We start from the raw sequence: 72,089 nt of genomic DNA on the forward strand, positions 1-72,089 counted from the left end.
GCAATAAAGATGTAGCTACAGTGAGAGGGCAATAAGTGGTGAAAAACCACAGTGTGAAAAACTGGGGCTGCGCAGAAAAGTCTACGGTTCGGGACAAAATGGGTGATTTCTAAGCTGGATATAAATTTAGGATAACTCCTAAATTTAGATATACACTGGTCGTACCCGAGAGCACAGTGCTCTCTCTGGCCGACAGGTGGACCCGGGGTCCACTGTCAGTCTCCTCTTCTTCTCCCTCTGGACCTTTCTTCTTCCTCTCTCCCGCGCGCTTTCTCCACCGGCGACGCCTAGTGTGTAGGGCATCTAGGCCGTACCGTGGTAGTGCGCGGCGTGCTAGCTGCCGGTGCAGCGTGCACTCACCTCGCGGGCCAGCGCGCTGTCGGCACTGCTCGCGGATTCGACTCCGAACATCGGCGATCGGCGACGAGCGGCGTTGGTGGACTTCGCCCACCGTACACCGAGCTCGAGCTATAAAAACGGCCGGGGTGCCTCTCTCTTCTTCCTCACACCTGGCCTCACTTCTCCTCCTCCTTATTTCTCCGTTACTGCTTACAGAAGCTCGGTCGAGGCTCTAATGGCGGAGGCGATGCCGGACTGGTTCGTGATCCTGATATGCGGAGGGCTGGCGACGCTGCTGGGGCTCTCTGTGCTCCTGTGCGCGATAATCTTTGACGAGTATCGCGATGCTGCGGCTCGGGTGTTGGCTCTCCGCGGTGGTGGTGATCATGAGGAGTAGATGAAGTATGCCGGGTGCTAACTGTTGTTAGGGGGTGATTAGCTGGATGTAACACCGTTGCAAAGTTTTGCAAACAGTGTATATGTCCGAATGATTACGGTAGTGAGTCTGCAGCGTGGTGCTGTGTGAAATTAAATAATCCACGTCGTGAGAAGGTGTAGATGTAGCAACTCAGGGAAAAGAAAATCTCACTCCAGGGTTTCGCGAGGGGAAAACAGTTACTTTAAAGGAGCGTAAACCACAACAAAACTACACACATGAGCAGAAGCCAAATAATTGACTCGTCGTACAAACTCAGGGTATCACGCATAAGTCACATACATAAATAAATGCTGCAAGGAACAAATACAATAGTGACGTCTAAAATGAAAACGGTAACTGGACGGGGTCCTGATAAAATGTCTCTGGTAAAGGAATACATTCCTCTTCTATTGGAGGAAGTGGATTGACCAGTCGATGTATGCGTCTCTCCGTGTCGGGTCTCAGTGGTCTGCCGATGGCAACCTGAGGATTTAAATCTGCGAGGCTCTGGAGATAATCCATCACTCGCTGGTTTAAATGCTCTTGAGAAATGATGTACTGGATAAGGTTGGCCAGAACTGGGTCTCTCTCAATCCGCCCACCGGGAAAAGACGTTATTTCTCCGGGTGCTGCACGACTTGGAAAGTAATAATATCCTCGTTCGCGGGCATAGGGTACTGCGGATCGAAGACGAGCAATCGCTTCTTTCGCAGCAGCTTCTATGGCCAAGTGTGGGGTTGGCATAGATTTCCCCACGAAGGAAACTTCTATTGGATCTTGGTTGGGGTCTACAGGAGGAATGTGTACTGCTGCCCAATATTCCGAGGTGGATGGGGTGATCCTTGATTTGAACAGCTCGTACTGGGGTGGCTGGGTAGAACCCATGGTACTGCGGGTAAAATCCCACAATAATTTGACAAAGCTACCTGGGGTTGCATCTGGGGTTCTCAGATGAATGCTGGGGTTCGGCATGACAGGAAGAAGCGTGAGTGTTGTGCGCAAAGTGAGGGTTGCTGGGTAAGGTCACAAGGTGGCCTTTATATAGCAATGGAGCCGGATCGTTTTACCGTGGCGAAAAGTAATAAATTTGCCAGCTTGGCTCCAAAGGTCAGGTCAGTGTCAGAGATACACATATCTCATAAAGAGATGTGTTACTGTGGTTGTTGTCGGGCTGGTTTTGGTAGTTGTGCCCGGAAGAATATGCAGCTATGCGCTGACCAAACATGCAAGGCTATTATTAAAACAGAGGCACAAAGACAGGCTGCGTTAATATACGCGGTCGCATGATTACAAAGCGAGGATACATTGAAACTTGGTACTACTCATACGGCTCAGTCTACCTCGTTTATGTCTAAACGGGCGTGCCTGGTGGATGTCGAGGCTTCTCCACGTGTCTCTCTGCCGGGATTAGTCGGAGATGGCGGAGGAACTGCAGGGTCGGGGTAGTGAGAATGACCATTGCGGGGATTGTTGGCCACAACCCCGTTGGAGTGTGCTCCCAATATGCGACGAAGCACTTCTGGGGTTATCGCAGCACCTTGGCCGATGGCTGGGGCAGATCTCGGGGTCTCGATCGGTTGTCCAAACAGCACGACCGGGTTGTTGGTGTTGGGCTCGTTTTCTTCTCTCGCCGGGGCTCGACGAACCAGCTCTCCACGAGCTGCTATTAGATCAATAGTGATCTGGTCGAACAGTGCCTCTAGTGCACTTACATAGCGCACTAGGTGCAACAATGCGGGGTCCGTCTCGTGGTCTCCATTGGCGACTTGGGGTGGTCTACCATACCCTTCTCGTCTGGGGTAGTAGTGGAACGAGCGACAGTTAACTCTGGGCGACAAGTGCCTGAGATGAACTATAGCCTCTCGAGCGGCTAGCTGGATGGCTTGTGGCTCAAAGGAAGTTGTTCTTCCGGTGAACCGGTAGGGGCGCTCGGGTGCTAGACTCCTACCGTAAATGTGCACAGTGGCCCAGAATTGGCGGTCTTCACCGCTCATGGGTCCTTGATACACAACATATTCTGGTGGCTCCTCTAACGCGTAGGCACGACGGGTGAGGTTTGCGAGGATGGTCACAAAACCTCCAAGGTTGGTTGCTGTGGTTTCGTTGTGCACTATAGGTCCAGGCATTGTGGCTCGGTTTGGGGGTAGCGGCTGTGCTGTGCTGGTTTGGGGCTAGCGCGCCCCTTTTTATAGGGAAAAGGGGACGGAATCTTCCTTCGCACGCTTGCGAGAAAAGACTATTTAGGGGCCGGTCACTGGCGCATGAGTGACAGGTTAGGTTGATAGGTTGGGCACCGACTGCCAAAAGTGTTGGGTCACTGTGTGGCTATCTTGCACGAGAAGCTTGGCTGGGGTTTGGTTAAGGTCTGGTGGGTTGGTTTGCCTAGTTATTGACCTGGCTAAGATAGGATTTGCCAATGGTCAGCCTGGCTCTGGTACCAAGCCTGTCACGACCGGTTTTTCCGGGTAATAAATTTCCAGAAAAGACCGTCGTGCTCATCAGCCCCAGGATTACTGTTAGCTGATGAGGCTCCAACTTGATACAGAAATTCCAAGCAAAATACAAAATATGTAGTACAAGACCATTCTGGCCTGTGAGTACAACAAATGGTTTCTAGTGGTTGATGGCGGAAGAGGGTTGTGAAACATCAGTGTCTATGGGACTCCATTCCCCACGGGAACAGCTGACCAGGCTAAATTCCTATCTTCGCGAGGCTGCTATCTCCATTGCGTGGGTTCCGGGGCTGGCATCGCGTCGCTCCTCTCCGAGCAAGAAAATCTGGCCAAGACAATAGCCAGGGACAAGCCAGTGAGTACTTTGAATGTACTCGCAAACATTATGAACACAGGTATAATATAACAATGATGTGCTGAAAAATATTTTATGCTCATGACGTCGGCCACAAAAGGTAAGTAACTCTCGGATGCGTGCAAGCAAGCTATTTATAAAATTACAATAACCTGATAGTATAAAAGAAATTTATGAAATAAAAATCAAGTAATGCCACAGTCGGGCGTCTGAGCGACGCCACATAAAGGGCTTTAAAAGAAATGCCACAGTCGGGCGTCTGAGCGACGCCACATAAAGGGCTTTAAAAGAAATGCCACAGTCGGGCGTCTGGGCGACGCCTCATAAAGGGCTTTAAAAGAAATGCCACAGTCGGGCGTCTGGGCTACGCCTCATAAAGGGCTTTAAAAGAAATGCCACAGTCGGGCGTCTGGGCGACGCCTCAAAAAGGGCTTTAAAAGAAACAATCAAAGTGAATATCCCGGAGGTAGAACCATTCCAGAGATACACGATAATGACAATAATATCATGGGTTAGTCAAATAATAATAATCATAGTTATCACTAGTCACAAGTAGTAATTCCATTTCTGGATTAATAGTTTCACCTCCGAAGACCGACACTAAGACCGATACTTGACCCATCCCAGACTGTAATCCTTAACCAAAGACACGGCTATTCGAATAGGTTTATTCTCTGTAGAGGGTGTACTCTTTACCCACGAGTAACGGATTTCTTTAGTCCAGCAGGACTAATTCCGTCCTCGGTCTTTTTGTTGAAAACACACCTAACTTGCACACACCAGCTTAACTCACACGTGTCTGGAATCACCCACGACACCTGTTAAGCAAACTCTAAGTGGGGAGGCTACAACCTCGCGTAGCATGGGATCAAATTTATATCGCGCGCTCTAAGGGGTGGCCTCCCCTCTCGGTCCCAACCGGAAACACCCATGCTCCCGGACCAGGTGGCCTGCCTACCAGTTACAACCAGTATCTTCCACCATGGCCTCTCTGTACGGTGTGTGCTAGAAAGAGGTTGACAACTTACTGAACCGTACTCTACTTGCTGTAGAGACGAGTGGTAGTACGAAACAAGTATGGGGGTTACTGGAACAAGACTCGATCTACGGTCGACTCAGGAGGTTCAAGTATTCCCTGCATGATTAGTATAACAAATATATTTCATCAAACAGAGTCACCACTCATATCACCTTACCATGCCATACCAGACAGAACCGTCCCGACGGAGACCGGCGACAAACTCATACCTACCCAAGGCAGAGGTTTTCCCGGTTTCCTGCCGGTATGCATGTAAAGCTCATGAGGGTGATTATCATCACAAGTGTGTCCATTACCAACAGCATGGAAATCAGTAACATGCACCCATGCATATGATCATATCACATGAAATAACAAGTCCTTCGAAATGCGGTGGTGTTATAAATGCATCAACGATCACTCCAAAATATTATGCCGGGATTCAGAATGCTTGCCTTCAATGTGTGGAAAGGCAGGGTGCTCTCCAAACTTTTGAAAGTTTTCTTCTCTTTCCCCAAAAATCCTATTTGAAAATATATTTGAATTAACACACATTTCAAAAACAGAACAAAAAGTTGTTTCAAAATTTTTCAAATAAATCTTAAAATAAACTAGATCAAATATGAGGAAGGTAGGAAAAAGAATCAACTCATTTGGACTTATATTTAAAAAGTTAGAGCCAGTCAAACATTTGGTCAAAATCTGTTTTTAAATAAAACAGAAAAAGAAAACGTTTCAGAGGGGAATACGCTTTCGGAGCGGGGAAAGCGTACTAGGGATAATACGCCTTCACTTAATCTCACGTGGACAGCGCGGGGTGTCGCTGACAGTGGGCCCGCCTGGCCCACTGGTCATGTTTGACCAGTCGCAGCGCGTCGTCTCCCTCCTCTGCCCGAGCGGAGCGGGGCTCCGGCGATCGTCGCCGGCGTTTGGCTGTTCCTCGCGGGCCCCCGAGGGTGGGGATGGATCCGCACGGCTGGGGCGGTCCTCCCGGTGGTTGAGGGGTTGCTGGGAAAGGAGTAAATCGCCGGCGGCGAGCTCCGCGGCGGAGGGAAGCTTCGGTGACAAAGTGAGTTTGTGGTGGCGATGGCTCCCGATCAAAATCAAGCAGTGGGAAAGGTTCATGGAAGGATGGGGAAGTTCCTGGCGAAGAGAACGGAGAGGGGGAGGTACTGGAGGTGCCGGATTGGCCGGGGCGGTGGCGGCGGCAGGAGTTGCCGGAGATGAGGAAGGAGACCTCCCCGGGTCGAATGCGAGGCAGGGAAGCGCCATGGGGGTAGTATGAGGTCGCGTGCGTGCTTAGAGGGGCTTGGGGTGTCCATTTATAGTGCGGCGAGGTCGGTTCCGCGGCGGTGGATAAGGGCGGTCAGCGAACCGACGTTCTGTAGCAGCAGGGCATCGTGGCGGCGACGAGCGCTAGCGGACATGGCTGCGGATGAGCTCGCACTGCTCCAGGGGCCAGGTGGCGAGCGGGCGAGGCTTGGGCGGCGCTGCCCGTGGCAGAGGCGCACTGCCGACGCCGGAGTGCCGCCAAGAACGCCCTGGCGGCGGCGCTGGAGTGTGCCAGGGTGGTTTGGCGCGATGCTGCGAGGCGGGGAGTGCGTGGCGAGGTGCTGCCGTGTGGGCCAAAGCTGGGGGGCCAGCGTGTCGGCTCGTGTGCGCGGCATGCAATATGCGCGCTCTGGGCGCGCCCAGCGCACGCACACCAGATGTTCGACACAATGCCGCGGCATGCTACAAGTCGCAGGTGAGGATGGGGTTTACCAGATCGAGGTTAGGAGCAACGGGGAGTCTAGTGGACATGCTGGTTTGATCAGAGGTGCAAGGTGACAATGCAAAGACAAAAACATGTCAAAACTGGCCATGCATACCAGGTGTTTGACAAAATGCCAAGGGCACTTAGGCATTTCTTGGAGTGTCTAAAATCTCCAGATCAGTGTCTCTGTGGATGAAAGAGAGAGTGGTGATGTTAGTTGGACAAAAGAAGAAACTTGTTAGTGCAAGTTTTACAAAACTTCAATCCTGGACAGGAAATAAATGACATTATTCCATGAACCAAAAATGATCTAAAAGGTGCATGCTCCTGGACTTAAGGGTTTAACATGGAGGACTACAAGTAGAAGAAATAATCAAGGGTATACGAGCAATTAAAATGGTGGTTGCTGTACAAACCATCAAGTTGGTCCAGAATGAAGATGAAGTTGATTCACTCAATATTTTCAAAGAACAACCCTGGATTTTTGCACAAGGTGGAATAATAGGCTCCTACTGACCTCCCTTAATTTTGGTAGAAGTTTTAAATGAATATAAAAAGGGTTGCAGTGCAAAATGCACTCTGGACCAGAGAAGAAAAATTGAGTGCAGGGCTCAAAATATTTCATGAATGAAATATATTTTTGCATATTAGAGACTTAAAAACATCACATGACATCTCCAAATTTTTGTGGAAATTTTAAGTGAATCTATCAAATGGTTGTAGTTCAAATATGGTCAATTTAACCCTGAAAAACCATTTTCAAGAAAATAAAGATCAAGCAACTTAATTATTTAATTAGTTATACTGATAAAAGGAAAGTTTTTATTGAGAGGTTAAATAAGTCCAACAACATTTTTGAAAAGTTTTATTTTTTTGGAGAAACTCATCATAACAGGGAAGGAAATGATTTTAAAAAAATCAAAATGGAGCTCAGAAATCCAAAGTTTCAATTCCTGAAAAAAATAATTTAATAAAACAAGGCCAAAATTTTTGGGGTGTCACAAAGATCTAGGTCAGGGGGTCACCGAGGGGGCCATAGGGTAGGGGGACGCACCCTCCACGCTTGTCGCCACCTCGTGGCTCTTCTGGCTTGCACTCTAAGTATCTTGGGTGTCTTTCGGTCCAAGAAAAATCATCATGAATTTTTATTCCGTTTGGACTCCGTTTAGTATTCCTTTTCTGCGAAGCTCAAAAATAAGAAAAAAAACTGAAACTGGCACTGGGCTCTAGGTTAATAGGTTAGTCCAAAAAATAATATTCCCTCCGTCCCAAAATACTTGGCTTCGATTTGTCTAGATGCGGATATATCTAATACTAAAATGTGACTTGATACATCCGTATTTAGACAAATCTAAGACAAGAAGTTTGGGACGGAGGGAGTACAAAATAGCATAGTAATGCATATAAAACATCCGAAACAGATAATATAATAGCATGAAACAATCAAAAAATTATAGATACGTTGGAGACGTATCATCCCCCCACCACTCCGAGATGGCGGAACGTTTTCCTCGGTGACGGAGCGGCGGCCAACGGCTTCGGCCGCCGGCCGCTGCACGAGTGGGAGGCATGTGTCCTCCATGAGGCAAACAACCCGGCACCACTCGACATGCGTGTGCCGGGCGCATGGAGGCTCACGGCCGGTGGCGTTCCTGTGCCCCCACCGCCCACCGATGCCAAACGCCGCAGCGAGATCGCGTGGATCCGGGCGTCCTTGCCGGAGGAAGCGCGGCAACAGCCGAAGTACGCCCCCTAGAACCATACTCTATGGACGGCGTACTTCCAGCACTGCCACGCCGACCAGCTCGCGTCCACCAACGGCGCTCCAGTGCCAAGGGGGCGCCACAACTCCGACGGTTGGCATCAGTGGTGGGGCGTCCTCGGGTGCATGATCCACACTGTCCTCGAGCACATTGAGGGCAGCAACAAGCCGTCGTTGGAGTACCCGACGCCCTCGTTCTCGCGCTGGAGCGGCAACTCATTGCTGCTGAGGTGCATGGCGGGGTCGTCCTCCTCTTCCTTCGGCTCCCGTTCCTTCGGCACGACGCCACTCGCCGCCGTCAAGCCGAGCCCCTGGAGACGCCAGAGCGCCGACGCAGCCGTGGAGGCAACCTCATCATAAATGAGGGCCGCCGCCAACCTTCACCTCTTCCCCATGGCCATCTTTGTCTGGTCAGGCTGAAGACGGAGCCGGTGACGCCCGTGGTCGTCAAGCAGGAGCACGTCGAGATGGCCGCCGACCTCGACACCGTCCTGAAGTGGTCGCGCGATGACTACGTGCGGGAGGAGATGCAGCGCCAACGCCATGCCCTGCAGGAGATCACCGAGCGGTGTCGCGGCCGCGAGGAGGGTGGCGTCATCATCCTCTCAGACAGCGACGAGGAGGCGCCGGCGCCGACCAACTCTGACCAAAGCGACGACCCAGGGCAGGGCTGCAGCAAGGATGGCGGCGTGCACGACGATGGTGATGACGACGGCGACGGCGGCGACTACACCGCCTTCTACCAGCTCCTCGGCGTGAACTAGGCTCGGGGCGGCGGCGTAGTTTTTTAAGTTTTTTTATGTATGTCTTTAAATTTGTACAAATATAAATGAAAACCGGCTAAATTTCATCCAAATTCGTGCCATTTTCTTCTAAATTTAGCCGAAATTGCATTTCAAAAACAGCGTCTGCGATCAACTTGGGGCCAATCCGAGCGTCCCAGGGCGAAAAAATCGCCGGATAGCCCTCAGACGGCACTATTTCAGCCCTGGGACGCCACGGCTGGAGATGCTTTAATATTTCTCTTTTCCTCTTCTTTAGCTCACCAGATTGACACTCAATAAAATATTCAAACACTCCAACATGACTAGACGTGGTTACAGTGAGCCAGCGATCATACCTGACACGTGATGGCCGAATCGGCGATTCGTTTGTAGAGAGAGACATCAGCTCGTCGGACGAATGGCGAAGCGGCGAAGGAACATGGAACCGATCGTATCCAGAAAAACGAGAGGAGGCTAAACCTGAGCTCTCTCAGCGATTTGGGCCTCTCGGACGTCCGATCAAAATCTTCTCGCGATACTGACCGTCGGATCTCGATCCAAATCGCAGTGGGTCGTTAGATATTTACCCGATCGACCTGGGCCGTCGGATAAAATTTCGATGGCAACAAATTGTAAATACCATACCCCACTAGGGTATTTTGGTCATTTTACATAGAGGCCTATAAAAGCCAGCAGCTCCCGTGGCAAGCCCTAGCCGCCTCCTCCCTACACCCGCCCCCCCCCCCCCCCCACGCACGTCCTCGCGTCCCAGCCCCCTCCCCTAACCCTAGCCCCCTCCCCCGCCGCCCACTTCCCCGGCGTTGTCGCCGTCATCCACCACCACCCCCACCACCCCCTCCCCTCTCCCCAACCCTAGCCCCCTCCCCCATCGCCCACTTCCCCGGTGTTGTCGCCGTCGTCCACCACCACCCCCACCATGCCCCCACCCTCTCCCCAACCCTAGCCCCCTCCCCCGCCACCCACTTCCCCGGCATTGTCGCCGTCGTCCACCACCACCCCCACCGTCCCCCACCCTCTCCCCATTGCTGCTGGCCCCCACCTTCTCCCAATCCCCTCACCTTCTCTCTCGTGGCCGGTGGATTCTCCCCTCGCGGGATTGATTCCTCTGAGACAGCGGGGTCTTCAGGGCCGGACGGGAGCGGCGCGTCCACCATCGACGCGTTGGTGAGCGCGGCGGTGGCCGTGGCCGAGCTCGAGCCCGTAGCTTAGATCCGCAGGATCCCCTCAAGAGCCTCGCGTATGCATCCTTCCTTACCTTTTCTTCTTCTTTCTCTGGTTTTCATCTTCCTCTGATGTGTGACTGTGTGCAGGCCCATCTCATCTCATCTGATTGTGTCAAGGAAGGGGGCCATGCCATGGAGAAGCTGTTGCGGCTCTTCTACCTCCCCTCCCCTGCGTAGGTCAGGTGTAGGTGGCAAGCCACCGCTTCCTCTCCCCTCTCCTCTGTCCTGCTCTCTCTCTCTCTCTCTCTCTCTCTCTCTCTCACGCTCGATTCGCTCTGTAGGTTGTTTAAGCTTGATGCATGCTCTTATAACTGCCCTGTGATATGTGATATTTGTTTGATATCGGAAGAAATAAATGTGCCCATGTTATTTTTCTGCTCATTGATATGCACATGGTTACAGCTCCTATACCAATTAAATGTGCTCTTGCTGTTTTGATTTGAGTGTTTCATTGTTCTAATTTCTAACTAGCATGCTAATTCAGTTAGGCTTACAAACATATGAATGCACAAGCTTTTTAAGAGAGCCAAGAGAGAAAAGGGAAAACTATTACATATGCCTAGATGCCTAGATGCTAATTCAATTAGGCTTACAAGAATATAAATGCACAATTTTTAAATAGTAAGAGTTTTTGACATAATTTTTCCCCTTTTGATAGATCAGATAAGTAATTTTACCTATAAGCTTATTTGCTTTGGAGGCTTATTGTACTGCTATAGTTTTCTCCACGGCACGGACTTGATGCCGGCGACCCTGCCGTTTCCACACCACCTTGAGGTATTTGGATCCTTACCTTACGCCCCAAACCCAACGCCTATTCTCACGTGCAGTATCCAAAATTCATGTGCTTCCCTACTTCAAATGAAAGGGTCCATGCTACATAAATAAACTAAGTCATGTTATCTACAAGTATATGCACTCCTGGACTGGAATGGTGAACTTAGATCAACTTATGCATACACACAAAAACACATGCACTTAGACTCATATAACTTGGTCATCACAACATGAGTTAGGAACAATTGCAGTGCTGTAAATTTGAGCGAGAGAGAGAGAGAGGAGTACATTACTTATTCCACTTCTAAGCTACGCTTGTGCCAATGTTCCTAATAGTTTCAAAATGATGTGTTTCTTGCCTTACATGAATGCTACATTGAAATCATAGAGCAGACAACTGTAGGTTTAGTTTTTATTTAAAGTATAGTATATGCTAGCTACTGTATATGCAACACCACATTTTGAATTATCCAATAGAATTAGGCTCATGTTCAGACTGTTCTAGATAGCAAACTGTAATATGTGAACCCCTGATGTATACTAGGAAGCGTTTGTTCATTAGTATGGCCATATGTGTCGTTGTGGCCAGGACCCTCCGGAGAGCTCATCCATTCTTTAGTTTTCCACCCCTTTAACCATTAATTTTGTTGGCCTTTCTTATGGATTTTCATTATTTCTTCTCTTTATATTTTCAAATTCTAATGGAGATGAAATGCACCTTGTTTCTTCTCTTTATATGCTCATGAGGACAGTGCTATTGCATCCGAATTGCCAAGTTGTTGAAGAATCTGGTCTTTTTGTGCTTGCCTACAAAGCTTCCAAATCTTATAGTTGCTTCATTGGAGCCATTTTGTTTTTGTTCTGTATAGTTCCACCTGAGTCAAAATTATTATGCATTTGCTCACAAGAAAAGCAGTCAGGACTAGAAAGCTGCATTGTTATTCCTTCTCCCTGGTTTAGACTATAGTGACGGGTTCAGAGATGATTGCAGCAAGGTCAAGTTCCTTTTTTACTGCACATGGATGTTTTGAATATGTTCTACCAAAACATTTTCTAACTAACATATTGATTTCATATTGTTGTTGTTTTTTTGACCTTTGATAGAAGGATCTGCTCATGTATTTTTCCTGCGTATATCTTTGTGCTAAAAAATGCATTTCTATTAAATATTAATTCCTAAGTAATTGTTTCTGATAACAACGATGCCTTTCCTACACAGGTTGTTTGATGCATTTGTGCTCGTCGGCGGGACGGTGCAAGGCGCAACTCCAACGCGGTTCCTTGCCGGTTGGACGGCGTTCAGGCGCAACCCCGGCGCGCACTGAGTACTGCCTCGGCTACAACCTCCCTCGGTGAGGTCCATATTCTTCCCACTCCTCTGCTTCGGCTACTTTATGGGACATGGCCATGGCTATATTGATGTGGTGCTCGTCTGGTTGATGCTCTATGCCCTACTCATGCATCGCTTCCTACTTGAGCTCTGTAGTTGTGGATCCATGCCATTTTAGGGTTTGCAGGTTGTTGTTCATGTTTAGTTGCTATCATAGGAGCTCATGTGATGCTCTGGTTTACATGTGGATGCCCTTGTCCTATAGCTATGCTCCTGGATTTGCTAGATTGATCAGTGGCGTTCGTGCTAGGGCAATGATGATTAATCGTAGCTGAAATAAGTGTGCCTTTGAGCAATCGTGGCACATGTGTGTATCAGGTTGGATCCTCCCTCTTGTCTCTAGAATCCTTCTTGATCATGTGATACTTGTTGTTGTCCTTGGATGGTCATTCTTGTTGAGTGATAACCAGGGCAGCTCCATTGTATGAACATATTGATCTAGTGATAAGAGATGACGGGGGTAGGTTATATGATCGAGGAAAGGTGTATCTGAGCCCGCTATGCAATGAACCCTGAATCCAGAAACACGAGACAAATCGAAACCCGAGGCTCCTCAGCGATTTGGGCATTCTGGCCGTCCGATCGGAATCTCCTCGCGATACAGACCGTCGGATCTCGATCCAAATCGCAGTAGGTCGTTAGATATTTACCCGATCAACATCAGTCGTCGGATAAAATTCCAATTGCATCAGGATGTAAATACCATACCCCCACCAGGGCATTTCGGTCATTTCGCTTATGTGGGTATAAGGGGGGCCGCTGCAGTGGGAGACCTAGCCGCCTCCTCATCTCTCACTCGCTCTTGCAGCTGCCTCCCTCCCACGCAGGTGGCTCCCACCAACCACAACGGCGGCGGCAACGGCCACGGAGGAGGGAGGCATATCAGCGGCGCCGGTGATGGCGTCCGGTGGCGGCTATGCAATCAACCCTGAACCATTTTTAGTTGTATTTAAAGGTGTTGCTTATTTATGCTCAAGTCGTGTTCGTGCTAGGGCGATGATGATTACCTTGGCTGGAATTAGTGTGCCTTTGAGCAATCGAGGCACCTGTGGGTATCAAGTTGGATCCTCCCTCTTCTCTCTAGAATCCTTTTTGGTCATGTGATACTTGTTGTTGTCCTTGGATGGTCATTCTTGTTGAGTGATAACCATGGCAGCTCTACTGTATAAACAGATTGATCTGGTGATAAGAGATGACGGGGGTAGGTTATATGATCAAGGAAAGGCGAATATGAGCCCACTATGCAATAAAACTGCAGCTACCTCCCCCAATGTGTGTAGTATTGAAGGCAAAAGAGAACTTTTCATGTCTTGCTACTTTAAAATTCCAAAAAGGTTCATTCTTCGTTTGTTGGGTACTTAACCATGATTTTTTTTTTGCTTTGGTTCGGGTTGAGATACTAAAGATTGTTTATATATGAAAATTATAGACACTTGTAGTTTTGTATGCCTCAACTGTAGCTTAGGATCCAGTGCTATAATGCTTTGCCTAATTAAAAATAACTCTAATCAATAATAGTGGTTCCTTCCTTTTGATTTGAACTGAGAGAGGGCCACTAATTCTTGATCTTAAGGTGACCCCATTTTTCTATGCGTCATGCACATGCTGCTCTATGTTCCCTTTTAAAGATTCTTGCTTGCATTTTGGGTTGGTTTTCTGCTCTCTATGTTCCCTTTTAGCGTTTCTTTCCGTTGTTGCTGCATTCCCTTTTTTGCATACTACATGCTCTTTTTGTATCTCATTCTACATGTGACATAACTAACTACTACATCTTCGGTCGGTATTCACATTGAGATGAAAGGTTATATCTGATATCATCTAGCTCAAGTAGGAACTTTCTGCTCCAATGTTTGCTATGAAAGGTTATAACTAATACATCTTCGATCAGTATTCCGATTTCCTTGCCTGGTATATTTCAGTCCCTTGTGAAATGAATCGTTTATGTGTATGAAAGTTTTTAGAATATCAAAAAAATATTTAGTTTTAGTGTCCAGTTCACTGCCAATTCTCTTACTGCTTACCATGCAAATAAATTATCATGTGGATTGACTATGCCTTGCTTACATTGCATTGGTTTATTTTGCTATTTGTGGCCTATAGTAAACTCATGTATCATGGATGGTTACTTTGATTTTTTTAATGTAAACAGTTTCTCAAACCTTCCTACTAATCTGACCATTATCTGCTTAATTACAACATTTGGACCGTCACCCTCGCACCAAGGCACCCAGTCGGCTCGCCGCAAGTACAGCTACGCCACCGCCTCCCCGGGGGGCTGCAAGGTGAAGTGGACGGCCGAGGAGAAGCCGCACGGTGGGGTCGGGCTCTCAAGTGGGAGGCGGAGCTCGCCTCCCACAACGACGACCGCGTCGATCGCAAGTGGAAGTGGGAGCCCAAGTCCAAGCCCGGTGCCGCCGGCAAGGCCAAGATCAAGCTCGAGGAAGCCAGCGAGGATGACAAGAATAAGCTGGAGAGGAAGTGCACGTAGATCGAGGAGGTCCTCGCCGGCTACGATGCCATCTTCAAGGTACTCGGTACAAAAGATGAACTTTTTGTGGGGGTTTGCAGTATATTTCCGACAGGTTATAGTAGTTTAAAGATTGCAGTGGAATTTCAGTAGAATGCTAAGTCAACTTACTTAAAGTTTGTATACAGCCAAGTTAATTTACTCCATTCTTCAATGAATGCTGCCAAGTTCCACAGATGCATGACTAGATTTAAGAGAAAGACTGCAGTAGCTTAAAATGGAACTTCACTGTTTTGAAATTTCCAGTAGCTTAAAGATTGCAGTGGGCTTTGACTTGGTGCTGTACTGAAACTTGTCTTGTTAGATTGTTAACTTGCTGATGCTTTCTTGATTATGTTAATTTTGTGGAGTATTGTATCTCATGCTTAGTGCTGCACCAATATTAGTATCTTTAACTACTCCAGTATTGCTTGAACTACTCCAGGAGATCATGTTAATTCTATTAATTTTATAGAGTAGTTTCAGTAATTTTACAGCAGCAGTACTCTTGCCTGTATATCCTTTTGTAAAAAAATATTTTATCCTTTCCTCTACAGGATGATGACTATCTAATGGTGATTCCATATTCCCACATTTTTTGCCCTCACGCTGCAAGCTCTAAAGCTGTCTCTTTTGCCTGCAGATATGTAGTTCTTCCCGTCGCTGGTCTGGATCTGTTACTGAGCTCATCGACCTGTGGGTAAGCCTCCATTTTGACCCGGTTTTCATCATCTACTTCAGCCGAGCCGTGATGTTGACATTTATTTTGCTTTGGAATGTCAGGTGCTGCTTATTTTGGTTGATCTTGTTGGATCCGTGGCGTCCTTCACGTCTTCGTCCATGTCCAGGGAACTGCAGGTTGACCCCTCACCTGCTTCTTCTCTAAGCTGTTGTTCCTTTGCATATCTAGGTCAGTGCTCGTGCATTGGTGTGTATTTATTGTTGATATATCGTGTGTGTCGTTTGTGTGGGTGTGCATACTAACAAATGAGTGCGTTTGTTTGTTGTTTCTTGTATTGGTGGAGGCAAAGTGTTATCCTGTCGGTGGATTTTAGTGGTTTTCTTTTCTGCCTTATTTGTTTGCTGCCATGTGCCTTTCCTTCCTTGGCTGCATCCTACTAGGGCTGTGATTTTGTTCTCATATGCACATATGGTTGCTTGGTGTTTCTTTTCTTTTTCATTTCTTTGTGCTTATTAGCGGGGCTTGTGGAAGAGAGAGGGAGGGGCAGATTTGGCGGGGGCTGGTGTTATTGGATTAGTCCATGCTTTGGTCATTTAGCTTAAGGGCCAATCACACTGCTGGTTACATTAGTTAGATGATGTATGTGTTAGTCTGATTAATCCAACATTAGTCATTTAGTTTAAGGGTTAGGAAAATCGCACAGTCTGTTAGATTAACTAGATGATCTGTTTGTTGGTCTTTTCTTATTAATCCCTGTTTGGTCATTTAACTTTAAGGGTTAAACAAATCACACGGCTAGTTAGAAAAAAGGAGGCTCTGTTTTTATCGTGGTTGCAATTCAGTTAAATCAAAGTGGCTTTCTTAGGTGCTAGATTTTTTTGCATGCCGTGTTTGTTCCCAGTTTTCAGTTTGTAATTATATGATAAGCAGAAAATTGGTTGTTGGTTGTTCTGTTGAGTTCCATTAAATGTTGAGATTGATCTATTTTTCTACCTATGCATTTGTTTTCTGTCAGTTTGTGCCTTTGTTTAGGTCAGTTGCCAGGCTGATTTATATGTGTTCTATAAAAACTCAGCTTAGGATGTCGCTGCAGTATTGGATCATCATAAGAAGTTGGAATCTACTAATCAGGATCAACCAAAATGGATAGTCCCATTAACTACATGCCATTTCTAGCTCAAAAAGTAATTTGTAGATTAATTCAACGGCAGTGTTCTTTAGTATGCAGGTTAGTCATCATTTGTATGAACAATTTTTGCATGCGTGGAAAAGAAAAGCTCGTGATGGGAACGAGCGGTGCCCTGGCCGGATGTGTGGTGATATTGCTGCTGTTGTGTGCATGCCTTTGGGGGAGGCGGGCAGTTGTGTGGTGGTGTTGTGGTGAGAGACTGAGAGAGAGATTGGGAGGCAGTAAGTTGTGAGAGATTGAGGGATGACAGAGGCTTATGGTAGGATTGGTATTTCACCGGTGAGCTTGCTCCCTTGGTTTCCTTTCTGTTTCCATGTTCCAGTTTATGATCTCCTATTGCTGATCTAGGTTGATGGTCGAGCTGCAATCTAAATTTGGAGCGTGTCCTTTTGTTGGTGCCGTCGTTCTCTCCTCCATGACCGTCGTCGTCACAAGCCCAAGTATCTTGGCTGGGTATCGACATAATTGGTGCACCTAGGTCCGTATCTCCATGTCTCTCAAAAAAAGAGCAACGAGCTATCTACATTTAGTCTGAATGTAGTTATATTCTTATTGACTTCCAATTTCTAAGCCATATATAAGATTGTAACTTTTTGGGTGATACACCTATAGTAAATCAAGGACCAATACTAACTGAAGATGTATAAAAATCATTGGTCAGAGAACAAAATAAGAAAGAGGTGGCCATGAGTAGTTATATATGATAGATCAAAATAATGATCAGTTATTTAGTTGTTTCTCCAATAGCATTGCATGTAAATGAATCTTAATAGTATATATTTCAATTGCAGTTTTTTCCCATCTTTTCAGTTTGTTAAATATTTAAGTTCTATTTTGACAAATTTTGTACTAAAGTGGCACATACTTTCAGTTATTGCAGAGCAGTCGAACGAGTACCTCAAACTGATACACACTACTTATGGTGGTCTTCTAATTGAACGGGACATTTACAGAAATTTAATTTGACCGGAGAAGCTCTCGGGACACTCGGCACCAAAGAGATTCCTGGTTCTATCATCTATTGCTACTCTCTGTTCTTCTTTTATCGTCTTCAGGTGAGACGTGATCTTTAGCCTGCATCTTTTGTTGTCATTTCTGGACTAGCTACCTCCTGATATACAAATGCAGTAGGGTCAATTCATTTTGGGTTGATAAGTGTGTGCTTAGAGTATAGTAGAATTTTATTAAGTTACTGTTAGTCGGTAAATACTTTTTACTTTTGAATGGATGCCTTTTAACTTTGAAGGTGAGCCCTCGTCTAATCGTGTGCCACAGTTTTACTATCGAATGGATATTTTTTTGTAAATTTTTGAATGGATCATGGCCATGCATAATTTCAGTTTGGGCTGGATTTTGGAACTGACAAACATCAGTTGTATATGTGTATTCAGGTTCAGAAAAGAAAGGGTATTCAAACTATTCTCATTTCTCTATTAAATCAAAGATGATAATGACATCGACAAAGGTCTGTATGCTCCTGTTGTCAAGTCTACTGATTTTTTATTCTTATTTTAGCAAAGTCTCCCTGGTGAAAGCATTCTTCGATGCCAAGTAGCCAGTGAGCTTGCCAACGAGATACGGAGTAGCATTTATTGTGACTTTTCCTCTCATGTAAACATGCATTTATTTCGGACATGAAGAAAAACCACACATGTTATAAAATGTTTTCCACTGCAGGTTGTTTTTGGAGGATTAGTTTTGCATATATTCTATTTTTAATAAACATTAAATGCTAGGTTCATTTCAACCTGAACCGTATTGTTTGGAGATGTAGTTTATAGTAAGTTGTTGATTACCAACTGTTCGGGCAAAAAAATGCATGTTTAGGCAGATTTAGCTTTTGAACTTCTCTCGAGATATGTCCCAGACATCATATTTGAAATGGCTTCTATTTTCTAAATATGAGAGACTGGACATGGCAGTATGTAAAAATGTGTCGATGTTACTTTTCATTTATATTCACATGCTGTTGTAGTGTTCCAGGCTTGAAAATGATAAAACATTGTGGGTGGCTGCAACTGACCGACTCGAGCTCGCTTCAGCCTCCTCCGATCCTGCAGCTACTGTCTCCCCAAGCAAAGTCAACCTACAACAACAAGGTGAACCTCCTACCCTGCAGTTTAGGGAACAAGAACTATCTCAGATAATAGGACATGGTAGGGTCACAGGAAATAGGAAGATCCATACGTCAAACTTAGAGAGAGAGAGAGAGAGAGAGAGAGAGAGAGAGAGAGAGGGATGGAGGGAGGGAGGGAGTGAGTTTGTGACATGCATCCTCAAGTACAGGAAAAAACCATGGCATCCTCAAGCCGCCATGGTTGGGGAAGGATAAAATTAGAAAAGGGTTGATTTGAGGCCACAAATCTGTAGCATATCTCTTTTAGTTTGTCCTTTGTATATGATCATGTGGCCAGCTTTATTCAGTTCATTCATTTTTTAGTCATACTTTTCTGCTAAATCTTCAGTTCTCTTACTTCAAATCATCTGACCTGCTTTCTTTTCTTCTCCATACAAGCTACATGTTACTGTTACATACGTGTGGGAGCAGATTAAATCTGTCCATTGAATTTTAGATATACTTTTCTTAAATGGATTATTTCAAGGCTTGTTATGTATTGTTCATGTCTTCTGCCTTTCAAGTGTGTTGGTAGCACACATTTAGTTAGTAACCAACACATATATTTGTTGATGTCTTCTGCATTGTTCATTGAGCAGAAAAGTATCACTGTTTAGGTAAAATATATGATGGGTTATAGGACTGCATGAACCATTTTATCCTTTTAACAGAACATGGTCTACTCTAATCTCTACCATGATTGTGTCATGTTGGTAGCGTGATGGATGCGCCATGGGGCAAGTCCGTTTGATGAAAGGTGTGGACGGAAGAGCGACAATAATTACGAGGTTGGTCAAAGATCGAAAGAAATCTCTTGTGTGTCTTCGGTTTCGACACTACGCATAGGTAGCTGTCATTGATAAATCAAACTTTGAAAAGTTTAGTTCAAGGTTCATAACTCTGTTGTCACTGGGGAAAGTTTTACCTGTTTCAAGTGACTGAACAAACTACTCATGGCAGGTTCATGTGATGTGGCGTATGAAAGGTCGAACGTCAAGACGATCAGGTGGATCTATCAAAAAATATGCTTCTATGGAACTATGTAGGTTTTTGCCTCACATTGCCGCTGTGGCTTGCTTTTGCTGTATGAAAAGTACGCTATATGTATCGAACTTGATGTAGATTGATCGAGCTTGCTCACTTTTGGCACAAGTATATATTTCCCATTTCCTATGAACTTCAAGACGAATGGTTCTACTGATAGAATTCCTCATGTTTTCTTTGCGTTTGGTAAATGTGATTGCCTTTCCTTATGTCATGACTTTGACAAATGATCCCATACTATGTAGCAACGATATTGTGCTTTGTTTAAATGCCGGGATAACAAGTTCAGCCAGGTACCACGCGCCAAGGCGCGTTTCCGATCTAGTTACAAGGAGAGCAGAACGGCGTCGAGGTCTCTGAGGATTTCGAGGACCTTGATCTCCAGAAATTTAATCTAGGGCGAGGTCATGGAGAAAGAACGGGAGAACAACAGGCATGACGAGGCATGAAAATCTGATCGCTTGATGCTCGCCTCTCAGATGCGATACCATGTGCCCTATATTCAAACACGTTTTAGTGTTAGATACATCCGTATTTAGAAAAATCAATAATTTAGGACGAAGGTAATATTTATGAATAAAGGGAGTAGTTCATAGGATTCTCAAAACGCAATAATATGAAAAAATAATAATATAATTCAAGTAGCATATCCTCTTGAATCCTACTCCAAAAATGAAGGGAGTATAAGATTTCTAAACCGGGGAAGTTTGGATCAACTAGTACGTGATGTCACTGAAAGAAAAAATTCACCAAGAGTTTGAGTAGGTGGAAATTTTTTCTTCAAAATAGAGTGCAAAATAGTACTTAGATTTTTTTTCTAAGGATCCTAATACTGCAAATGTAGAAAATTTTCCTCAGGGTGCATCTAAAATCCCAGGCAATTCCTTTGAACCAATGGAGCCCTTAAAGAGACGTTTATGTTCTGAATTAAATTATCTTTTAAAAAGTGTTTGTGCATCTCATAAACAAATACTTCATCCGTCCGAAAACAAGTGTCGCTCAAAGAGATGTCTAGATGTACCGAAAGTAGGTGTCACTCAAACAGATGTCTAGATGTATCTAGACATCTGTTCAAGCAACATTTATTTTCGGATGGAAGTAGTACTCATGTATTTACCCACAAATAAAATATAATGTAAATATTAAAATCATACCATATATTAATAAAACAAAAAAGAAAATAAAAATAAATGCAAAAAATAAAAATAATCATAAAAGGAAAAAATAGAAAAACAAATAGACGCTTTTAGGCCGAAACGCGCGTGATGAAGACGTGAGCAATTTCTCCCAACATGTGAGATATAGCATTCACCAATCCAAGCTAGAGGAGAGAAGCTATGTTTTTTCCTTGTTAGATTTGTGTGCCTTCGGACGGCGGCGGCCTCGTGGTGTAAATGATATCGTGAAAAATAAAGGTTTGTAAATGATATCATGAAAAATAAAGGTTTACCAGGTTCATCCTCCGACTCTATCGAGCAACTAGTTCTTATGGCTCACCTTTTTTATCTTCTACGTTAATTACATGAAGAATGAACGCTTTGATAGTCCACCCGTCAAGGACAGTGGTGTGGTCTGTGTTGCTCCGTTTCGTGGCGGATGACACCGAAATCTGGCGATGATGGCCCTGGGCGACGACTGGCGAGGGGACAAAGCCCTTTGAAAAGCAGTGTTCATGAGAGGTTTTGGTCGGCGTCCTTGATCACACGGGTGATGGGCTATGACTGCGGCAGGGAACTTCTTCCTTACCTTCATATATGAGGTTCAGTCTCACCCCTTCGCCCCCCTCCCCCTGCGGCCCCCTCCCTCCCTCCTTAGCCGATTTGGCTGTAGGCGGATGCTTATCGTCGGTTTTGGAGACAGGTGGGTGCTGGTCAGGTCGCTTCAAACGGGAAGAAATTTAGGTCGACTTGTTTGGCCTGACGGCACGACGCCCTGTGGCGTTGTTTTTTTTTTCTCCTTGGAGGTGCAGCTGAGGTCCCTCCTATCTATCTGTGTTTCCTATCTCATGCAAAAGTCTAAAATCTAGCTACGCCTCCGCAAATGTGATTTCATCACGAGAATTTACATGAGTGTAGAAAAAAACCAATGTTCTCTAAAAAAATTCAGATGTATTTTTAAAATTACCTCCGTCTCAAATTAAAATTAGATGTCAACTTCTCGTATCGAGACAAATTTAAAACAAATAATATAGGACGGAGGGAGTACTAGATACATCCATTTCTCCTATAAATAAATACTGTAGAAAACAGAGTGAGTACATACTGTATTTTTTTGGAATTTACTGTTATCTCGAGAGCTCGAGCTCACCGTAGGAGTTTCGCCTCTTCTTTCAACCAGGGAAAGCCAACGAGTCGCCGAGTCTGCCCGCATCGACCCGCCTCGTCCACAGCCGTCACCTCACCCCATTTCGTCGATATTTTTGACGGGCCAGAATCACCACCGGTGACCGCTGGCGTACCCGTCGCTGCTTCCCGTCCGCACGTCCAGATACACCGAACCTGGACGCCTTCCCGGCTCTTGCCCCCGGCCATAAATAAACCCGGGCACCGGTTCCCTCATCAAAGCAATCCCAGGACCTGCAGCTAATCATAACAGCCACTCGAGCACTCGATTCGATCCTCTCTCGAGCTCTCCGTTCTTCGATCTCCGTCCATGGCGCCGTCCATCACCATTGCCGCCGCGCCGCCGGCCTCTGGCTGGAAGAGCGGCCGGAAGGCCGTGGCGGCGCCGGCGGAGGGCGAGGCGGAGGCGGAGGCGCTGCTGCTGCGTCGCCGGAACGCCGAGCTGGAGCGGGAGGTGGCGCTGCTGCGGGCGGAGCTGGAGGCCGCGCGGCTGCGCGCCGAGGCCGCGGAGGAGGCCGAGGAGCGGCTGTGCGCGCAGCTCGGCGAGGCCGAGTGCGAGGCCCTCGAGCTCGCGCGCGCGTACCAGGGCCACGTCCAGGAGCTCGCGCGGGAGCTCGCCGCCGCACGCAGCAGCTAGCGGAGCGTGGCACTGGACCCGCTTGGAGGAGGCGAAGAGGCAGGCAGAGCGCGTGGCCGAGCTCGTCGGTGATGCTTTGACGATCGATGAAGAGGTTAATTAGTTTCTTGTACGAGCAAGATGTCAGTGTTTGTAACTTGTACTCTACGTACGACTAGTACAATTGAATAGCAGGCGCGGAAGTATATATTCGTAAATACTTGTAGGATAAATGGGTGTATGTAGACGTGTTTTAATTCTATATACATTTATTTTTACCTCTCACAGCCGTAGGGACAATTGTCTCGCTCTAAACGGACACCCTCACAATCCCCTCCTATCAGCACCCCACTCAACAACTTAATCCCCTTTATCGTCACAAAACCTTTTGAATCATAACATACTTTCACCGTTCCAAAATAGATGATGACTTTAAAAATTAGTACTTCCTCCGTTTCAAAATAGATGAATCAATTTTGTATTAGAGTAGTACAAAGTTGCATCTATTTTGAAACGGACGGAGTAGTAGTTAAGTTGTGTCTTCGTGTTGTCACGCCTCGTCCAAATCCATCAATCATATCGCCGCAGATTCACTCTACTCTGGCTTGGCCTTTGAGTAGTCAACCGGATCTAGTCAGGCTAAATTATTTGATTTCTTTCATAGCCTGCACATCATCGTATTCTTCCTTGGTTTCTAAATATTGATCTTTCTATAGATTTCAACGACTATATACGAGTGACTTATACGAAGCAAATGAGTGAATCTATATTTTAAAATATGTCTGTATACATCCATATTTGATCGTCCATTTAAAATCACTAAAAAGATAAATATTTAAAAACAGAGGGAGTAGTATTTCATGGAATTTTACATATTTGTAGAGAACAACTACACCGAAGGAAAATATCAACTGTCTTGTAATTTTTAAAGATCATTTTCAAATAAAATAAAGTTCTAGGCTCCCTAGATCCACGGAACCAAATTGCCGCAGTTAGAGTGTGTTTGGTAGCATGTATGGACCTAGCCTAGTTGTTCTTCTCTCATACATGTTGAGTTCATGCATTTGTTGTTGTTTGGCAGCGGTGTATGACACATGCCGAGCTAAGACTTTGTTTGGCAGCCAGCATGTGTTTAGACGTGTTGAACAATTTTGAATTCCGAATAATTATTTTATTCCGAATAATTATTTTAAATGGTGAACAAAACTGAAAAAACGTGAAAAATATAAACATATTTTAAAATTCTGAACTTTTATTGAGAATATAAACAAAAATTCAAATTATAAACATTTTTTGAAAATTTAAAATACTGAATATTTTTTGAAAATTTAACCATTTTGAAAGTCTAAACTTTTAAAAAATGAATTTTGATTTTATTTTAAAAATAAACCAAATTTGAAATTCTGAACTTTTTGAAATTTAAAGAATTTTTGAAAATTTTAACAAAAGTTGGAATTCTAAACATTTTTTTAAAATTTAAACAAAATTTGAAATTCTGGATTTGAAAATGTAAATGCTTTTGAAATTTTGAACATTTTCAAAAATTTAAACAAAATTTGAAAGTTTGAATTTTTTTTCGAAAATTTGAAATTCTGAATATTTTTGGAAAATTTAAACAAAATTTGGAATTATGAACAATTTTTTTAAAAAACTAAACATATCTGACGTGATCTGGTGGGTGGGGACAAGGGTCGGTCCAACATGGCTGCCACCATGCACCCTTTGTGGGGTGCATGAGATGGGCATAGTTGATGGCCCTTTTTTTGCATCAGTTGAGCATAGCTCATGTAAGCCCATGCACCCTACCAAACAAGCAAAAGTGGTCAGATTGGGAACTTTGATCCTCAAGTCCCTCCATGCACTGTACCAAACACACCCTTAGTGATTGATCTGATATTACACATTTGAGGGTGTTTATCAGACCAAATATTTTCCCTTTATTCATGCAAAATAACTCTTATCGAACTACACATGTACATCACATATATTTATCTCTGGTTAACGAATAACATACTAAATATGACACCATCTATTAAGTCACTTCTCACATGTATTTCAGTGAGTTCCTCGCTGGAAACAAAATACTATAATACTAGCAATTGGGTCAACTGTTAGAGAACAAAGCACAAGCCCTTTCAAAAGAGTAGAGTGCAAACAAAGCATTTATTATTTCAAATAATGAAAACCAATCACCTCCATCAATAAAAGAAAGATGATCTCACAAGAAGATATCACACTAAATAACAGATAGTGAAATGGAAGTAAAGCCTGGTTTCGAAGTCAAAGTAGTGCTTCACAAGACCAACTTAAGACTGAGAAAGATGTGTCTAATTATACATGACTCCATAGTCGTTATACATCAAAATATCGGTGAATGGAATGAACGGTGGCTAGAAAAACAGAGGCCAAATGCCTCCTCTAGAAGCAAAAGATATGCTTCAGGAGAAACAAAAATCACAAGAAATCTGCTTCTTGTTAGTAGTAGGTGGAGGCAATGTTGCCGAGGATGAGCAACACGTAGCCGGGGGCAGTGGTGGCAGGGGGCTGCTGCAGCAGGAAATGGAGGAGGCATGAGGGGCTTTGTTGGGGCACGAACGCCACCGGAGGCAAAGTTGCGATGCACGGGTCGTCAGAGGAGGAGACATGGGAGGGGCGGAGGGGACGACGAGGCTGAGGAGATGTGGTGTTGATGATGGGTGGTCTTAGACTACTGCAACATAGGAGAAGCATGAGACATGTCGGCCGACTGACGACGTTGATGTCGTACTTGTCGTGGTCGGGCGGAGGAAGGAAGAGAGTGAGGAAGACAGCGAGGAGGGGAAAGTCGTGGTAGTGGTGGCGGGTGTCGGTGTCAAAACCGGCGGATCTCGGGTAGGGGGTCCCGAACTGTGCGTCTAAGGCTAATGGTAATTAACAGGAGGCGGGGGACACGATGTTTACCCAGGTTCTGGCCCTTTCTATGGAGGTAATACCCTACTTCCTGCTTGATTGATCTTGATGATATGAGTATTACAAGAGTTGATCTACCACGAGATTGTAGAGGCTAACCCTAGAAGCTAGCCTATGATTATGATTGTCCTTCTACGGACCACACCCTCCAATTTATATTGACACCAGAGGGGATTAGGGTTACATCAGGTCGGTTACACAGAAGGGAATCTACATATCCGAATCGCCAAGCTTGCCTTTCACGCAAAGGAGAGTCCCACCCGGACACGGGACGAAGTCTTCTATCTTGTATATTCATAGCCCAACAGTCCGGCCAACATATATAGTTCGGTTGTCCGAGGACCCCCTAATCCAGGACTCCCTCAGTAGCCCCCGAACCAGGCTTCAATGACGATGAGTCCGGCGCGCAGATCGTCTTCGGCATTGCAAGGCGGGTTCCGTCTCTGAATTCTTCAAAGAACCTGTTTGTAAAGAGCAGTGTTCGGCTCCTCATTTAATGTTACGCTTCATCGGCTTCTGTACTACAACAATTCCTGCTTCCATGTGTCGAGCGAATGTGAGGAGTCGGGGCATTTTTACACTTGCCACCCTAACCATATAAGTAAATTGTCTATTTAAAGAGAAGGGGATCTTCAGATCCAATCCACACCATCTTCCCTCAGCGAGGAATCATCAGAGCGCACCCACAAAAAACCATTCCATCATGGCCAGTGCTCGCAGCTCCTCCTCCTGCCCTCACAGTGTCAAGCCGGGCAATTGGGAGAAGTGTACCGTATCCCACGGTCAATTGGTGAAGTTGCAAAATCAGGGGTTTCTCCCTCCTGCATACCTAGTCCCCGTCCGAGCCGGATTAGCTTCTTATGATGGCAGGGTGCAAGCGGAGAATGTTCCTAATCCTTCCAGGGGGAGCGAGTGTGCCTTGTCCCTTACTTGTTGATGGGTGTCGGATTTCCAATCCATCCGTTCCTCTGTGGGCTCCTAGAGTACTATGGCCTCCAGCTGCACAATTTCACCCTAGCCTCCATCATGCATATCGCAGGTTACATCGCTCTTTGCGAGCTATTTCTGGGCTATGAAGCCCATTTTGAGCTATGGAAGAAGTTGTTCTGCCTCGTCCCTCGTAATCAAGAGGGATCAATATTCCAAGTGGGCGGTGCCGAGATATGGTGCATCGACGGGACCGGATACCTATCCGGCACACCGAAGAAGGCATTCAAAGAATGTCCTTCCGAGTGGTTTTATATAGAGGACGTCTCCCTTCCTGACCCAGTTCAAATGGGTCTTCCTGAGTTCACAAACACTCCATTGAAGAAGCGCCACAACTGGCATCCCCGAAGCCCCAAGGAGGAAGATAGCAGAGAGGTCCTTCAATTGATGGGCAAGATACAGACGCTTGCTCAATCCGAATTGACAATAATCGAGGTCATGGAAATATGCATAATGCGGGGGGTTAAACCACTCTAGTATCAAGGGCGTCCCATGTGGCACTTCAATGGAGAAGACGATGCCACCTGCTACGGTCGGAAAGGTCCGGACTCCACCACCGCTCTGGTGAAAATACTATCCGATTTATACAAAGGAGAAGAACAGGAGTTCATCCACATTAAGCCACGGGACATGTTTTCCATGTACAACCCACCCAGCTGGGTGAGCTGCTATCCCTTACTCAACTCTATTCATTCGCCAGTCCTTTATCATAAATATTTACTCCGTCCATCTATAACAGGAATGGCGAAAATTTACCAGGGAGATCCACAGGCCGGCTCACAGCCAGAGGACCACAACCAGGCCCTCGACCCCAGATTCGAAGAGGATCTGGATATATTCATGGAGCTTGTCGAAGGGGTGTTTTACCAGGCGAGCTGTGACGGCACCGAAGTGGCCATCATTGCCGATTATCCCGGCCTCCTCCCTGTATCACATGTAAGTAAACAGGAGACACAATGATTATGCTTTTAAAGGGAAGACGGTCGGCGCGCCATGCCGAACCCGAGGCAACTCACCAACGAGGAGTGCCTACGCCGGGTAGGCTTCCAACGAGGAAGGCGAACAAAAACGCGGCTGAGCTGTCATCAAAGAGGTATGGTTTTAAACGTGCTCCGTGGCTGTCATCTTAAAGTATGACACTATCTGTTGTGTCTTGGCAGAAAGAACATCCGCCGGACTATGTCCAGGGATCCTACCCGTCCTGCCTCCGCCAGCCGGATTCCGGGACCGGCCTCGAGGGCGAAGGTTAACACGGAGGCGACACCAGATGGTCCTCATACAGAGGATTCAGATAGGATATCCGCTACAAATTCCAAAGTGGAGAGCGCCATGAGTCCTCGGCGTCGGTGGGCCGCGCTCCGCGGCCCTGGTTTTTCCGAAGAGGCTTTCAATGCCTTCAACTCGGGTGATGCATAGATCCGAGCTGCTCGGGACGGGCTTGCTAGAGCCACCGACCAGTATTTGAAAGATATACGGGTAAGTAAAATCTGATAATTATGTATATCAGTAGCCCCTGAGACTTGAAATAGTTGGCACAACTAATTTAAGGATCATTATATGAATAGGTTCTCACAGAGAGGAATAACCCACTGTCTCAAGAGCTGGAGAAGTGTCAAACCCAGCTAAGGGCCGCAACTGCCGAACTAGAGGAATCCAAAAAGGCCGCAACTAGTAATATTTCTCTCTATCGAGAAAAAACGTAATCACATATACCAACGGTGTTGGCACATTGCATATCTGATAATAGATTCCGCAGATAATTCCGGAGTGAATCCGGAGATCCTTCCAGAGGATGAAAAGAGAGCTCAAAGGCATCAAGACGCTTGTGAGCGTATACTTACACGGGTCAGGAAGGAGAAAACAAGCTCCTAGATGCCAATATCCAGCTGGGCGTAGAATTGAAAGATGTTCGGGCCCAGCTGGCTGTCTCCGTGAAGGAAAATAAAAGGCTTCAACGCGGCATTTTTAGTAAGTGCTCAAACGAACATTTTTATAGTTCGGCGAAGAAACGAGCTAACAGAGTTATGTCTGTAGGTATGCTGACTGGCCGTCCCGGAGAGGAGATGCCCGGATCCTCAGGTGATATGCTACAAGAGCTTTCGCAACTGCACGAGCAAGTTCTACAGACGATGCATAGTGTGTCCAAGGCCTTGTGTCCATTCGCCTTCCTACCAGCAAGTATGGCGGAGCTTGTACAATTATTCAAGGAAGCACGGCGGCGGTTCCGACTATGGAAAATATCAGCCTGTCGAGAAGGTGCGAGGGAGGCTTGGGCCATGGTGAAAACACGGTACACCAAGGTCAATCCAAACCATATGGCCCGGGTCGGACCAATAGGGTTAGATGGAAAAGAAATTCCAGTTAGTCTGGTATACAACCAGGTGGAGTTAGCGGCCAAGTATTCTCAACAAGATTGTAAGCTAGACAACATGTTGGATGGCATAGAAGAGGAAGTTTTTAAGTCAAAATGACTATGTACTTCAAAGGACAAGTATTGTCCCTAGCCGGATTGTAAATCATTTGTCATGGCGGACCTTTTCGCTTCAGTCTCCGGACTCGACAGTCCGGAGTGTTTCCGAATACCCGCTTAGTAATATAAAACCGGGGTACGCATGGAAACAAGGCGTAGGGGTCATAGTTTCTTGAACAGACAAGTACCCAACTAGCTATGTTATATTACATCGATAGTAAGAAACATCTTCCAGGGAGAATAGTTTTGTTAAGGGTTCCTTTCTCTGAGGGTGCATGCCTTAAAGTGCATGTCCGATCTATGATTAAAAAATCGCAGTATATTTGACATCTGGGGGTTCATAGTGTTACAGGTAAGACACGTCTTTAGTCCATTGACCGAATATTCCCTTAAGAACGCTAGCTTTCGGCTTCACCCCGTCTGAGGTACATATCCGAAGTACCCGACAGTAACAATCGCAGAGGTGCTCCCTTTATGCCCTAGCCAAACTAACGGGAATGTAGGGCATAAGCACAGGAGCCAGGCAACCCAGCTTGGCCAAAACTTAAGTCATATCGATGCATATAATGGCAGAGAAAAAGGCACATATGAAACAAAAGGACTCACATGCGACGAGTTTTATGCTCGAAGCGTGTTTGCAATAAGCTTCTGTATAAGAAGCCCCCAGGTATAATGATCGCACGTACTTAAAGATTAGTGCGTTGCAAATGTGTGGTCCAGCCACGCTTAAAGCTTTAAAGCTCTGAAAGAAAGAGCAAAAAGAGAGCTAAGATAAATAGAAAAGAGTGAAGGGAAGGAGATGAACAAAGAGTTCGGCGCTAGGCATAGAATCTTCGGAGTCTCGCCGCGTTCCATAGGTTCGGCTCGAGTCGATTATCTGATGCATCACGCAGACGGTACGCTCCTCCAGTGAGAACTTTGTCAATAATGAAGGGACCCTCCAACTTGGGCTTGAGCTTGTCCTTTTTCTTCTCCGGTAGGCGTAGAACGAGTTCGCCAATATTGTAAGTATTAGCCCGTACTTCTCTGCTTTGGTACCTGCAAGCCTGTTGTTGATAAAATGCGTAACGAGCTATTGAAACATCGCGCTCCTCCTCCAGGGCATCTAGGTTGTCCTGCCGATCCAACTCAACTTCTCTCTCTTCATACATGCGCACTCGAGGTGAGTCATGAATAATATCACAGGGCAATATTGTCACGCCCAATATGCGATACTATCCTAAAGAGACTCGAAGGTCCCACCAAGGATAGAACCGCATATTGATACACTTTTGCAAGGTGGATATCATTACATCAACATTACATAATAGATGGGGATACATACAAGAGGCATACAATGCCACACGAATACAACAATACATCATACACAATATCAACATCCGACTACGGATGAAACACAAACAGAAGCTCAAACGACATCCACCCTGCTAGCCCAGGCTGCCGACCTGGAACCTATCCCTTGATCGAAGAAGAAGCAGAAGAAGAACTCCAAAACAAGCAAACATCGCTCTCGCGTCATGATCATCGCATAACCTATACCTGCAGCTGTTGTTGTAGTAATCTGTGAGCCACGAGGACTCAACAAAACCCATTACCATGGTTATCATGACTAGCAAAGCTTAATGGGTAAGGAAGGGTAAGTGGTGAGGTTGCAGCAGCGACTAAGCAAAGTATGGTGGCTAACATACGCAAATAAGAGCGAGAAGAGAAGCAAACGGAACGGTCGTGAAGCTAGCAATGATCAAGAAGTGATCCTAAACTCTTACTTACGTCAAACATAACCCACAACCGTGTTCACTTCCCGGACTCCGCCAAAAAGATACCATCACGGCTACACACGCGGTTGATGTGTTTTAATTCGTATCTGGTGTCAAGTTATCTACAACCGGATATTAACAAATTCCCATCTGCCACATAACCGCGGGCACGGCTCTCGAAAGTTTATACACTGCAAGGGTGTCCCAACTTAGCCCATCACAAGCTCTCGCGGTCAACGAAGGATATTCCTTCTCCCAGGAAGACCCGATCAGACTCGGAATCCCGGTTACAAGACATTTCGACAATGGTAAAACAAGACCAGCAAAGCCACCCGATGCGCCGACAATCCCGATAGGAGCTGCACATATCTCGTTCTCAGGGCAACACCGGATGAGCAATCCGTACAACTAAAACCAGACCTCAAGTTTCCCTGAGGGGGCGCTGCAAAGGGCTCTGGTTCGGACCAGCACTTACGACGAAGCACTGGCCCGGGGGGCCTAAAATAAAGATGACCCTCGGGCTTCGGAAACCCAAGGGAAAAAGGGCTAGGTGAGGCAAATGGTAAAACCAAGGTTGGGCCTTGCTGGAGGAGTTTTATTCAAAGCGAACTGTCAAAGGGGTCCCATAAATCACCCAACCGCGTTAGGGATGCAAAATCCGGGAACATAATACCGATATGACGGAAACTAGGGAGGCAAGAGTGGAACAAAACACCAGGCATAAGGCCGAGTCTTCCACCCTTTACCAAGTATATAGATGCATTAATTAAATAAGAGATATTGTGATATCCCAACATAATCCTGTCCAGCATGGGGCAATCTTCAACTTCACCTCCAACTAACAATGCTATAAGAGGGGCTGAGCAAAAGCGGTAACATAGCCAAGCAATGGTTTGCTAGGAAGGGTGAAAAGGTTAGAGGCTGACATGGCAATTCGGGAGGCTTGAAGAGCAAGTGATAGGTAGCGCAACATAGCGATAGAACGAAGCAACTAGCATAGCAATGATAGTAGTGAGATCCAGTGTAGCGGTCATCTTGCCTGAAATCCCGCTAGGAAGAAGAACGAGTCCATGAAGAAGATGAATCCATGAAGACGAACCAAGCGTAGACGAACGAATCCTCACGATCGCAATGAAAACGGGAACTATCGAGAAGAAGCACACAACATGGTAAACACACACTCTCTACAAGTTTAAAGGACAAGCTGTCCAAAACAGCAACTAGGCATAATGCAAGCACCAAAACAACATGCTACATTACCACAATCTAAAAACAAAAGGCATGTACATGCTGTACAGGTAAAGCATAACAAAACATGAACACTGAGCTATCTCCACAAATCACTAGAACATGCTCAAAAACACATGGCAAGATTGCAAATAATAACAGTTTCAGACTTTGCAGAAATAACATCAAGTTGCAATGTTTAGAGCTATCAAACAACATGTTACAGGAAATTATAATGGCAAACAAAGGCATGGAATGATACTACTAAATGCATAGAACAAAAGGCCTTTACTGACCATGAGCCAAAAAGGATCAGAAGATATGATGGCACCCATGTAAACATGGCAAATGATATGACAGATTCAAACATGGCAGGAACAACGATAAGTAGGTATGTTGGTGAGCTTGTACCACTCACCATAGAGCATTACATGGCATGAAAAGGTAACCAACTGTAAGAAGGCATGTTTATGAAGCTAAGAATGGCAAGAGTAAGTTCATAAGGTGCATGGATCACTAGCGAAACACATGGCAAAACGGAACTTAATGTTAACAGGCTGACAGCAACATTATTTAGCAATTTGAGAGCAAGGTTACAACAGGATACAGCAGGACATAAATGCAACCAGGAACATATCCATATTATGCATATAATGACTTGTAGCAGCAGGTTTACATAGCATCATGAAATAACAGATTCAGCCTAGCAAAACAGCAACAACAAGTACCCTAATTAACAAGCTTGATTCACTTACTACACAACTCACAAAAATACATGGATGGCACCCCTGTAGAGATGGCATGATGTAGTCCAAAACACATGTAGAGCTCATGCTCATAGGATGCACACATTAAATGCAACAAAAATGACAAATCACGAAGTTATAACAGTTTCAGCAGATTAACATCATATAGCACTCTTGCAACGATGATTCGGGCACTAAGATGATCTCAAACAAGCATGACACAATGTAATGAAATGATGAGAATCTCACGGCGAACATTTCGACATATTATACGCACGAAATAGAGAGTATGCATGGAATTATGGCATGTCAAACATGGCACCAAAATGCAAGATTTTCGAGACTTAGCAGTTTTCATAAAAAATGGACGAGCGGGTGATAGCTAAACAACGCGCGGGGCGGACAATAACCGAGGCTGCTCACCTAGCGGGCCAAGCTCAGGACAGAGAGGAGGCAGGCAGGCCTCGGGGAGGCTGGGCCGCGGCTGGGCCGGAGGGATGCGGTGGCCCATGTGGTCATTCGTCTCTCCCGATCCGATCTGGATCGGGGAGACCGAGGGCAGCGGGGCGCTCGGAGGCGATGCGAGGGAGCTCCGGTGGAGGGGACGGTGCGGGCGGACGGCGGCGGCCGGGGCAGCGCCGGGCGGCGAAGCCGAGGCGGGGCGGCGGCGCGCCGGGCGGCGGGGAGGCCGGGCGCAGGGCGCAGGGAAGCGCGCAGCGCGACGCTGCAGTCCGTTGGCGGTGGCGGCGAGCGCCGGGGCGGCGCAGGGCCACGGCCGGTGGCGGCGGCGGGATGCCCCACGGCGGCGCGGGCGGAGCACGAGCGGCGGGGAGGCGGGCCGAACGGCGGAGAGGCGGGGCGGCGCGTGGGCTCGCGCGGGCCCGTTTCGGGTCCCGCGGGCCACGGCGGCGGGACAAAGCCGGCGGGCTGACGTGGCGCGACGCCACTGGCTGCGGGGGTGGCTGGACACGTCCGGCCGCCGGGCGAACATGTCCGGCGGCGCGGAAGGGATGGATATAGGGTTACGGGGGTTTGGACTGCGGAATTTTCGGGGAGAGCACATATTTATAGATTCTGGGAGCTAGGAGAGTCCAAATGGGGAGCGGTTTTCGGCCATGCAATCGTGATCAAACGACCGAGAGCATAGAAGGGGTTTGGATGGGCTCATGGGCTGTGGTGAAGAGGGGCTGGGCTGCAAAGAGAGAGGGGTTTCGGGCTTCGCGGTTAACCGTTGGGGCATCAAACGACCTCCAAATGGAACGAAATTTGACGGGCGGTCTACCGGTGCTATACCAAGGCCACTCGGCAAATCACAGTCCATTCTGAGAACGTTTTTAACCCACTCACGAAAACAGGGTCTGAGAGCGGCGACAGGCGCGCGCGAGAGGTCTGGATTCCGAACGGACAACGGAGAGAACCGTCGGAACCCGAACGGATGCAAGTTTTGAAAAACATGCAGATGAAATGCAGATGATGACATGGCAAAATGCAACACGCAAGCAAATGACATGGCAACGACGACGAATAGCTGGAAGACACCTGGCGCATCAGAGCCGGGGCGTTACAACACTCCTCCACTAACAAGAGATCTTGTCCCGAGATCTTAGGACCAAGACAGAAGGGAAAAGGGATGATGTGAAACAAGAACTCAAGAGAAGAAGCAAAGAATCGAGAGCACTTGAGAAGAAGAGAAGAATGACGAGAATGCGAGAATCGAAAGCTCACGGAATCAGATAGACTATGAAACCACTTCGGTTAGAACGAGATAAGAAACGAATAAGACTGAAAGGATTTAGGTAGCACTCCGGCTGAAACATGGAGAAATAGAACACGAGCTTGAGAGGATGGAATGATACTTGATGAAGACATGACACAAAACCTCTGGAAAGATTTGAAAGAGTTGTATGAAAAGAACTTAGAAGGAAGGGTTGAACGAATTTGAATATCTGAGAAGAACGAAGAAATGCAAAACTTCACTTTAGAAGAAAATGAAGAATTATTTCTCTTCAAGATGGGAGAAGAAAAGATACTTGAACTCCACCAACAAAAACTTGATGAAAACTTGAAGAATGAATTAAATCATGAAGAACCACCATGAAGAACTCCGGTGACAAAAGGATGATGAGATAAAAGAAGGAAACAAAGAATACGATGAGCCTTGCGGTAATATAGGTGGAGGTTCCGACGAAATGGCCGAGTAATTTGAACTCCGAGAAAAGAAAAGATGAAAGCGTTTGGAACTAGAATTTATTTCTCACGAACAAACTCCGAAGGAAGGGATTACTCACTTGGATGAAATAAGAATAAGATTTATTGTATGCTTATCCTTCATCAAATTAAATTGATGACAAGCAATGGATTTTTGCATCCTACTTATTCTTGTTGAAAGGATTAAGGGGGTATAGCACAAAAGTTGAGAACGTCTTCATGAACCACCGGTAGGATTGGAAAGAACGAATGAATAAAAATGGTAATCAAGGAAAAAGAATCTTGAACGACCCACCGTTAGAAGTCGAAATGACTGACGGAAGATAATTAATCACTGGTAGAATTAGAAGAACAAATATGTTAGAGGGGATTTAGATGCAAAAGAACAAAGAGATCATGAGCTGATTAAAGAACACTTGAATGAAGCACCGGGATAATTAGAGAACGATAGCTGGAATGATGTCCTCCGGTGAAACGAAAAAAGAAATCAACTCCTGAAATACTCCGGATGGGTAAGAAAGAATATCTGACAAACTGAAATAAATCGAGAGGATGATATGAAGCTAGAACCATGACTCTTCGAGAGGACGGACAAGATTTAGAGGAAAAACTCTTCTTCGATCTTCAAATGACGACGAGAAACAGCACCAAAATTACTGAAATACTCCGGGAGAATGAAAACCGAAAAGGTTGAGCCAAAAATGAAAACAATTAGAAAGCAAACTTGGAGAAGGCATGTGAGTGATGGGATCCATTCTTGTGTCACACTTGAAAAGAATTGAGAATAACTCCGGGGGAATTAGAAGAGTCAGGTAAGATCCTGGAAAAAGACCTGTGGGTTAGGGCCCACTAGAGAGAAAAACACCGTTGGAAAGGGATGATGAACAGATAGATGAAGCACCGGAACAATTGAAATATTTGAATCAGGTGACAACCTTGAATTAATTGGAACACTGATGAATCTCCTAAGATGTCCTGAGCACTCCAGAAGGATAAACTGGCGAGAGACGAACGAGTAGGGAAAACACTTGATCCAAGGAAAAGAATGTGATCAACCCGAAAAAGCTTGAATTGAATCCACCGGAGAAGAAAAGAGATGAAGAATGTCCATCGAGACGAGAATTCACCGATTGAAATGATTGATGAAAGACTGAAGAGGCTCCACACGAATGAAATTGATGCTCGAAACAGACTCAGGCTCCGGGAAGAAGAGGGTGGGAGGGTGGGAAAACAAAGGTAACTTGGAAGGGGGAACCGACTAATAACTTGAAGAGAAAACACCGGTTGAAATCATTGAGGAAAGAAAGCAAAGACTTCGCACGAGTAGGATGGATACTCGATTACGGACTCCGGCTCCAAGAAGAAAAGGGTGGGCGGGTGGGAAAAGAAAACAACTGAGGATTGAACTCAAAGATGAAGAGGCTCGAGTCAACTTGACGAGAAATGCACCGGATGAAAAGAGAAGAGAACCAGCGACCGAAAAACCAACTACGTGATCCTACAGAAAATTTTGAAGCGGAAGAGGAGTAGTTCAAAACACCTACGTCAAAATTCCTTACCAGAGCGATGAAGGGGCAGCAGAGTAAAAAGAATTCCTACTCTCTGATATAAGTAGACTCTGAAAACAGTTTATTTCTAGACTCAACAATGGCCAACAATCAAGGGGGCTCCTATGGTCGGTCAAGGCTCTGATACCAACTTGTCACGCCCAATATGCGATACTATCCTAAAGAGACTCGAAGGTCCCACCAAGGATAGAACCGCATATTGATACGCTTTTGCAAGGTGGATATCATTACATCAACATTACATAATAGATGTGGATACATACAAGAGGCATACAATGCCACACGAATACAACAATACATCATACACAATATCAACATCCGACTACGGATGAAACACAAACAGAAGCTCAAATGACATCCATCCTGCTAGCCCAGGCTGCCGACCTGGAACCTATCCCCTGATCGAAGAAGAAGCAGAAGAAGAACTCCAAAACAAGCAAACATCGCTCTCGCGTCATGATCATCGCATAACCTGTACCTACAGTTGTTGTTGTAGTAATCTGTGAGCCACGAGGACTCAGCAATCCCATTACCATGGGTGTCAAGACTAGCAAAACTTAATGGGTAAGGAAGGGGTAAGTGCTGAGGTTGCAGCAGCGACTAAGCAAAGTATGGTGGCTAACATACGCAAATAAGAGCGAGAAGAGAAGAAAATGGAACGGTCGTGAAGCTAGCAATGATCAATAAGTGATCTTGAACTCCTACTTACATCAAACATAACCCACAACAGTGTTCACTTCCCGGACTCCGCCGAAAAGAGACCATCACGGCTACACACGCGGTTGATGCGTTTTAATTCTTATCTGGTGTCAAGTTTGTTGGGGAACATTGCAGAAAATAAAAAATTTCTACGCTTCATCGAGATCAATCTATGGAGTTCATCTAGCAATGAGAGAGAGGAGTGCATCTACATACCCTTGTAGATCGCGAGCGGAAGCGTTCAAGAGAACGGGGTTGAGGGAGTCGTACTCGTCGTGATCCGAATCATCAATGATCCTACTGCTGAACGGACAACACCTCCACGTTCAACACACGTACGGTTGGGGAAGACGTCTCCTCCTTCTTGATCCAGGAAGGCGGAAGGAGAGGTTGATGGAGATCCAGCAGCACGACGGCGTGGTGGTGGATGCAGCAACAATCTCGGCAGGGCTTCGCCAAGCTCTACGAGAGGGAGAGGTGTTGCAGAGGGAGAGGGAGGCTCTAGGAGCATGGGTGCGCAGCCGTCCCTCCCCGCCTCTTTATATAGGGAGCCAAGGGGGGGGCGGCCAAGGGGGTGGCTTGCCCCCCAAGCTAAGTCGAGGCGCCCCCACCCCTAGGGTTTCTAACCCTAGGCGCAGAGGGGGCCCAAGGGGGGGGGCGCACCAGCCCACCAGGGGCTGGTTCCCTCCCCACTTCATCCCATGGGGCCCTCCAGGATAGGTGGCCCCACCCGGTGGACCCTCGGGACACTTCCGGTGGTCCCGGTACAATACCGGTGAACGCCGAAACTTTCCCGATGGCCGAAATTGGACTTCCTATATATAATTCTTCACCTCTGGACCATTCCGGAACTCCTCGTGACGTCCTGGATCTCATCCGGGACAACAAATAACTTTCGGGTTACTGCATACTAATATCTCTACAACCCTAGCGTCAACGAACCTTAAGTGTGTAGACCCTACGGGTTCGGGAGACACGCAGACATGACCGAGACGACACTCCGGTCAATAACCAACAGCGGGATTTGGATACCCATGTTGGCTCCCACATGCTCCTCGATGATCTCATCAGATGAACCATGATGTCGAGGATTCAAGTAACCCCGTATACAATTCCCTTTGTCAATCGGTACGTTACTTGCCCGAGATTCGATCGTCGGTATCCCAATACCTCGTTCAATCTCGTTACCGACAAGTCACTTTACTTGTACCGTAATGCATGATCCCATGACCAAACACTTGGTTACTTTGAGCTCATTATGATGATGCATTACCGAGTGGGCCCAGAGATACCTCTCCGTCATACGGAGTGACAAATCCCAGTCTCGATCCGTGTCAACCCAACAGATACTTTTGGGGATACCCGTAGTATACCTTTATAGTCACCCAGTTACGTTGTGACGTTTGGTACACCCAAAGCACTCCTACAGTATCCGGGAGTTACACGATCTCATGGTCTAAGGAAAAGATACTTGGCATTGGAAAAGCTCTAGCAAAGGAACTACACGATCTTGTGTGATGCTTAGGATTGGGTCTTGTCCATCACATCATTCTCCTAATGATGTGATCCCGTTATCAACGACATCCAATGTCCATAGTCAGGAAACCATGACTATCAGTTGATCAACGACCTAGTCAACTAGAGGCTCACTAGGGACATGTTGTGGTCTATTTATTCACACATGTATTATGATTTCCGGATAACACAATTATAGCATGAATAATAGACAATTATCATGAACAAGGAAATATAATGATAATCATTTTATTATTGCCTCTAGGGCACATTTCCAACAGTCTCCCACTTGCACTAGAGTCAATAATCTAGTTACATTGTGATGAATCGAACACCCATAGAGTTCTGGTGTTGATCATGTTTTGCTCGTGGAAGAGGTTTAGTCAACGGATCTGCGACATTTAGATTCATATGCACTTTGCAAATATCTATGTCTCCATCTTGAACATTTTCATGAATGGAGTTGAAGCGACGCTTGATGTGCCTGGTCTTCTTGTGAAACCTGGGCTCCTTGGCAAGGGCAATAGCTCCAGTGTTGTCACAGAAGAGTGAAGGAAATATGCCCTAGAGGCTATAATAAAGTTATTATTTATTTCCTCATATCATGATAAATGTTTATTATTCATGCTAGAATTGTATTAACCGGAAACATGATACATGTGTGAATACATAGACAAACATATAGTCACTAGTATGCCTCTACTAGACTAGCTCGTTAATCAAAGATGGTTATGTTTCCTAACAATAGACATGTGTTGTCATTTGATTAATGGGATCACATCATTAGGAGAATGATGTGATTGACATGACCCATTCCGTTAGCCTAGCACTTGATCGTTTAGTATATTGCTATTGCTTTCTTCATGACTTATACATGTTCCTGTAACTATGAGAATTATGCAACTCCCGTTTACTGGAGGAACACTTTGGGTACTACCAAACGTCACAACGTAACTGGGTGATTATAAAGGAGTACTACAGGTGTCTCCGAAGGTACATGTTGAGTTGGTGTATTTCGAGATTAGGTTTTGTCAGTCCGATTGTCGGAGAGGTATCTCTGGGCCCTCTCGGTAATGCACATCACTATAAGCCTTGCAAGCAATGTGACCAAATGAGTTGGTTACGGGATGATGCATTACGGAACGAGTAAAGAGACTTGCCGGTAACGAGATTGAACTAGGTATTGGATACCGACGATCAAATCTCGGGCAAGTAACATACCGATGACAAAGGGAACAACGTATGTTGTTATGCGGTTTGACCGATAAATATCTTTGTAGAATATGTAGGAACCAATATGAGCATCCAGGTTCCGCTATTGGTTATTGACCGAGAATAGTTCTAGGTCATGTCTACATAGTTCTCGAACCCGTAGGGTCCGCACGCTTAACGTTATGATGACCGTTTTATTATGAGTTTATAAGTTTTGATGTACTGAAGTTTGTTCGGAGTCCCAGATGTGATCACGGACATAACAAGGAGTCTTGAAATGGTCGAGACATAAAGATTGATATATTGGAAGCCTATATTTGGACATCGGAATCGTTCCGGGTGAAATCGGCATTTTACCGGAGCACCGGGAGGTTACCAGAACCCCCCCCCCCCCGGGGGGGGGGGGTTATTAGGCCTACATGGGCCTCGAGGAAGAAGAGGGAAGGAGGCAGGAGGGTGCCGCGTGCCCCTCCCCTTCCTAGTCCGAATAGGACAAGGGAAGGGGGCCGGCGCCCCCCCTTTCCTTCCCCTCTTCCTCCTCTTTCCCCCTTCTCCTATTCCAACTAGGAAAGAAGGGAGTCCTACTCCTGGTGGGAGTAGGACTCCCCCCTTGGCGCGCCCTCCTTGGCCGGCCACCTCCTCCCCCTGGCTCCTTTATATACGGGGGCGGGGGGGCACCCATAGACACACAAGTTGATCTACGGATCGTTCCTTACCCGTGTGCGGTGCCCCCCTCCACCATATTCCACCTCGGTCATATCGTCGTGAAGCTTAGGCGAAGCCCTGTGCCGGTAGAACATCATCATCGTCACCTTGTCGTCGTGCTGACGGAACTCATCCCCGAAGCTTTGCTGGATCGGAGCCCGGGGATCGTCGTCGAGCTGAACGTGTGCTGAACTCGGAGGTGCCATATGTTCGGTGCTTGGATCGGTCGGATCGTGAAGACGTACGACTACATCAACCGCGTTGTGCTAACGCTTCTGCTTACGGTCTACGAGGGTACATGGACAACACTCTCCCCTCTCGTTGCTATGTCATCACCATGATCTTGCGTGTGCGTAGGAAAATTTTGAAATTACTACGTTCCCCAACAGTGGCATCCGAGCCTAGGTTTTATGCGTTGATGTTATATGCACGAGTAGAACACAAGTCAGTTGTGGGCGATACAAGTCATACTGCTTACCAGCATGTCATACTTTGGTTCAGCGGTATTGTGAGATGAAGCGGCCTGGACCGACATTACGCGTACGCTTACGCGAGACTGGTTTCACTGTTGCGAGCACTCGTGCTTAAAGGTGGCTGGCGGGTGTCTGTCTCTCTCACTTTAGCTGAATCGAGTATGGCTACGCCCGGTCCTTGCGAAGGTTAAAACAGCACCAACTTGACGAACTATCGTTGTGGTTTTTATGCGTAGGTAAGAACGGTTCTTGCTAAAGCCCGTAGCAGCCACGTAAAATTTGCAACAACAAAGTAGAGGACGTCTAACTTGTTTTTGCAGGGCATGTTGTGATGTGATATGGTCAAGACGTGATGCTATATTATATTGTATGAGATGATCATGTTTTGTAACCGAAGTTATCGGCAACTGGCAGGAGCCATATGGTTGTCGCTTTATTGTATGAAATGCAAACGCCCTGTAATTGCTTTACTTTATCTCTAAGCGGTAGCGATAGTCGTAGAAGCAATAGATGGTGTAACGACAACGATGCTACGATGAAGATCAAGGTGTCGCGCCGGTGACGATGGTGATCACGACGGTGCTTCGAAGATGGAGATCACAAGCACAAGATGATGATGGCCATATCATATCACTTATATTGATTGCATGTGATGTTTATCCTTTATGCATCTTATCTTGCTTTGATTGACGGTAGCATTTTAAGATGATCTCTCACTAATAATCAAGAAGTGTTCTCCCTGAGTATGCACCGTTGCGAAAGTTCTTCGTGCTGAGACACCACGTGATGATCGGGTGTGATAGGCTCTACGTTCAAATACAACGGGTGCAAAACAGTTGCACACACGGAATACTCAGGTCATACTTGACGAGCCTAACATATACAGATATGGCCTCGGAACACGGAGACCGAAAGGTCGAGTGTGAATCATATAGTAGATATGATCAACATAGTGATGTTCACCATTGAAACTACTCCATCTCACGTGATGATCGGACATGGTTTAGTTGATTTGGATCACGTGATCACTTAGATGACTAGAGAGATGTCTGTCTAAGTGGGAGTTCTTAAGTAATATGATTAATTAAACTTAAATTTATCATGAAACTTAGTACCTGATAGTATTTTGCTTGTCTATGTTTGTTTGTAGATAGATGGCTCGTGCTATTGTTCCGTTAAATTTTAATGCGTTCCTTGAGAAAGCAAAGTTGAAAGATGATGGTAGCAATTACACGGACTGGGTCCGTAACCTGAGGATTATCCTCATTGCTGCACAGAAAAGTTACATCCTGGAAGCACCGCTGGGTGCCAGGCCTGCTGCTGATGCAACTGACGACGTTAAGAACGTCTGGCAGAGCAAAGCTGATGACTACTCGATAGTTCAGTGTGCCATGCTTTACGGCTTAGAACCGGGTCTTCAACGACGTTTTGAACGTCATGGGGCATATGAGATGTTCCAGGAGTTGAAGTTAATATTTCAAGCAAATGCCCGGATTGAGAGATATGAAGTCTCCAATAAGTTCTACAGCTGCAAGATGGAGGAGAATAGTTCTGTCAGTGAACACATACTCAAAATGTCTGGGTATAATAATCACTTGATTCAACTGGGAGTTAATCTTCCTGATGATAGTGTCATTGACAGAATTCTTCAATCACTGCCACCAAGCTACAAGAGCTTCGTGATGAACTATAATATGCAAGGGATGAACAAGACTATTCCCGAGCTCTTCGCAATGCTAAAAGCCGCGGAGGTAGAAATCAAGAAGGAGCATCAAGTGTTGATGGTTAACAAACCACCAGTTTCAAGAAAAAGGGCAAAGGGAAGAAGAAGGGGAACTTCAAAAAGAACAGCAAGCAAGTTGCTGCTCAAGAGAAGAAACCCAAGTCTGGACCTAAGCCTGAAACTGAGTGCTTCTACTGCAAGCAGACTGGACACTGGAAGCGGAACTGCCCCAAGTATTTGGCGGATAAGAAGGATGGCAAAGTGAACAAAGGTATATGTGATATACATGTTATTGATGTGTACCTTACTAATGCTCGCAGTAGCACCTGGGTATTTGATACTGGTTCTGTTGCTAATATTTGCAACTCGAAACAGGGACTACGGATTAAGCGAAGATTGGCTAAGGACGAGGTGACGATGCGCGTGGGAAATGGTTCCAAAGTCGATGTGATCGCGGTCGGCACGCTACCTCTACATCTACCATCGGGATTAGTTTTAGACCTAAATAATTGTTATTTGGTGCCAGCGTTAAGCATGAACATTATATCTGGATCTTGTTTGATGCGAGACGGTTATTCATTTAAATCAGAGAATAATGGTTGTTCTATTTATATGAGTAATATCTTTTATGGTCATGCACCCTTGAAGAGTGGTCTATTTTTATTAAATCTCGATAGCAGTGATACACATATTCATAGTGTTGAAACCAAAAGATGCAGAGTTAATAATGATAGTGCAACTTATTTGTGGCACTGCCGTTTAGGTCATATCGGTGTAAAGCGCATGAAGAAACTCCATACTGATGGGATTTTGGAATCACTTGATTATGAATCACTTGGTACTTGCGAACCGTGCCTCATGGGCAAGATGACTAAAACGCCGTTCTCCGGAACTATGGAGCGAGCAACTGACTTGTTGGAAATCATACATACTGATGTTTGTGGTCCAATGAATGTTGAGGCTCGCGGCGGATATCGTTATTTTCTCACCTTCACAGATGATTTGAGCAGATATGGGTATATCTACTTGATGAAACACAAGTCTGAAACATTTGAAAAGTTCAAAGAATTTCAGAGTGAAGTAGAAAATCATCGTAACAGGAAAATAAAATTTCTACGATCTGATCGTGGAGGAGAATATTTGAGTTACGAGTTTGGTCTACACTTGAAACAACACGGAATAGTTTCGCAACTCACGCCACCTGGAACACCACAACGAAATGGTGTGTCCGAACGTCGTAATCGTACTTTACTAGATATGGTGCGATCTATGATGTCTCTTACTGATTTACCGCTATCGTTTTGGGGTTATGCTTTAGAGACGGCCGCATTCACGTTAAATAGGGCACCATCAAAATCCGTTAAGACGACGCCTTATGAACTATGGTTTGGCAAGAAACCAAAGTTGTCGTTTCTTAAAGTTTGGGGCTGCGATGCTTATGTGAAGAAACTTCAACCAGATAAGCTCGAACCCAAATCGGAGAAATGTGTCTTCATAGGATACCCAAAAGAGACTATTGGGTACACCTTCTATCACAGATCTGAGGGCAAGATTTTCGTTGCTAAAATCGGATCCTTTCTAGAGAAGGAGTTTCTCTCGAAAGAAGTGAGTGGGAGGAAAGTAGAACTTGATGAGATAACTGTATCTACTCCCTTATTGGAAAGTAGTTCATCACAAGAACCGGTTCCTGTGACAACTACTCCAATTAGTGAGGAAGCTAATGATATTGATCATGAAACTTCAGATCAAGTTTCTACTGAACCTCGTAGGTCTACCAGAATAAGATCCGCACCAGAGTGGTACGGTAATCCAATTCTGGAAGTCATGTTGCTTGACCATGATGAACCTACGAACTATGAGGAAGCGATGATGAGCCCAGATTCCGCAAAATGGCTAGAAGCCATGAAATCTGAGATGGGATCCATGTATGAAAACAAAGTATGGACTTTGGTTGACTTGCCCGATGATCGGCAAGCCATTGAGAATAAATGGATTTTTAAGAAGAAGACTGACGCTGATGGAAATATAACTGTCTATAAAGCTCGACTTGTTGCGAAAGGTTTTCGACAAGTTCAAGGGGTTGACTATGATGAGACTTTCTCACCCGTAGCGATGCTTAAGTCTGTCCGAATCATGTTAGCTATTGCTGCATTTCATAATTATGAAATTTGGCAAATGGATGTCAAAACTGCATTCTTGAATGGATTTCTGGAAGAAGAGTTGTATATGATGCAGCCAGAAGGTTTTGTAGATCCAAAAGGTGCTAACAAAGTGTGCAAGCTCCAGCGTTCTATTTATGGACTGGTGCAAGCATCTCGGAGTTGGAATAAACGCTTTGATAGTGTGATCAAAGCATATGGTTTTATACAGACTTTTGGAGAAGCCTGTATTTACAAGAAAGTGAGTGGGAGCTCTGTAGCATTTCTGATATTATATGTAGATGACATATTATTAATTGGAAATGATATAGAATTTCTGGATAGCATAAAGGAATACTTGAATAAAAGTTTTTCAATGAAAGACCTCGGTGAAGCTGCTTATATATTGGGCATCAAGATCTATAGAGATAGATCAAGACGCTTAATAGGACTTTCACAAAGCACATACCTTGATAAATTTTGAAAAAGTTCAAAATGGATCAGGCAAAGAAAGGGTTCTTGCCCGTACTACAAGGTGTGAAGTTGAGTCAAACTCAATGCCCGACCACATCAGAAGATAGAGAGAAAATGAAAGATGTTCCCTATGCTTCAGCCATAGGCTCTATCATGTATGCAATGCTGTGTACCAGACCTGACGTATGCTTAGCAATAAGCTTGGCAGGAAGGTACCAAAGTAATCCAGGAGTGGATCACTGGACAGCGGTCAAGAACATCCTGAAATACCTTGAAAAGGACTAAGGATATGTTTCTCGTATATGGAGGTGACAAAGAGCTAGTCGTAAATGGTTACGTCGATGCAAGCTTTGACACTGATCCGGACGATTCTAAATCGCAAACCGGATACGTGTTTTTATTAAACGGTGGAGCTGTAAGTTGGTGCAGTTCTAAACAAAGCGTCGTGGCGGGATCTACATGTGAAGCGGAGTACATAGCTGCTTCGGAAGCAGCAAATGAAGGAGTCTGGATGAAGGAGTTCATTTCCGATCTAGGTGTCATACCTAGTGCATCGGGACCAATGAAAATCTTCTGTGACAATACTGGTGCAATTGCCTTGGCAAAGGAATCCAAATTTCACAAGAGGACCAAGCACATCAAGAGACGCTTCAATTCCATTCGGGACCAAGTCCAAGTGGGAGACATAGAGATTTGCAAGATACATACGGATCTGAATGTTGCAGACCCGTTGACTAAGCCACTCTCACGAGCAAAACATGATCAGCACCAAGACTCCATGGGTGTTAGAATCATTACTATGTAATCTAGATTATTGACTCTAGTGCAAGTGGGAGACTGAAGGAAATATGCCCTAGAGGCAATAATAAAGTTATTATTTATTTCCTCATATCATGATAAATGTTTATTATTCATGCTAGAATTGTATTAACCGGAAACATGGTACATGTGTGAATACATAGACAAACATATAGTCACTAGTATGCCTCTACTAGACTAGCTCGTTAATCAAAGATGGTTATGTTTCCTAACCATAGACATGTGTTGTCATTTGATTAATGGGATCACATCATTAGGAGAATGATGTGATTGACATGACCCATTCCGTTAGCCTAGCACTTGATCGTTTAGTATATTGCTATTGCTTTCTTCATGACTTATACATGTTCCTGTAACTATGACAATTATGCAACTCCCATTTACTGGAGGAACACTTTGGGTACTACCAAACGTCACAACGTAACTGGGTGATTATAAAGGAGTACTACAGGTGTCTCCGAAGGTACATGTTGAGTTGGCGTATTTCGAGATTAGGTTTTGTCACTCCGATTGTCGGAGAGGTATCTCTGGGCCCTCTCGGTAATGCACATCACTATAAGCCTTGCAAGCAATGTGACCAAATGAGTTGGTTACGGGATGATGCATTACGGAACGAGTAAAGAGACTTGCCGGTAACGAGATTGAACTAGGTATTGGATACCGACGATCAAATCTCGGGCAAGTAACATACCAATGACAAAGGGAACAACGTATGTTGTTATGCGGTTTGACCGATAAAGATCTTTGTAGAATATGTAGGAACCAATATGAGCATCCAGGTTCCGCTATTGGTTATTGACCGAGAATAGTTCTAGGTCATGTCTACATAGTTCTCGATCCCATAGGGTCCGCACGCTTAACGTTACGATGACAGTTTTATTATGAGTTTATAAGTTTTGATGTACCGAAGTTTGTTCGGAGTCCCGGATGTGATCACGGACGTAACGAGGAGTCTTGAAATGGTCGAGACATAAAGATTGATATATTGGAAGCCTATATTTGGACATCGGAATCGTTCCGTGTGAAATCGGCATTTTACCGGAGCACCGGGAGGTTACCGGAACCCCCCCGGGGGGGTTATTGGGCCTACATGGGCCTCGAGGGAGAAGAGGGAAGGAGGCAGGAGGGGGCCGCGCGCCCCTCCCCTTCCTAGTCCGAATAGTACAAGGGAAGGGGGGCGGCGCCCCCCCCCTTTCCTTCCCCTCTTCCTCCTCTTCCCCCCTTCTCCTATTCCAACTAGGAAAGAAGGGAGTCCTACTCCCGGTGGGAGTAGGACTCCCCCCTTGGTGCGCCCTCCTTGGCCGGCCGCCTCCTCCCCCTTGGCTCCTTTATATACGGGGGCGGGGGGGGGCACCCATAGACACACAAGTTGATCTACGGATCGTTCCTTAGCCGTGTGCGGTGCCCCCCTCCACCATATTCCACCTCGGTCATATCGTCGCGAAGCTTAGGCGAAGCCCTGCGCCGGTAGAACATCATCATCGTCACCACGCCGTCGTGCTGACGGAACTCATCCCCGAAGCTTTGCTGGATCGGAGCCCGGGGATCATCATCGAGCTGAACGTGTGCTGAACTCGGAGGTGCCGTACGTTCGGTGCTTGGATCGGTCGGATCGTGAAGACGTACGACTACATCAACCGCGTTGTGCTAACGCTTCTGCTTACGGTCTACGAGGGTACATGGACAACACTCTCCCCTCTCGTTGCTATGTCATCACCATGATCTTGCATGTGCGTAGGAAAACTTTGAAATTACTACGTTCCCCAACAAAGAGGGTGATTGGCCCCGACGCATTGGGTATGACTCCTAGGTCGGTGATGAACTCCTTCATCCAGATTGCTTCATGCGCTGCCTCCGAGGCTGCCATGTACTCCGCTTCACATGTAGATCCCGCCACGACGCTCTGCTTGCAACTGCACCAGCTTACTACCCCTCCATTCAAAATATACACGTATCCGGTTTGTGACTTAGAGTCATCCAGATCTGTGTCGAAGCTAGCGTCAACGTAACCCTTTACGACGAGCTCTTCGTCACCTCCATGAACGAGAAACATATCCTTAGTCCTCTTCAGGTACTTCAGGATATTCTTGAGCGATGTCCAGTGTTCCTTGCCAGGATTACTTTGGTACCTTCCTACCTAACTTACGGCAAGGTTTACATCAGGTCTGGTACACAGCATGGCATACATAATAGACCCTATGGCTGAGGCATAGGGGATGACACTCATCTCTTCTATATCTTCTGCCGTGGTCGGGCATTGAGCCGAGCTCAATCTCACACCTTGCAATACAGGCAAGAACCCTTTCTTGGACTGATCCATATTGAACTTCTTAAATATCTTATCAAGGTATGCGCTTTGTGAAAGACCTATGAGGCGTCTCGATCTATCCCTATAGATCTTGATGCCTAATATGTAAGCAGCTTCTCCAAGGTCCTTCATTGAAAAACACTTATTCAAGTAGGCCTTAATGTTGTCCAAAAGTTCTATATCATTTCCCATCAAAAGTATGTCATCTACATATAATATGAGAAATGCAACAGAGCTCCCACTCACTTTCTTGTAAACGCAGGCTTCTCCATAAGTCTGCATGAACCCAAACGCTTTGATCATCTCATCAAAGCAAATGTTCCAACTCCGAGATGCTTGCACCAACCCATAAATGGATTGCTAGAGCTTGCATACCTTGTTAGCATTCTCAAGATCGACAAAACCTTCCGGCTGCATCATATACAGTTCTTCCTTAAGATAGCCGTTAAGGAATGTCGTTTTGACGTCCATCTGCCATATCTCATAATCATAGTATGCGGCAATTGCTAACTTGATTCGTACGGACTTCAGCTTCGCTACGGGAGAGAAAGTCTCATCGTAGTCAACCCCTTGAACTTGCTGATAACCCTTAGCGACAAGTCGAGCTTTATAGATGGTAACATTACCATCCGCGTCCGTCTTCTTCTTAAAGATCCATTTGTTTTCTATCGCTCGCCGATCATCGGGCAAGTTTGTCAAAGTCCACACTTTGTTTTCATACATGGATCCTATCTCGGATTGCATGGCTTCAAGCAATTTGTTGGAATATGGGCCCACCATCGCTTCTTCATAGTTCGAAGGTTCATCGTTGTCTAACAACATGATTTCCAGGACAGGGTTGCCATACCACTCTGGTGTGGAATGTGTCCTTGTGGACCTACGGATTTCAGTAGCAACTTGATTCGAAGTACCTTGATAATCATCATTAATTTCCTCTCTAGTTGGTGTAGGCACCACAGGAACATCTTCCTGAGCTACTCTACTTTCCGGTTCAAGAGGTAGTACTTCATCGAGTTCTACTTTCCTCCCACTTACTTCTTTCGAGAGAAACTCTTTCTTCAGAAAGGACCCGTTCTTGGGAACAAAGATCTTGCCTTCGGATCTAAGGTAGAAGGTATACCCAATGGTTTCCTTAGGGTATCCTATGAAGACGCATTTTTCCGACTTGGGTTCGAGCTTTTCAGGTTGAAGTTTCTTGACATAAGCATCGCATCCCCAAACTTTTAGAAACGACAACTTAGGTTTCTTCCCAAACCATAATTCATACGGTGTTGTCTCAATGGATTTAGACGGTGCCCTATTTAAAGTGAATGTAGCTGTCTCTAGAGCGTATCCCCAAAATGATAGCGGTAAATCGGTAAGAGACATCATAGACCGCATCATATCCAATAAAGTGCGATTACGACGTTCGGACACACCGTTGCGCTGAGGTGTTCCAGGCGGCGTGAGTTGTGAAACGATTCCACATTTCCTTAAGTGCTTACCAAATTCGTGACTTAAATATTCTCCTCCACGATCTGATCATAAGAACTTTATTTTTCGGTCACGTTGATTCTCTACCTCATTCTGAAATTCCTTGAACTTTTCAAAGGTCACAGACTTGTGTTTCATCAAGTAGACATACCCATATCTACTTAAGTCATCAGTGAGAGTGAGAACATAACGATAGCCTCCGCGAGCCTCAACGCTCATTGGACCGCACACATCAGTATGTATGATTTCCAATAAGTTGGTTGCTCGCTCCATTGTTCCGGAGAACGGAGTCTTGGTCATTTTGCCCATGAGGCATGGTTCGCATGTGTCAAATGATTCATAATCGAGAGACTCTAAAAGTCCATCAGCATGGAGCTTCTTCATGCGCTTGACACCAATGTGACCAAGGCGGCAGTGCCACAGATATGTGGGACTATCATTATCAACCTTACATCTTTTGCTATTTACATTATGAATGTGTGTAACATCATGTTCGAGATTCATTAAGAATAAACCACTGACCAGCGGGGCATGACCATAAAACATATCTCTCATATAAATAGAACAACCATTATTCTCGAATTTAAATGAGTAGCCATCTCGTATTAAATGAGATCCAGATACAATGTTCATGCTCAAAGCTGGCACTAAATAACAATTATTGAGGTTTAAAACTAATCCCGTAGGTAAGTGTAGAGGTAGCGTGCCGACAGCGATCACATCGACCTTGGAACCATTCCCGACGCGCATCGTCACCTCGTCCTTCGCCAGTCTCCGCTTATTCCGCAGCTCCTGCTTTGAGTTACAAATATGAGCAAACGCACCGGTATCAAATACCCAGGAGCTACTACGAGTACTGGTAAGGTACACATCAATTACATGTATATCACATATACCTTTAGTGTTGCCGGCCTTCTTGTCCGCTAAGTATTTGGGGCAGTTCCACTTCCAGTGACCCTTCCCTTTGCAATAAAAGCACTCAGTCTCAGGCTTGGGTCCATTCCTTGGCTTCTTCCTGGCAACTGGTATACCGGGCGCGGCAACTTCCTTGCCGTCCTTCTTGAAGTTCTTACCCTTGCCTTTCTTGAACTTAGTGGTTTTATTGACCATCAACACTTGATGTTCCTTTTTGATTTCTACCTCCGCTGATTTCAGCATTAAAAATACTTCAGGAATAGTTTTCACCATCCCCTGCATATTGTAGTTCATCACAAAGCTCTTGTAGCTAGGTGGGAGCGACTGAAGGATTCTGTCAATGATCGCCTCGTCCAGGAGATTAATGTCCAGCTGGGACAAGCGGTTGTGCAACCCAGACATTTTGAGTATGTGCTCATTGACAGAACTGTTTTCCTCCATCTTACAACTATAGAACTTGTCGGAGACTTCATATCTCTCGATCCGGGCATGAGCTTGGAAAACCATTTTCAGCTCCTCGAACATCTCATATGCTCCGTGTTGCTCAAAACGCTTTTGGAGCCCCGGTTCTAAGCTGTAAAGCATGCCGCACTGAACAAGGGAGTAATCATCAGCACGTGACTGCCAAGCATTCATAACGTCTTGGTTCTCTGGGATGTGTGCTTCACCAAGCGGTCCTTCTAGGACATATGCTTTCTTGGCAGCTATGAGGATGATCCTCAGGTTCCGGACCCAGTCCGTATAGTTGCTGCCATCATCTTTCAGCTTGGTTTTCTTTAGGAACGCGTTGAAGTTGAGGTTGACATGAGCGTTGGCCATTTGATCTACAAGACATTTTTGCAAAGGTTTTTAGACTAAGTTCATGATAATTAAGTTCATCTAATCAAATTATTTAATGAACTCCCACTCAGATTAGACATCCCTCTAGTCATCTAAGTGATACATGATCCGAGTCAACTAGGCCGTGTCCGATCATCATGTGAGACGGACTAGTCATCATCGGTGAACATCTCCATGTTGATCGTATCTTCCATACGACTCATGTTCGACCTTTCGGTCTCTTGTGTTCCGAGGCCATGTCTATACATGCTAGGCTCGTCAAGTTAACCTAAGTGTTTATGCATGTGTAAATCTGTCTTACACCCGTTGTATGTGAACGTTAGAATCTATCACACCCGATCATCACGTGGTGCTTCGAAACAACAAACTTTCGCAACAGCGCACAGTTAGGGGGAACACTTTCTTGAAATTATTATGAGGGATCATCTTATTTACTACCGTCGTTCTAAGTAAACAAGATGCATAAACATGATAAACATCACATGCAATCAAATAGTGACATGATATGGCCAATATCATATAGCTCCTTTGATCTCCATCTTCGGGACGCCATGATCATCTTCGTCACCGGCATGACACCATGATCTCCATCATCGTGTCTCCATGAAGTTGCTCGCCAACTATTACTTCTACTACTATGGCTAACGGTTTAGCAATAAAGTAAAGTAATTACATGGCGTTTAATCATTAACACGCAGGTCATACAATAATTAAGACAACTCCTATGGCTCCTGCCTGTTGTCATACTCATCGACATGCAAGTCGTGATTCCTATTACAAGAACATGATCTCATACATCACATATATATCATTCATCACAACTTTTGGCCATATCACATCACATAGCAAATGCCGCAAAAACAAGTTAGACATCCTCTAATTGTTGTTGCATGTTTTTACGTGGCTGCAATAGGGTTCTAGCAAGAACGTTTTCTTACCTACGTAAAAGCCACAACGTGATATGCCAATTTCTATTTACCCTTCATAAGGACCCTTTTCATCGAATCCGCTCCGACTAAAGTGGGAGAGACAGACACCCGCTAGCCACCTTATGCAACTAGTGCATGTCAGTCGGTGGAACCTGTCTCACGTAAGCGTACGTGTAAGGTCGGTCCGGGCTGCTTCATCCCACGATACCGCCGAAGCAAAATGAGACTAGTAGTGGCAAGAAAATTGACAACATCTACGCCCACAACAAATTTGTGTTCTACTCGTGCAAAGAAACTACGCATAGACCTAGCTCTGATACCACTATTGGGGAACGTTCCAGAAAATAAAAAATTTCTATGCTTCACCAAGATGAATCTGTGGAGTTCATCTAGCAATGAGAGAGAGGAGTGCATCTACATACCCTTGTAGATCGCGAGCGGAAGCGTTCAAGAGAACAGGGTTGAGGGAGTCGTACTCGTCGTGATCCAAATCACCGATGATCCTAGGCTGAACGGACAGCACATCCCGTTCAACCCACGTACGATCGGGGAAGACGTCTCCTCCTTCTTGATCCAGCAAGGGGGAAGGAGAGGTTGATGGAGATCCAGTAGTACGACAGCGTGGTGGTGGATGCAGCAGCGATCTCGGCAGGGCTTCGCCAAGCTCTACGAGAGGGAGAGGTGTTGCAGAGGGAGAGGGAGGCGCCAGGAGCATGGGTGCGCAGCCCTCCCTCCCCCCTCTTTATATAGGGCCCCAAGGGGGGGGGCCTAGGACATCCAATCTCCAAGGAGGGGCGGCGGCCAAGGGGGTGGCTTGCCCAACAAGCCAAGTGGAGGCGCCCCACCCCTAGGGTTTCCAACCCTAGGCGTGGGAGGGGGAGGGAAAGGGGGGCGCACCAGCCCACCAGGGGCTGGTTCCCTCCCCACTTCAGCCCATGGGGCCCTCCGGGATAGGTGGCCCCACCCGGTGGACCCCCGGAACCCTTCCAGTGGTCCCGGTACAATACCGGTGAACCCCGAAACTTTCCCGATGGCCGAAACTGGACTTCCTATATATAATTCTTCACCTCCGGACCATTTCGGAACTCCTCATGACATCTGGGGTCTCATCTGGGACTCCGAACAACTTTCGGGTTACTGCATACTAATATCTCTACAACCCTAGCGTCACCGAACCTTAAGTGTGTAGACCCTACGGGTTCGGGAGATACGCAGACATGACCGAGATGACTCTCCGGTCAATAACCAACAGCGGGATCTGGATACCCATATTGGCTCTCACATGCTCCTCGATGATCTCATCGGATGAACCACGATGTCGAGGATTCAAGTAACCCCGTATACAATTCCCTTTGTCAATCGGTACGTTACTTGCCCGAGATTCGATCGTCGGTATCCCAATACCTCGTTCAATCTTGTTACCGGCAAGTCATTTTACTCGTACCGTAATGCATGATCCCATGACCAAACACTTGGTCACTTTGAGCTCATTATGATGATGCATTACCGAGTGGGCCCAGAGATACCTCTCCGTCATATGGAGTGACAAATCCCAGTCTCGATCCGTGTCAACCCAACAGATACTTTTGGGGATACCCGTAATATACCTTTGTAGTCACCCAGTTATGTTGTGACGTTTGGTACACCCAAAGCACTCCTACAGTATCCGGGAGTTACACGATCTCATGGTCTAAGGAAAAGATACTTGACATTGGAAAAGCTCTAGCAAACGAACTACACGATCTTGTGCTATGCTTAGGATTGGGTCTTGTCCATCACATCATTCTCCTAATGATGTGATCCCGTTATCAACGACATCCAATGTCCATAGTCAGGAAACCATGACTATCAGTCGATCAACGAGCTAGTCAACTAGAGGCTCACTAGGGACATGTTGTGGTCTATTTATTCAAACATGTATTACGATTTCTGGATAACACAATTATAGCATGAATAATAGACAATTATCATGAACAAGGAAATATAATAATAATCATTTTATTATTGCCTCTAGGGCTTATTTCCAACAAAGTTATCTGCAACCGGACATTAACAAATTCCCATCTGCCACATAACCGCGGGCATAGCTCTAGAAAGTTTATACCCTGCAGGGGTGTCCCAACTTAGCCCATCACAAGCTCTCGTGGTCAACGAAGGATATTCCTTCTCCCAAGAAGACCCGATCAGACTCGGAATCCCGGTTACAAGACATTTCGGCAATGGTAAAACAAGACCAGCAAAGCCGCCCAATGCGCCGACAATCCCGATAGGAGCTGCACATATCTCGTTCTTAGGGCAACACCAGATGAGCAATCCGTACAACTAAAACCAGACCTCAAGTTTCCCTGAGGGGGCGCTGCAAAGGGCTCTTGTTTGGACCAGCACTTACGACGAAGCACTGGCCCGGGGGGGCTAAAATAAAGATGACCCTCTGGCTCCGGAAACCCAAGGGAAAAAGGGCTAGGTGAGGCAAATGGTAAAACCAAGGTTGGGCCTTTGTGGAGGAGTTTTATTCAAAGCGAACTGTCAAGGGGGTCCCATAAATCACCCAACCGCGTTAGGGACAAGAGTGGAACAAAACACCCGGCATAAGGCCGAGTCTTCCACCCTTTACCAAGTATATAGATGCATTAATTAAATAAGAGATATTGTGATATCCCAACATAATCCTGTCCACCATGGGGCAATCTTCAACTTCACCTGCAACTAACAACGCTATAAGAGGGGCTGAGAAAAAGCAGTAACATAGCCAAGCAATGGTTTCCTAGGAAGGGTGAAAAGGTTAGAGGCTGACATGGCAATTCGGGAGGCTTGAAGAGCAAGTGATAGGTAGCGCAACATAGCGATAGAACGAAGCACCTAGCATAGCAATGATAGTAGTGAGATCCAGGGTAGCGGTCATCTTGCCTGAAATCCCGCTAGGAAGAAGAACGAGTCCATGAAGAAGATGAAGCCACGAAGACGAACCAAGCGTAGACGAATGAATCCTCACGATCGCAACGAAAACGGAATTATCGAGAAGAAGCACACAACATGGTAAACACACCACACATGAACATGACATGATGCACAAACAAGTATGATGCAAGACAAGACTACATGAAGCTACTCATGGCAAGAGATGATGCATACAAGATCAACACAACAAAGCAAGTTTAAATGAGGCCGGAAACAACATATATCAATTCCGGTAAGTCCTCATATGCAAGTTTCAAAATTGGTCCAGATCTGAATAAACCTTATGTTCAAGTTGTTAAACATAAAGTTAAGATGCACCAAGATGATCTACACGAGATTCTAGTCAAGTTACATATAAAGTTCATTTAATTCGGAGCTACGGCCTAGAAGATATGAGCAAAACAAGTCAAACATGGCATTGATGCAAAATGCATACAAACATCAAGCAAACAGTCCCAAAACAAGGATGCAACATGATAGTATGAAACTACATGCAATTCTAAGCAAGTTTCATATAGAACACACTCAAAACGGAGCAACGGTTCAACACACGCACTCTATACAAGTTTAAAGGACAAGCTGTCCAAAACAGCAACTAAGCATAATGCAAGTACCAAAACAACATACTACATTACCATAATATGAAAACAAAAGGCATGGACATGCTGTACAGGTAAAGCATAACAAAACATGAACACTGAGCTATCTCCATAAATCAGTAGAACATGCTCAAAAACACATGGCAAGATTGCAAATAATAATTGTTTCAGACTTTGCAGACATAACAACAGGTTGCAATGTTTAGAGCTATCAAACAACATGTTGCAGGAAATTATCATGGCAAAAAGGCATAGAATGATACTACTAAATGCATAGAACAAAAGTCCTTTACTGACCATGAGCCAAAAAGAACTAGAAGATATGATGGCACCCATGTAAACATGGCAAATGATATGACAGATTCAAACATGGCAGGAACAACGATAAGTAGGCATGTTGGTGAGCTTGTACCACTCACCACAGAGCATTACATGGCATGACAAGGTAACCAACAGTAAGAAGACATGTTTATGAAGCTAACAATGGCAATAGGAAGTTCATAGGGTGCATGGATCACTAGAAAAACACATGGCAAAACGGAACTTAATGTTAACAGGCTGACAACAACATTATTTAGTAATTTGAGAGCAAGGTAACAACAAGATACATCAGGCTATAAATGCAACCAGGGACATGGATGGATAGAGCATGACATGTATAACAAAACATCCTTAGTGAACATCTCCAGATTATGCACAAAATGACTTGTAGCAGCAGGTTTACATAGCATCATGAAATAACAGATTCAGCCTAGCAAAATAGCAACAGCAAGTACCCTACTTAACAAGATTGATGCACTCACTACACGACTCACAAAAATACATGGATGGCACCCCTGTGCAGATGGAATGATGTAGTTGAAAACACATGTAGAGCTCATGCTCATAGGACGCACACATTAAATGCAAAAAAATGACAAATCACCAAGTTATAACAGTTTCAGCAGATTAACATCATATAGCACTCTTGCAACAATGATTCGGGCACCAATATGATCTCAAACAAGCATGGCAAACATTTTGACATATTATACGCACAAAACGGAGTAGTATGCATGGAGTTATTGAATGTCAAACATGGCACCAGAATGCAAGATTTTCGAGACAACAGTTTTCATAAAAAAAATGGACGAGCGGGTGATAGCTAAACAGCGCGCGGGGAGGAGAATAACCGAGGCTGCTAACCTAGCGGGCCAAGCTCGGGACGGAGAGGAGGCAGGCGGGCCTGGGGGAGGCTGGGCCGGAGATATGCGGTGGCCCACGTGGTCGTTCGTCTCTCCCGATCCGATCTGGATCGGGGAGACGGAGGGCGGCGGGGCGCTCGTCGGCGACGCGAGGGAGCTTCGCCGAGGGAGCTCCGGCGGAGGGGACGGCGCGGGCGGACGGCGGCGGCCGGGGCGGCGCCGGGCGGCGGAGCCGAGGCAGGGCGGCAGCACTCCGGGCGGCGGAGCCGAGGCGGGGCGGCAGCACGCCGGGCGGCGGGGAGGCCGGGCGCAGGGCGCGGGGAGGCGCGCAGCGCGACACTGTAGTCCGTCGGCGGGGGCGCCGAGCGCCAGAGCGGCGGGGGGGGGGGCGGCCAGCGGTGGCGGCGGGTTGCCCCGCGGCGGCGCGGGCGGAGCACGGGCGGTGGGGAGGCGGGTCGGACGGCGAAGAGGCGGGGCGGCGCGTGGGCTCGCGCGGGCCCGTTTTGGGCCCCGCGGGCCACAGCGGCGGGACGAAGCCGGCGGACTGAAGTGGCGCGACGCCACTGGCTGCGGGGGTGGCTGGACACGTCTGTCCGCCGGGCGGACATGTCCGGCGGCGCGGAAGGGATGGATCTAGGGTTACGGGGGTTTGGACTGCGAAATTTTTGGGGAGAGCACATATTTATAGATTCTGGGAGCTAGGAGAGTCCAAATGGGGAGAGGTTTTCGGCCACGCGATCATGATCAAACGACCGAGAGCATGGAGGGGGTTTGGATGGGCTCATGGGCTGTGGTGAAGAGGGGCTGGGCTGCAAAGAGAGAGGGGTTTCGGGCTTCGCGGTTAACCGTTGGGGCATCAAACGACCTCCAAATGGAACAAAATTTGACGGGCGGTCTACTGGTGCTATACCAAGGCCACTCGGGAAATCACGGTCCATTCCGATAATGTTTTTAACCCACTCACAAAAAAAAGGTCTGAGAGGGGCGACGTGCGCGCGCGAGAGGTCTGGACTCCGAACGGACAACGGAGAGAACCGGCTGAACCCGAACGGATGCAAGTTTTGAAAAACATGCAGATGAAATGCAGATGATGACATGGCAAAATGCAACACGCAAGCAAATGACATGGCAACGACGGCGAATAGCTGGAAGACACCTGGCGCATCGGATCCGGGGCGTTACAAATATAGCCTCTGCGCCATACACCATGAAGAAGGGTGTATATCCGGTAGTGCAATTTGGCATGGTCCGCAGCCCCCAGAGTACGGAGTCAAGCTCCTCAACCTAGTGCGTGTAGGATTCTTTTAAGGATCGCACTAGTCTGGGTTTAATGCCGCTCATAATAAGACCGTTGGCTCGTTCGACATGACCGTTTGTTTGAGGGTGATAGACAGAGGCGTAATCGAGCTTAATGCCGTTTGTTTGAGGGTTTAATGCCGCTCATAATAGACAGAGGTGATGATGCTATGGGGGACACCATAACAGTGCACGGCACCCGATATGAAGTCTATCACTCGTCCGGATTCATCCATTTTAACTTGTTTGGCTTCTATCCATTTAGTGAATTTATCCACCATGACCAATAGGTATTTTTTCTTATGGCTTCCCCCTTTAAGAGGTCCAACCATATCGAGCCCCAGACTGCAAAAGGCCAGGTTATGGGGATTGTTTGGAGGGCGGTGGGCGGCATATGGCTTTGGTTGGCAAAAAGCTGGCATCCGACGCAATGTTGGACAAGGTCCTAAGCGTCTGCCGGGGCCGTCGGCCAATGGAAACCTGTACGGAAGGCCTTGCTTACAAGGGCCCGGGCTGCGGCGTGGTGACCGCCGAGTCCGGCGTGAATTTCAACCAAGAGCTGCCGCCCTTCCTCCTCGGAGATGCATCTTTGAAGTACTCCGGTAGCGCTTTTCTTATAAAGCTATCCCTCATGAACTTTGTAGGCTTTAGACCGCCGGACTATGCAGCGTGCCTCATTTTGGTCCTCGGGGAGTTCTTGCCTATTAAGGTAGGCTAAGAAGGGTGCGGTCCATGGGGCGATGACAGACATGATGAGATGGGCCGAAGGTGTTATTTCGGTGGCAGAGCCCCCGGTTATGTCAGTGTCCTTGGAATCTGGGGTTGTGGTCGGATCCGGACTGGTACTGTCGGTCTCCCCTTGCCACACCATGGATGGCTTGAAAAGCCTTTCCAGAAAGATGTTAGGTGGGACTGGGTCACGCTTAGCGCCGATGCGGGCAACAACATCCGCCACTTGATTGTTTTCTCGAATCACATGATGGAATTCGAGCCCCTCGAATCGAGCTGCCATTTTAAGGACGGCCTTTCGATAGGCCACCATTTTCGGATCTTTGGCATCGAAGTCTCCATTTATTTGAGATATTGCAAGGTTTGAATCCCCACGCACTTCCAGGCGTTGAATGCCCATGGAGACGGCCATCCGAAGACCATGCAACAGAGTCTCGTATTCGGCTGCATTGTTGGAGTATGTATATAATATTTGGTGTACGTATTGGATAGTATCTCCAGTGGGGGATGTTAGGCCAACGCCTGCTCCCAGACCTGCCAGCATTTTAGAGCCGTCGAAGTGCATGATCAAATTGGAGTATGCGCCATACTCTTTAGGGAGTTTGGCCTCTATCAATTCGGCAACAAAGTCGGCCAGTACCTGCGATTTAATGGCCCGCCGTGGTTTGTATATGATGTCGAATGGGAGGAGCTCGATGGCCCACTTAGCAGTCCGGCCCGTTGCATCGCGGTTGTTTATTATGTCATTAAGTGGTACTTCAGAGGCCACCGTGAATGAACACTCTTGAAAGTAGTGTCATAGTTTGCGGGATGCCATGAAGACCGCATATGCTATTTTTTGATAATGGGGGTACCGAGATTTGCATGGTGTGAGGACAGTGGATACATAGTATACCAGCTTTTGAAGCGGGAATTTGTGTCCGTCCTCCTCTCGTTCGATGACGAGCACTGCGCTCACAACTTGGTGTGTCGCTACTATGTATAACAACATGGGTTCGCCAACATTTGACGCGGCCAGGATTGGGTTCCTTGCTAGAAGAGCCTTTATTTCTTCCAGTCCGGCCTTCGCTGCATCCGTCCACTCGAAGTCTTCGGTTCGTCGAAGAAGGCGATAAAGTGGCAATACCTTTTCTCCTAATCTGGAGATAAAGCGGCTCAAGGCTGCCACGCATCCAGTTAGTTTCTGGATTTGTTTGAGATCTGTTGGGGTAGCCAACCGTGACAAAGCTCGAATTTTAGCCAGGTTTGCTTCAATTCCTCTATTGGAAACGATGAAGCCCAGCAGTTTTCCTGCGGGAACGTCGAAAACACATTTCTACGGATTGAGCTTGATGTCATATGTTCGGAGGTTGTCGAATGTGAGCCTCAGATCGTCTATTAAAGACTCGACGTGTCTGGTCTTGATGACCACGTCGTCCACATATGTGTTGACATGGATTTTGACCGAGATAAGTAAATGTATAAACCACATAGAATATAGATTCAAAACAGCAAAATTCTGTTTTATAATGAAAAGGATTAATTCAAAAAATCAACAACTCAATCAACCAAGACATCGACGACTGGCAGCTCCAACTTTGTTGATGTACATTGCAAGAAAAAGTTGCAAGCCACGCACCGGCCTAGTCCATCGCAATCTCCGGAGAGCACCATCCGCTGAAACCGCCCTCATGGAGTCATCATTGTCGCGGGGCCCTGTCGCGCGCAGCTCCGACTTCTCTGTCATAGCGAGAAACAAACATAGATGCACCCATTGATGCACTGGACCTGGGGTGCAGGAGGACAACCCGTGACCAACTCTGCACGTGCACCCCAGGGAAAAGCGCGAAGGGAAATTAGTCTTCGAGATGACGGCCACAAGGGAAAGCGATCCGGGAACGACGCCATCGCCCGACCCTGCTGCAGTAGCTCAAAAGGCTTTCACCCAAAGACGAACCTCAAAGATGGACAAGGCCGGAGAGTATCATGATGACCCGGCAGGAAGGAAGAACAACGCACACGGGACGCCGCGCCGTCGGCATCGGCCATCAAAATATCACGGCATATTAACAAAATACATGGACAATATAATTGGTGACTAAAGAAAATTTAGCATCAATTAAATCTTTAGCTGGTAGGAGCATGCGTTATGTGCTAATGCATGCAGGCTTGGCAGCGTACATGCATGAACGTATGGGGTGTGGCCCTCACAACCAATCATTAATTTCTTTGAGCTAATCAACACAGTCCCATGCATAAGTAAAAGCTGCTCCGATTAAACAATCAGGTAAGAAGCCCATGCAAACGTTGTCCTACACAGAGGGGCCCATAGATAGACAACCATTAAACATTAAAATAACTAAGGGGCAGATTGCAAGACCTGCGCCACTACGATCAGGTTGGATCGCTCCACCTGAAGGGCTGGCAAAGTTTAATGTCGATGCTGCCGTGGGGAGAGGAAGAGGACATGGAGCTATAGCAGCGATTTCTAGAGACTCAGACGGAAATTTCTTGGGAGCTTCGGCTGTGATCTTTAGAGGTGGCTTCCGATGCGAAGGTGGCGGTACATGATATCCAACAGAAGAATCCGACAGAGTATGGAGCAATCATACATGAAATAATAGAGCATACATTGTCTTTCCAAGTTTGTAATATTTCTCACGAATTTAGGAGCTCGAATATCGAGGCTCACAAGCTCGCGAAGCACGCATTATCCCTTCCGGCTGGCTGACATGTTTGGTTGGGACAGCCGGGCGGTCTTTCTTTCGTCCATGTAAACATTGTGACGTCGGAATAAAAAGCTTCGGAGCTTGTCTCAAAAAAAAAACTAAGGGGCCGGCCGAGCCCAGCTGTGTTCCACGCCTAAAAAAAACTCTCAAAATATCTGCATGCTTACGGACTAGCACATGCACGGAAGGAAGCCAGAATCGTGTTAGATATTACTTGTGTCGTACAATCCCAGGTTTAGACTTAGCGTAGTTTTTGTTTTTTCCATTGTACGTGACAGCTTTGCACAGCGTCACATTTGTTTCCTTGGCGTAGAAGATAGGAGGCCGAGTCGTGCTCCGTTCACGACGGGCCGGTAGCAGCGCGCTCGTGGTCATGATCCGCTCGTCGTGGGATGGCACGGCGAGAGCGGGCGTGGCGCATGGATCGGGTGACGCTGTTGCGCAGGAAATAAGAAGAGAGAAAACTGAAAAGGCCGTAAGCCAGTTTTGCGGCGAAATATCACTCTGTGCTTCTCTGAACTCCAGCTGAACCCCGTCAGTAGATCGTGCGAGAACAAGAGAGTTGCCCAGCGGCAACGACAAGTGGCATCAGAGCCTCATCGTTGATCCTGTCGACATGGCCGGCGGCAAGAAGCCGGTGCAGACGGACAAGGGCGACAAGTCAGGGTCAAGGTCACCATCGAGGTCACCAGCGCGCCGTTCGCGATCACCGTCTCGCTCCCTACGACGCGGACGGGGCCGCACGATCCGTGGCCGCGAGCTGGCGGCGCCGGTGGTGCAGAAGGTGATCCGTGAGTCTGGATCGGCGAACTGGCCGATGCTGACCAAGACCAACTACAACGACGGGTCGCTCCTGATGAAGGTGAAGCTGGAGGCGCGTGGCTACTGGGACGCCGTCAAGCACGGCGATGTCGACTTCCACGAGGACCGTATGGCGCTGGAGGCCATCCTTGGAGCGGTGCCGCCTGAGATGGTGGGCATGCTGGCCGTCAAGCCGTCGGCGAACGCGGCGTGGGACGCGATCGCCACCATGCGCATCGGCGGCGACCGCGTGCGCGCAGCCAAGGCCCAGTCGCTGGCGCGGGACTTCTGGACCATCGAGTTCCGCGACGGGGAGACCGTGGATGATTTCGCGATGCGGCTCGGCTCCATGGTCACCAACCTTAACATCCTTGGCGACAAGGTCACCAAGGAGAAGGCGGTAAGAAAGTTCTTGCGTGTGGTGCCTCCATGGTACTCGCAGGTCGCCCTATCCATTGAAACACTGGTTGACCTCGATACGTTGAGCATTGAGGATCTAACAGGCTGCCTCAAAGCGGCCGAGGAGAGGTTCGATCACGGCGGCTCAGGGCAGGCCGGTGGAAACCTGATGTTCACTGAAGAGCAATGGCTGGCACGCTACAGGCAGCGCGAGCAGGGCGAGGGGTCGTCGCGCGGCGGCGGTCGTGGCGGTGGCGGTCGTGGTGGAAAGAGCAAGGACAGCGCGCCCGGAGACGGCGCACCTGGCGGTGGCCGAGGGTCATCGGGCGGCAGCTCTCGCTTCAAGGGGAACTGCCACAACTGCGGGGTCCAGGGCCACATGGCTCGAGACTGCACCAAACCCAAGCAGCAGCGCAGTGAAGAGGCCAACCTCAACCAGGCCCAGGAGGATCAACCTGCGCTGCTCATGGCGGTGAGCTGCGGACTCGCCCAGATCCACGTCGAGCCGGCGCGTGAACGTGTCTTCCTCAACGAGAAGGCCGTGACCCCGGCGCAGGCGGCGAGCAATGTCTGGTAGTTGGACACGGGCGCGAGCAACCACATGACAGGCGAACGAGCTGTGTTCTCCGCGCTGGATGAGACGGTGACCGGCACGGTCAGGTTCGGCGACGGCTCGTCTGTTGATATCCGTGGACGTGGTACAGTGGTGTTTAACTACAAGAACAAGACACACCGCACGCTGACGGGGGTGTACTTCATACCCCAACTGAGAAGCAGCATCGTGAGCATCGGGTAGCTTGACGAGGTGGGCTGCCGGACGGTGATCGAGGACGGTGTGATGAGCATCTTCGACCAGGAGAAGCTGCTGCTCGCGCGCGTAAGGCGCACCAGGAGCCGCCTGTACACGCTGCAGCTCGACGTCACGGGGCTATTGTGCCTCCTCGCCAAGGCCAATGACACAGCGTGGCGCTGGCACGCGCGCTATGGGCATCTTCACTTCAGGGCGCTGCATGACCTCTCCAGCAAGGGCATGGTTGGCGGCGTGCCGTCGATTGCGCGGGTGGACCAACTCTGCGACGGGTGCACTCTTGCCAAGATGCACAGAACGCCGTTCCCACGCGCATCTTCATATCGCGTGGAGCGCGGCCTGGAGCTGGTACACGGTGACTTGTGCGGGCCGGTGACACCGGCGACACCGAGCGGCAACTGATACTTCCTCCTCATCGTCGACGACTACAGCCGCTATATGTGGGTGGAGATGCTGCGGACAAAGGACGAGGCCTTCAAGTTCTTCCGCAAGGTCAAGGCACTCGCCGAGAGCGAGCGCGGCGTGAAGCTTCTGGCGTTCAGGACAGACCGGGGCGGCGAGTTCAACTCCATCGCGTTCAAAACGTACTGCGACGAGAATGGCGTCAAGAGGTACACGACGGCGCCGTACTCCCCGCAGCAGAACGGCGTCGTGGAACGCCGAAACCAGACGGTGGTCGAGACCGCTCGGAGCATGCTCAAGGCCATGAAAGTGCCCGGTGAGTTCTGGGGAGAAGCTGTGAAAACAGCGGTGCATATCCTGAACAGGGCGCCCGCGTGCTCTGGATGGTGTCACCCCCTATGAGGCATGGCATGGTTGACGCCCAAATGTCGCCTACCTGCGCACCTTTGGGTGCACCGCCTACGTGAAGAAAGTTGGACCAGGCGTCACCAAGCTGTCAGACCGCGCCACGCCCATGGTGTTCATGGGGTACGAGGACGGCAGCAAGGCTTACCGCGTCTACGACCCGGCGGCCCGCAAGCTGCACGTCACCCGCGACGTGGTCTTTGATGAAGACCGTCCGTGGAACTGGGAGGCGGCGCCTGACGCGGCTGTGCCCATGGGCGCACCTGCCACCTTCACCGTCGAGTACACCATCGATAGCACCGAGTCCAGCAGCGACAGCGACCGCGCCCCGGACGAGCCCCCGGTGACACCGTGTGCTCCGTCGGTGTCCAGCGAGCCACGCACGCCAGAGCCATCTCCTATGCCGTTCGTGACGCCTCCTACAGGAGAGACTCACGACACGGAAGGGGTGGCACGCCGGTTTCGCATGATGGAGGAAGTGATCGACCACGCCGAGCCGGTCGAGATCGAGTACAGTGGGTTGTGCCTACTCGCTGCTGAGGAGCCCGGCAACGTCGACGACGCACTCGACGAAGGGTGCTGGAGAAAATCCATGGAGGAGGAAATGCGCGCCATCCGCGACAACGAGACATGGGAGCTGTCGGAGCTCCCCGCCGGACACCGTGCCATTGGGCTGAAATGGGTGTTCAAGATAAAGAAGGATCCTCAAGGTAATGTGATCAAGCATAAAGCTCGTCTGGTTGCTAAGGGATATGCACAGAGAGAGGGCATCGATTTTGAGGAGGTGTTCACACCAGTGGCGCGGATGGAGACGGTGCGCATGCTGGTCGCGCTCGCCGCGCACCGCGGCTGGCACGTTCACCATATGGATGTGAAATCGGCCTTCCTCAACGGAGAACTAGCCGAGGAAGTGTACGTGCGACAGCCGGAGGGCTTCATCGACACCAACAATGCTGTTCTGAAGCTGCGCAAGGCGCTGTACGGGCTGCGGCAGGCGCCGCGGGCCTGGAACATCAAGCTGGACAGTGCGCTCGCGGCTCTCGACTTCGACCGGAGCCCGCTTGAGCATGCTGTGTACAAGCGCGGCAGCGGCAACACCCTCCTGCTTGTGGGGGTGTACGTGGATGATCTGATCATCACGGGTGCCAACTCAGGTGAGATCGCAGAGTTCAAGGCGGAGATGCAGCGCACTTTTAGCATGAGTGATCTCGGCCCCCTGAGTTATTATCTCGGGATCGAGGTCGAGCAGAAGGGCGGCGCCGTCACACTTTGCCAGAGCAGCTATGCACGCAAGATCCTTGAGCAGACGGGAATGACAGGCTACAAGCCGTGCTCAACGCCGATGGAAAACCGCCTGCGGCTGTCGAAGAGCGATGGGAGTCCAGTTGTGGACGCGACCTACTACAGGAGCATGGTGGGCAGCCTGCGCTATCTTGCAAACACTCGAGCAGACATTGCTTACGCGGTTGGGATTGACAGCCGCTACATGGAGGCACCGACAGTGCAGCATATGGCTGCGGTGAGGCATCTTCTGCGCTAGATCAGCGGTACAATTCACCATGGATGCAAGTACCAGCGAGGGGGAGGAGATGAACCAGACCTTGTGGGGTACAGCGACAGTGATCATGGGGGTGACCTTGACGACCGCAAGAGCACAAGCGGGTCAGTGTTCTACCCTGGAAGAAACCTGATTACCTGGGCATCGCAGAAACAGAAGATCATCGCCATGTCCTCCTGTGAGGCGGAGTACGTGGCGGCGGCTGCAGCAGCCATGCAAGCAGTGTGGTTGAGCAGGCTGATCGCTGATCTTCAAGGCACTGAAGCAAAGAGTGTCAAGCTGCTGGTGGACAACAAGTCGGCAATCGCTTTGAGCAAGAATCCGGTGCATCACGATCGCAGCAAGCATATTGACTTGAGGTATCATTTCATTCGCGACTGTGTTGAGACTGGCAAGATTGACATCGAGTATGTGGGCACTGAAGATCAGCTTGCAGACTGCTCACCAAGTCCCTGGGCAGAGTTCAGTTCACGGAGCTGAAGAAGAGGATCGCCATTGAGGAGGTGCAAACTGAACGACGCAAGTAAGGGGGTGATTCGTTAGATATTACTTGTGTCATACAAGCCCAGGTTTAGACTTAGCGTAGTTTCTGTTTTTTCCATTGTACGTGACAGCTTTGGACAGCGTCACATTTGTTTCCTTGGCGTAGAAGATAGGAGGCCGAGTCGTGCTCCATTCACGACGGGCCGGTAGCAGCGCTCTCGTGGTCATGATCCGCTCGTCATGGGATGGCACGGCGAGAGCGGGCGTGGCGCATGGATCGGGCGACGCTGTTGCGCAGGAAATAAGAAGAGAGAAAACTGAAAAGGCCGTAAGCCAGTTTTGCAGCGAAATATCACTCTGTGCTTCTCTGAACTCCAGCTGAACCCCGTCAGTAGATCGTGCGAGAATGAGAGAGTTGCCCAGTGGCAACGACAAGTGGCATCAGAGCCTCGTCGGAGATCCTGTCGACATGGCCGGCGGCAAGAAGCCGGTGCAGACGGACAAGGGCGACAAGTCAGGGTCGAGGTCACCATCGAGGTCACCAGCGCGCCGTTCGCGATCACCGTCTCGCTCCCCGCAACGCGGACGGAGCCGCACGATCCGTGGCCGCGAGCTGGCGGCGCAGGTGGTGCAGAAGGTGATCCGTGAGTCTGGATCGGCGAACTGGCCGATGCTGACCAATACCAACGACGGGTCGCTCCTGATGAAGGTGAAGCTGGAGGCGCGTGGCTACTGGGACGCCGTCAAGCACAGCGACGTCGACTTCCACGAGGACCGTATGGCGCTGGAGGCCATCCTTGGAGCGGTGCCGCCTGAGATGGTGGGCACGCTGGCCGTCAAGCCATTGGTGAAGGCGGCGTGGGACGCGATCGCCACCATGCGCATCGGCGGCGACCGCGTGCGCGCAGCCAAGGCCCAGTCGCTGGTGCGGGACTTCGAGACCATCGAGTTCCGCGACGGGGAGACCGTGGATGGTTTCGCGATGTGGCTCGGCTCCATGGTCACCAACCATAACATCCTTGGAATGAAATTACGAACGCACTAAACTGAAATCATGATAATCTCTTGTTTGATTGCGCTACGGGCATTATGTGTCACGTTAGTTGTAATACAAATAAGAGCATAAAATATATTCTCTCACTTGGTTACGCTGCATGCGGGCATTATCTTAATGCCACGTGGTGTTAGTAGTAATGCAAGCAGGGCAAAATTTAATTAAAAAATGCGTTCATGTTGCACTCACCATAACCAAAATCATGCAAGATGAATTATAAAACATGTTGCATCATAAAAACCAATCTCACTTAGTTACGCTACATGCGGGCATTATCTTAATGCTACATGGGGATAGTAGTAATATAAGTGATAGAAAATTAAACAAAATATTTGGGCCACATATTTTGGCCAAAGTCAAATAAAATATGCCATGAAATGCTCCAATGCTATAAGACCTAAACTATTAGCATCGTCATAAATGGATACCAGAAACTCACTTTACTTGGGTTATGCTACACACGAGCGTCAATGAAATGACGCTATGTGGAGTTAGTGCTAATACCATGTAAGGTACAAACATAAACAAAAATGATAGATGTCATATGACTCATGCAACACCATAATTGCTCCACAAACCTTTGCTTGGTTACGCTGCATGTAGGCATTATATTAGTGCCACGTGGTGTTAGTAATAATACAGGTAAAGCAGAACATAAAAAAATAAGTTCACTCCACATTCACATATGCATAAAAAATTCATGCAAAATACATGATAAGACATAGTTCATGTAGCCCACATAGGCTTTAAACAAATAAAAAATATCGTAAACAAACTCCATTCGGGTCAAGCTATACGTGTGTGTCATATCATTGCACCGCGTGCTTAGTTTTAATACCCTATGAAGTCAAAGTCAACAAAATATGGCACATATCACATGCACCATAGAGAGCATCAAGATTGTGTCAGAAAGCTTCAGTCCGTTACGCTACACACGAACACCACATCAGTGTCGCGTGATGATAGTAGTAATGTGATGATGCAAAACTTACTAAAATTGGCATGTTACATATATCCATGCCACCAAAACCAAAGATGTTATATAAAATTCCCAAAGAAAAATATATACATATCCTATATGCCAAACGTAGGATAAAACTATACCTAGCCAAAATCAACCTGCATTCCGCATATAAATGAGGTTGAACACACACAAATTGTTGCATGCTAGGAAAATATATTCCCAAACATCACACTAAAATCATAGAGGAGTACTTGCACGGAACCAAACTTCAAGCTCACCAAGAAGGAGTTCGTCTTCGACCGCGAGGAGGATTTCTCTTGTAGTATGTTGTAATAGGAATGTGATGCAATCCTATGTAATAGATATGTTGGAAATTCTTAATCACGGTTTTTCTCTTCTGAGATGTAATTAAAAGAAACTTTATGTAAATGTAAGAGTTCTGGAAATAATGTACCTGCAATGTTTGATTCTATTTTTACTTTATGCATTTAAATTTCATTATGTATCAATGACGTGGATGCGTGTTCTCACGCCCGCCATTTTGCCGTCATCAGATTCTGGCAGGTGTCAGAAGTGGGGTTGCTGGACGTGCAGACCGCACAGGTTGGGGCGGATGTGCCACTCGATCTGGGTGATATGGTTCAGCTATACACACGTCGGCGGTGTAGTACCACGCCTCTGTTGGAAATATGCCCTAGAGGCAATAATAAAATGGTTATTATTGTATTTCCTTGTTCATGATAATTGTCTATTATTCATGCTATAATTGTATTGACCGGAAACTGCAATACAAGTGTGAATATATAGAGCACAACATGTCCCTAGTGAGCCTCTACTTGACTAGCTCATTGATAAACAGATGGTCATGGTTTCCTGACCATGGACATTGGATGTCATTGATAACGGGATCACATCATTAGGAGAATGATGTGATGGACAAGACCCAATCCTAAGCCTAGCACAAGATCGTGTAGTTCGTATGCTAAAGCTTTTTTAAATGTCAAGTATCTTTTCCTTAGACCATGAGATTGTGCAACTCCCGGATACCGTAGGAATGCTTTGGGTGTACCAAACGTCACAACGTAACTGGGTGGCTATAAAGGTGCACTACAGGTATCTCTGAAAGTGTGTGTTGGGTTGGCACGAATCGAGACTCGGATTTGTCACTCCGTGTGACGGAGAGGTATCTCTGGGCCCACTCGGTAGGACATCATCATAATGTGCACAATGTGATCAAGGAGTTGATCGCGAGATGATGTGTTACGGTACGAGTAAAGTGACTTGCCGGTAACGAGATTGAACAAGGTATCGGGATACCGACGATCGAATCTCGGGCAAGTACTATACCGGTAGACAAAGGGAATTGTATATGGGATTGATTGAATCCTTGACATCGTGGTTCATCCGATGAGATCATCGTGGAACATGTGGGAGCCAACATGGGCATCCAGATCCCGCTGTTGGTTATTAGCCGGAAAGTTGTCTCAGTCATGTCTGCATGGTTCCCGAACCCGTAGGGTCTACACACTTAAGGTTCGATGACGCTAGGGTTATAGGGAATAGATATACGTGGTTACCGAATGTTGTTCGTAGTCCCGGATGAGATCCCGGACGTCACGAGGAGTTTTGGAATGGTCCGGGGGTAAAGATTTATATATGGGAAGTCCTGTTTTGGTCACCGGAAAAGTTTCGGGTGCTATTGGTAACGTAACAGGACCACCGGGAGGGTCCTGGGGATCCACAAGGTGGGGCCACCGGCACCAGAGTGCTGCATGGGCCAAGTGTGGGAGGGTACCAGCCCCAGGTTGGCTGGTGCGCCCCCCACCAGGGCCCAAGGCGAAGAGAGAAGGGAAAGGGGGGGAAACCCTAGGCTTAGATGGGCCTAAGGCCCACCTAGTGGTGCGCCCCCCTTTCTCCCCCTTGGCCGCCCCCCTAGATGAGATCTAGGGCTGGCCGCCACCCCTAGGGGTGGAAACCTAGGTGGGGGCACAGCCCCTCCCTTTCCCCTATATATAGTGGGGATTTGGGGCTGCCATACACATGAGAATATCTCCCTCTTGGCGCAGCCCTACCCCTCCCCCTCCTTGTCTCTTGCGGTGCTTGGCGAAGCCCTGCTGGAGTGCCATGCTCCTCCACCATCACCACGCCGTCGTGCTGCTACTGGACGGAGTCTTCCCCAACCTCTCCCTCTCCCCTTGCTGGATCAAGGCACGGGAGATGTCATCAGGCTACACGTGTGTTGAACGCGGAGGCGCCGTTGTTCGGCGCTTAGATCGGAATCAACCGCGATCTGAATCGCTACGAGTACGACTCCTTCATCCGCGTTCTTGTAACGCTTCCGCTTAGCGATCTACAAGGGTATGTAGATGCACTCCCCTTCCCCTCGTTGCTAGATTACTCCGTAGATTGATCTTGGTGATGCGTTGAAAATTTTGAATTTCTGCTACGTTCCCCAACAGTGGCATCATGAGCTAGGTCTATTGCATAGATTCTATGCACGAGTATAACACAAGTTGTTGTGGGCGTTGATTTTGTTCAATATGCTTATCGTTACTAGTCCTATCTTGTTTCGACGGGATTGTGTGATGAAGCGGCCCGGACCGACCTTACACGTACACTTACGTGAGACAGGTTCCACCGACTGACATGCACTTGTTGCATAAGGTGGCTAGCGGGTGCCAGTCTCTCCCACTTTAGTCGGATCGGATTCGATGAAAAGGGTCCTTATGAAGGGTAAATAGCAATTGGCATATCACGTTCTGGCTTTTGCGTAGGCAAGAAACGTTCTTGCTAGAAACCCATAGCAGCCACGTAAAACATGCAAACAACAATTAG

The 72,089-nt window shown here is 47.2% G+C and overlaps 1 protein-coding gene and 2 long non-coding RNA genes across 4 annotated transcripts; all 3 read left to right on the forward strand.

Annotated features, from left to right (window-relative positions):
- The first annotated feature begins 16,506 nt into the window (after positions 1-16,506).
- On the forward strand, positions 16,507-19,982 carry LOC123136054 (uncharacterized). Its single transcript, XR_006466527.1, has 2 exons — positions 16,507-17,131; positions 19,730-19,982. It is a non-coding gene; the product is annotated as an uncharacterized lncRNA (long non-coding RNA).
- LOC123136055 (uncharacterized) lies at positions 17,398-18,811 on the forward strand. Of its 2 annotated transcripts, none has more exons than XR_006466529.1 (3): positions 17,398-17,708; positions 18,045-18,118; positions 18,629-18,811. It is a non-coding gene; the product is annotated as an uncharacterized lncRNA (long non-coding RNA). The 2 variants fall into 2 exon arrangements; XR_006466528.1 differs by having other exon boundaries at positions 18,637-18,811.
- A 2,380-nt stretch (positions 19,983-22,362) lies between the features above and the next one.
- Positions 22,363-23,056, forward strand: LOC123133695 (protein RESPONSE TO LOW SULFUR 1). Its single transcript, XM_044553123.1, has one exon. It carries the CDS (start codon positions 22,466-22,468, stop codon positions 22,790-22,792), a length of 327 nt encoding a protein of 108 aa, XP_044409058.1. The 5' UTR covers positions 22,363-22,465; the 3' UTR covers positions 22,793-23,056.
- Positions 23,057-72,089: the final 49,033 nt, after the last annotated feature.

This window comes from Triticum aestivum, chromosome 6B (assembly GCF_018294505.1).
Source record: "Triticum aestivum cultivar Chinese Spring chromosome 6B, IWGSC CS RefSeq v2.1, whole genome shotgun sequence".
NCBI lineage: Eukaryota > Viridiplantae > Streptophyta > Magnoliopsida > Poales > Poaceae > Triticum > Triticum aestivum.

Coding starts and splice junctions, on each gene's coding strand:
- LOC123133695 (XM_044553123.1), top strand. CDS start 22,466: ATGGCGCCGTCCATCACCATTGCCGCCGCGCCGCCGGCCTCTGGCTGG.